At 43.6% G+C, this 72,089-nt stretch overlaps 1 protein-coding gene, 1 long non-coding RNA gene and 3 pseudogenes across 3 annotated transcripts; 4 read left to right on the plus strand and 1 right to left on the minus strand.

The window, feature by feature from the left end:
• Positions 1–12,416: 12,416 nt before the first annotated feature.
• Positions 12,417–14,676, plus strand: LOC147339981 (melanoma-associated antigen B17-like; annotated as a pseudogene). The gene has a single exon (XR_015158540.1). The product of XR_015158540.1 is annotated as a melanoma-associated antigen B17-like (transcript).
• Positions 14,677–29,846: 15,170 nt separating this feature from the next.
• Positions 29,847–44,253, minus strand: LOC147339982 (uncharacterized). The gene is made up of 3 exons (XR_015158541.1): positions 43,933–44,253; positions 33,573–33,728; positions 29,847–30,146 (listed from the first exon to the last, which is right to left on the minus strand). It is a non-coding gene; the product is annotated as an uncharacterized LOC147339982 (long non-coding RNA).
• LOC147339983 (melanoma-associated antigen B4-like) lies at positions 31,651–32,861 on the plus strand (annotated as a pseudogene).
• LOC147339984 (melanoma-associated antigen B5-like) lies at positions 36,965–37,483 on the plus strand (annotated as a pseudogene).
• Positions 44,254–46,067: 1,814 nt separating the features above from the next.
• Positions 46,068–46,586, plus strand: LOC147339985 (melanoma-associated antigen B1-like). The gene has a single exon (XM_086388865.1). The coding sequence runs from the start codon at positions 46,068–46,070 to the stop codon at positions 46,584–46,586; it is 519 nt and encodes a 172-aa protein (XP_086244991.1).
• Positions 46,587–72,089: the final 25,503 nt, after the last annotated feature.

A 72,089-nucleotide genomic window follows, 5' to 3' on the forward strand; every position in this document is an offset into this window, starting at 1 on the left:
TTTCCTGTGGTCATGTACAGATGTGAGAGTTGGACTGTGAAGAAGGCTGAGCACCGAAGAATTGATGCTTTTGAACTGTGGTGTTGGAGAAGACTCTTGAGAGTCCCTTGGACTGCAAGGAGATCCAACCAGTCCATTCTGAAGGAGATCAGCCCTGGGATTTCTTTGGAAGGAATGATACTAAAGCTGAAACTCCAGTATTTTGGCCACCTCATGTGAAGAACTGACTCATTGGAAAAGACTCTGATGCTGGGAGGGATTGGGGGCAAGAGGAGAAGGGGACGACAGAGCATGAGATGGCTGGATGGCATCACTGACTCGATGGACGTGAGTCTGGGTGAACTCCAGGAGTTGGTGATGGACAGGGAGGCCTGGCGTGCTTCGATTCATGGGGTCGCAAAGAGTCGGACATGACTGAGCGACTGATCTGATCTGATCTCATCTGAAGCCCCATATTCCTAATTCTCATATTGCCAAAGTCCAGTTTTTGTACTGTTTCTGTCAATCCTCCCTGAAGTTTGTGGCTCATAGGGACAATGATAATTTCAATAAGCCTGCAAGGTTTTGGTTAAAGCTTGTATAATTTGCCCAGGGAAATCTGTGCCTGTATCACACTTGATAAACCAAGCAGAGAACACTTTTTCTCACACTTTCTTTGCCACCGTAAGGGAATCAGCCCTGCACAAGGGAAGGCTTCAACTCATCCAGAAAATAAAGGAATGATTAGAATATTTTGATGACTCATCAGTTCTGTTCATTTTCTCGGTCATGTCTGACTCTTTGCAACTCCATGGACTGCAGCACGCCAGGCTTCCCTGTGCATCACCTATTCCCAGAGCTTGCTCAAACTCACGTCCATTGAGTAGGTGATGCCAACCATTCATCCTCTGTCATCCCCTTCTCTTCATGCCTTCAATCTTTCCCAGCATCTGTGTCTTTTCCAATGAGTCAGTTCTTCACATCAGGTCGCCAAAATACTGGAGCTTCAGCCTCAGCATCAGTCCTTCCAATGAATATGCAGGAGTGATATGCTTTAGAATTGACTGGTTAGATCTCTTTGCAGTCCAAGGAACTCTCAGGAATCTTGCCCAGGAGGAACAAGATGGCAAGAGGAGTTGGTGGATGTGGACTACATTTCTCTCCACGGATATATCAGGAATACATCTTCAGACACAGAAGTGCATGCAGAATACCAGCTGAGAGTGGACAGGAGTACATGACCAGCAGAAAAGAATGTATAGACCCATGCAAAACACAAGGTCAAGCCCTGAGCCTTTACAGTCGGTCCACTGGCTCCAAGATCCTAGACTGTCAGAGAACTAACCCTAAGATATCAAATACTGAGAACTGACACAAAGTAAACCACGGGAATACAAGACCCGGCATCACCAAACCACTGATAGCACCCTCTGCAGGACGCCTCATCTAAACCACAAAGAAAACAAAAGTACAAACCCGATCATCTGTAGACAGAATGACCACCTTACTCAGCCTTGCCCATCAGAGGAAAAAGTAAACAAACAAACAAAAACTCAGCACAAATCTCACCCTATAAGAAGCTTACACAAACCACTGGACCAACCATAGAGGGCAGAAACAAAAAGCAAGAAAAAATTCAACCTTGAAGCCTGGGAAAAGGAGACCTCAAACATGATAATTAAAATAATAATAATAATAATGAAAAAGGAAAAGACATACAACACAAATGAAGGAACAAACCAGAAACATAGAAGTCCAAATAAATGAAGAGGCAACAGGCAAACTACCTGAAAATGAATTCATTGCTAAAGAGAATGCAGTGATACTGATACTTTGGAAACTGTCTGGCAAATTCTTTTAAGTTAAATATAGTCTTATCATATGATCTAGCAAATCAACGTTAAACTATTTACTCAAAAGAGCCAAAACCTTAAGCCCATCCAAAAACCTTCAACCAAAATTTAATAGCAGAATAAGTTATAGCTGCAAAAAACCGAAATCACCAAAGATGACCTTCAGTAGACGAGTGGATGAACAAACTATGGTAAGCTACATGGAATGCTATTCAGTCCTGGAAGAAAACATTTCAAACCATAACAAGTTATAGAGAAAATTCAATGTATATTGATTAGCAGAAGGAGTCAGTATAAAAAGCCTACATACTGTATGAGTCCATCAGTGTTACAGTATGGAAAATTCAAATCTTTAGAAAGAGTAAAACATTGAGTAGTTGTCAGGGGTTCCAAGTGAGGTTTTGAGGGATGGACAGGTGGAGCATGGGAGATCCATAGGGCATTCACACTCCTCTGCACGACACCATGTTGGCTGAGTTGATCCTATCATGCATCTGTCAAACACTAAGGAACTGTAAAACACAAAAAGTAAAATGTATTATAAACAATGGACAATAGTTAATAATAACATATTGACATTAGTTGATCAACTGTAAAAAATGAACTTGTATCCATTGATCCAATACAAGATGTTAATAATAGAAGATACCAAGTAGAGGAAGAGAGTGGCTGTATGGGACCTCTCTATTCTATCTGCTGAATTTTCTCCAATCCTAAATCTGTTCTTTTAAAAAAGAAATACAGAGGGGCAACAAACTCATAAACATATGTAAAGAGGAGCTACATTGCTCATCATGAGAGAAATGCACATCAAAATTACAATGAGGTGGCGCCTCATACAGGTCAGAATGGCCATCATCAAAAAGTGTACAAGCAGTAAAGGCTGAGGACAGTTTAGAGAAAATGTGGGAATGGAAATTGATATAGTCACTATGGAGAACAGTGGGGAGATTCCTTTAAAACTCGAATTAAATCTACCATATGACCCAGCAATAGAAATACTGGGCATATACACTGAGAAAGAATAATTGAAAAGACACCTGTATTCAGTGTTCATTGCAGTACTGCTTACAATAGACAGGACATGGAAGCAAAGCAGACTTCAACTGACCGATGACTGGATAACGAAGTTGTGGTAGCCGCATACAATGGAATATTAGCCATAAAAAGGAATTACTTTAAGTCACTTGTAGTGAGGTGGATGCACCTAGAGCCTGTTTACAGAGTGAAGTAAGTTAGAAACAGAAAAGTAACGTACATTAATGCATATACATGTAAAGGAGGAATGGTACTCACGAACCTATATGAAATGCAGGAATAGTGACACAGATGTGGAGAATGGACCTGTGGACACAGCAAGGGAAGGTGTGTGTAGGACAAATTGAGAGCGTGCCACTGACAAATATCGAGTCCTATGTGTACAAAAGATAGCTGGTGGGAAATTGCTATATAGTACATGGAGCTCAGCCTAGTGCTGTGTGACAGCCTAGAGGGGTGAGATGAGGGGGTGGGAGGAAGTCTCATCAGGCAGGAGGAATATGTATACGTAGCGCTGATTCATCCTGTTGTATAGCAGAAACAACACACCATTATAAACCAAGGATCTGTCGATTAAAACAACTTTTTAAAAGTCTACTAATATAAAAACTAGAAAAAAATATGGATAAGAACACATAGCCAGTACAGAGTTACATGTACCAATGCAAAATGAATAAAAGTCAGCAATAATGAAAAACAAAATATCACAGTAAGAATTTGATCCTCGAATTAAAATTCTTAGGAAACAGGCACCGAAAACATTGACACATATAACTAACTTCAGAAATCTGGAAAAAAATGATCAACACAGCAAAATCAAGAGACTCGTCTGGAAGAATCGACAATACTCAAGCCATGTAATAGAAAACACACCATAAACGAAAGCAACGATATGAAAAATGCAGTTACAAAGAAATCTTAGAAAAATGTATGCAGTCTACATGAAGGCAACAAGAAGAATTTCCTGAGCGTCTTAGGAAAAGGAAGTCTCAAACAGAACTGTATGTTATGTGAATTCCTGAGGACATATTTTAAGACTGTCGATTTTCCTTAAATTCTTTACAGATTGAGTACCACATCCAGAGTAGCTGAGACCACAGTCATGCGTGGGTGGCTGTTTCCTGTACCCAGAACAAACCATGGAAAACTTAGGCAAGGAATAAAGACAACTACTAACAAAAGCAAGAACACAAAACTAAATAATCCCTGAGGAACAATAAGTCTCCATTGAACTTGACCCTGTGAGTGCCCAGGTCAGGGAGTACTCTGAGGCTGACACAAGTGTGCAGGCCCCAAAGGAAACAGACAACAGGATCAGCTGGAAAAGGCTTTAAACTGGAGCAGTTGATTCTTCCACTGGGCCTTGGGACCATGAACCTCTACTGGTTCACTGAAGGAACCTGAGGAAGCATCTCAGAGCCCCATGCCAGGATTATGGGGCACCAAAGTTTGGGATGGTCATGGCAGTATGGCCCAGAGGTCATACAATAACCAGCACAAACTTTGTCAGTGGATGACAACTGGCCCTTGTAAATGATGAGCTTAAGAGACTGTCACCACGTGCACTAAAAGAGAAAAGCTCGTATCACCGTAACTGTACAAAAGGACAGAAATTCATCTCAGAACTTGCAAGCAATGCCCCTGCAGTCGACTAAGAGCCCACAGTGAGAACCGTCAGGCTAAGGAGCCCCTTCACTTTCTCTGCTGGGATTGTGTGGGGCATGGTTGGGGACAAGGGTGGTTTTATACCAGAAAGGGAAGGGTTTCCAGACTCTGCCTGCAGTCAATATGAAGATCCTGAGTGAGATGTGAGGGGTTCCACACCACAGAAGGCATTCACCCATCCTTCCCTCTCGCTTATCTTACCTGCAGCAGCCATTTCCAGGAAGCCTTAGGCAGAAGCGTCCAGATGAGATGCCGGCACACTTCTCACCAGGCGTCTGGGGATTTGACATCTTCCAGGTGAGGCCTTACCCTCAGGTCTGCAGATGGGACATAACACAGCATTACGGTCAGGGGAAGACAGGGATAGAGGACAGAGAGGATCACTCAGCACACAAGGTGCCCCAGAGTGCCCTCACTGTCCGTCTCAGCAGCTCCAGGAAGGCTGTCAGGCTCGGGCTCCCAAATTCTTCCTGCTTGGTTTACTAAGAGAAGTGAGAGGCAAGGAGTGAGGCCAGTTGACTGAGATCAGCAGGGACGTCCCAGGACCCACTATGTGTCAAAGAAGGAACCACATTCCCCCTCTTGCAGGAAACTCCCCCAGAACCCCGCCCACCCAGGCCCCGCCCCTGCTATCCTCCTGGAGCCCAGATGCACATGATAGGAAGTGATGCCCCCTATCCATGCTGGGGTGCCATACCATCTCCGAGAAGGCTGCTATCTTTGAGAGCTGCTGTAGCTGTGACCAAAGGGAGGAGTCCGAGGTCTCATCAGGGGTCCAAGTCGGAGGTGACATGAGTTACAAGTGCACTGGATAGTTACAAAGATATGCCCTGGCACTCCCAACACCTTTTCCACCCGAAAACAGGGGATTTCCCAGCCCCCCCGCAACCCCGCACCTGCTCTACGCTGGGAGGCTCAGACCTGGCTCTTAGGTCCAATGTCCATCGGCTACGCATGTGGGTTCTCGGGATATAACCTGGGCATTATCTTCATGAAGTGTAACCGTGCCCCCGGCGAGGAGGTCTGGCAATTCCTCAGTGTGTTGGAGGTCTGTACTGGGAGGAGGCACTGTATCTTTGGGGAGCTCAGAAAGCTCATCACCAAAGATCTGGTGCAGAAGAAGTACCTGAAGTACCGACAGGTGCCCAATGGCAATCCTCCACACTATGAGTTAGTGTGGGGCCCAAGCGTTTGTTTGAAACCAGTAAGATGAAGGTGTTGGAGGTGCTGGCGAAGATTCACGATACCGTCCGGACTTCCTTCCCAGACCTCTATGACGAGTCTCTGAGAGATGAGGCGGAGAGAGCAGGGCTGAGAGGCCCGGCCAGGGCTCCAACAATGGCTGAAGCCAGTGCCCCTTCCAGGGCCAAGTCCTGCAGCTCCTCCCACATCTAGGGAGGGAGGCCCCTACACTTTCTTCCCTTTTGTGTTGGAACAGAGCTGTGAAGATCCTAAGCAGTAGAGAGTAGTAGGGTGGAGGGAACAAAACATGTATGTTCTTTACTGTTTTATGTAGTAAGGGAGTTTAAGTGCAACTCATTTTTAAAAATATATATCATTTTTCCTTTATGCATAAGAGAAATGTCTAGTGAAGTTTGATTAAATTAGATTAAGGAGATGAGGGAGGAGTTTAGTATTTTCAAATGTTAATTACTTTTCATAAGGTTTATTTTGCTTCAGAATACAAATGTATTAATCGTATAAATCACATTGTTTGCTGTTTTAAAATTTTGAAAGCCACAGGTTGGGTATATGTAAAACACATTGAACATATTGAATATGTTGTTCACCATCTAAACAAGGTAAGATGACACTGGAACAGAATTTTCTCAAAGAGTAGTCAAGCTCCTAGATAGTGCAGGTTAGTAGGGGTCGAGCAAACCAGGTTTAGATCTCTATTTTCTTCCTGATGTAAACTAGTAACTTCTGCATATTATTCACTTCATTTTTATGGAATATTTTTACTTCTACCACATTCCTTTTCTTCAGAATATTGATTTGGTAATGATATCCCAGTTTTATTTATTGCTGTTTTAGGATTTTAAAGTTACAGTTTTGGTAGATGTAAAAGAAACCTGACATGCCTCTTGAGAAATGTGTATGCAGGTCAGGAAGCAACAGTTAGAACTGGACATGGAACAACTGACTGTTTCCAAATAGGAAAAGGAGTACGTCAAGGCTGTATATTGTCACCCTGCTTATTTTCTTATTAACTTATATGCAGAGTACATCATGAGAAAGGCTGGGCTGGAAGAAGCACAAGCTGGAATCAAGATTGCCGGGAGAAATATCAATAACCTCAGATATGCAGATGACACCACCCTGATGGCAGAAAGTGAAGAGGAACTAAAAAGCCTCTTGCTGAAGGTGAAAGAGGGGACTGAAAAAGTTGGCTTAAAACTCAACATTCAGAAAACAAAGATAACGGCATCTGGTCCCATCATTTCATGGGAAATAGATGGGGAAACAGTGTCAGACTTTATTTTTCTGGGCTCCAAAATCACTGCAGATGGTGACTGCAGCCATGAATTAAAGGACGCTTACTCCTTGGAAGAAAAGTTATGACCAACCTAGATACCATATTGAAAAGCAGAGACATTACTTTGCCAACAAAGGTCCATCTAGTCAAGACTATGGTTTTTCCACTGGTCATGTATGGATGTGAGAGTTGGACTGTGAGGAAAGCAGAGCACTGAAGAATTGATGAAGAAATTAAGAGAAAAAAATTGAACACAAATACCTCTCATGAACACAGAAGCAAAATCCCCAACAAAATATAAGGAAAGAAACCTAACAATCCATAGAAGGAATTACATACTATATCTAAGTAGGATGCATTTCAGATGTGCAACATTTGAAAATCAGCAACCTTAAGTCATAATAACAATAGTCTAAGGAAGATAATCACAAGATCAGATCAACAGATGAAGGGAAAAAAATCATCTGATAAAATCCAACACCCATTCATCATAAAAATTCTCAGCAAACTAGATACAGACAGGCATTTCCTCAGCTTCATATACAACATCTAAAAAGAAATACAGGTAAAACATCATATTCTATAGTGAGAAGACAGATGCTGTCACACTAAGGTGAGGAACAAGGTGAGGATATCCCTTCTCACCATGCCTATTCAATACTGTACTGAAAGTTGTAGCCAATGCAATGAGATAAGGGAAGGGAGCCAAAGATATAGATATTTGGAAGGGAAAAATGGAATTATAATCATCAACAACAAGAAAACTCCTGGCATTAATAAGCCAGGAGTGTATGTTAATAAGGTTAATATATTATCAATATATAACTACTATATAATTAGTATATTAATAAGGTTAATGCATAATAATCAATTCTTTTCCAATAAAGAAATGGAACTTGCAATTAAAAACCTAACACCATTTACATTAGCACCAAAATATATTAGAAGTAATTCTTTAAAAAATATGTATAAGATTTACATGAGTAAAACTCATAAACTGCACTGAAAATAATTAAAGAAGATCTATATAAATAGACACGCCATGTTCATAGATAGGGAGATGCTATATTGTTGAGACGTCACTTATTGCCAACATAACCTAGATACTTAATGCAATTCTGTTTAAAATTCCAGCAAGATAGCTTGTAGATAGCAGCCAACAATTTAAATTTTATGTCAAAAAGGAAATGATCCATAATACCCACTGAAGTCAATATCAAAGGTCAAAGTTAGAGAATTGATATTACTGGATTTCAAAACTTACTTTAAAGCTACAATACTCAAGACTGTATGCTATTAACAGAATAATAGACAGATCAATGGCACAGAACAGAAAATCTAGAAACAGACATCCCAAACACTAAACCGACCTTTAACAAAGGCACAAAGGCAATTCAATGGAAAAGGACAGTCTTTTAAACTTACAGCCTTGGGATAACTAGACATCCTTATCTAAGAAAAATGAATCCACATACAAACTCTAAGCCTTTCAAAATAATTAACTCAAAGGGAATCACAGACCTAAATCAAAACCACACAATTTAAAAAAAATTGCAGGGACATCCCTGGCAGTCCAGTGTTTAAGAATCAACACTTCCACTGCTGGTAGAAGAGGTTTGATCGCTGGTCAGGGACTAGGATTGTACATGCCATATGCAATAGGCAAGAAAATCTATAAGATAACACGGGAGCAAAACATGACTTTGGTAATGAGATTTTAGGCACAACACCAAAAGCACAGTCCATGAAAGAAAATAATAAGCCGAACCTTGTTAATATTAAAAACTTCTATCTGCAAAATATACTAATAAGAGAATGAGAAAGAAAAGCCACAAAAGGGTAGTTATAAATCTATTTGCAGGGCAAGAATGGAGACACAGACGTAGAGAACGGGCATGTGGACACATCGGGGGAAGCAGACAGTGAGACGAATTGAGAGAGTGGCGTGGACAAATATTCACTACCGTGTGGACAACAGGCATGAGGGGGAAGTCGGTGGGTGACACAAGGAATCAGCTCAGTGACGACCTAGAGGGGTGAGTTCCGGGGTCGAAGGGAGGTTCATGAGGGAAGAGATATATGTATATAGCTGCTTCATACAAGAGAAACTGACACACCATTTACTTGTCTTCTAATTAAAAATAATTGTTTAAAAATCTATGAATTTAAAAACTAGAAAAAAAGTCTGGAGAAGTACATATAGCCACTAGAGTTATATACAACAATGCCAAATGAATAAAAGTCAGAAGTAATGAAAAGCAAAAGATCACAGTAACAATTTGATTCTCAAATTAAAAATCTTAGAAAACAGGACAGGAAATATTCAAACATGTAAGAGACTTCAAAAATCTGGAATAAAAAAAAAGATCATGGCAGCAAAATCATCTAGTTGGTCTGGAAGTATCAAGAATTACTTACACCAAGTAACAGAAAATACACCATAAACAGAAGCAACCATAGAAAAAAAATTTACCTACAAAGAAACTTGTATACAGTTTATAGAAAAATGTATACAGTTTATAGAAAAATGTATACAGTCTTCATGGAGGCAACATGAAGAATTTCCTGAGAGTCTTAGGACAAAGAAGGCTCAAACAGAATAGTATGTTATATATACTCATGAGGAACAGATATTGTAAGACTGTCAATTTTCTGTAACTCCTTTACAGATTTAGTACCACAGTCAGAGTAGCTGAGACCACAATGAAACAGGGTCTGCTGCTTTTTGTACCCAGAAATAACCATGGAAATCTTATGGAAGGAATGAAGAAAACTGTTAACAAAAGTGAAAACATAAAATTAAATAATCCCTGATGGACAGTAAGTCTCCACTGAACTTGACCCTATGTGCGCCCAGGTTGGGGAGTACTTAAAGAGACTGGCACAGACGTGCAGGCTGCAAGGGAAGCAGACAACAGGATCAGCTGCAAAAGGCTTTAAACTTGAGCCCTGGATTCTTCCACTCTGCCCTGGGATCAGGAATCTCCACTGCTTCACTGAAGGAATCTGAGGCAGCATCTCCGAGGCCCCATGCCAGGACCATGGGGCTCCAAAGTTTGGGTTGGATGTGGCAGTACGGCCCAGATCATGAAATAACCAGCACAAAGTTTGTTGTGTGTGTGCTTAGTCACTCAGTTCTGTCCGACTCTTTGCGACCCCATGGACTGTAGCCCACCAGGCTCCTCTGTCCAAGGGGAAACTCCAGGCAAGAATACTAGAGTGGGTTGCCGTGTCCTCCTCCAGGGGGTCTTCTCAACCCACGGATTGAACCCAGGTCTCCCATACCGCAGGCGGATTCTTTACTGTCTGCGCCACCAGGGGATGCTAGTGGATGAGAACTGGCCCTTTTAAATGATCACCATAATAGACTATCACCCAGGGACTAAAAGAGAAAAGTTAGTATCACAGTAATTGTACAAAACGACAGAATTTCATCTCAGAACTTTTGAGCAATGACCCTGCAGTCGATTGAGAGCCCACAGTGAGAACTGTCAGGCTAAGGAGCCCCTTCACTTACTCTTCTGGAATTGTATGAGCATGGTTGGGGACAGGGGTGGACTTATACCAGACAGGGAAGGATTTCCATGCCCTGTCAGCAGTCAATATGAATGAAGTTTCTGAGTGAGATGTGAGGGGTTCCACACCACAGAAGATAGTCTCTCATCCTTCCCTCTCAGCTCATCTTACCTGTAGCAGCCATTTCCAGGAAGCCTCGGGTAGAAATGGCGAGATGAGACATATGTGCACTTCATACCAGGAGACTCGGGGGTTCACATCTTCGATATGAGGCCTTGGCCTCAGGTCAGGAGATGGGACGTAGCCCACCATCTACAGGGGTTAAGGGAAAGCATGGAGAACGACAGAACATTGCTTACTACAGAAGAGGGAGCCCAAGAGAGCCCTCGCTGTGGGTCTCATGGGCGCCAGGAAGGCTGTTAGGCTTGGGCTCCCCAATTCTTCCCACTGGAGGTGCTGACACAAGTGAGAGGCATGGAGTGAGCCAGCTGACAGTTCAGGACAGGGACGTCCCAGGACCCCTTAAGAGTCAAGGGAAAGTCCACGTGCCAATCCTGTGAGAAGCTCCCCCAAAACCCCGCCTGTCCAGGTCCCACCCCTGCTGTCCTCCTGGAGCCCAGATGTGCATGACAGGAAGTGATGTCCTCCTAAGCACGCTGGGGGAGCGACGCCATCCTTGACAGTGCCGCTATCTCTGAGAACTGCCGTTGACAGTGGCCAGAGGGAGCAGTCCCAAGTGTCATCGGGTGTCAAGATCGGAGGTGATGTGAGTTACGAGTGCAGGGACACGTCTCTGTACCTCGAATCCCTTTTCCCTCTGAAAAGAGGGGGCCGCACAGCCTCCGGCCACCCTACCCCTGCACTCAGACCAGAGGATCCAGGCTAGCTCTTAGGCCCCAAGACCATCCACTAACCTCTAGGGGGTCTCGGGAAAGAATGCTTCGGTCAGGCTCTGCTGGACCCCAGCTCTGCTCAGGAGAGGGAGAGCCACGAGCCCTGTGGAGTGAAGGAGGGACCCTCAGGGGGACTGAGGGTCTCCATACACCAGAACGGCAGCCATGTGTAACCCCCGACTCACCGCAATTTGGCGGCGGATCATCCGGGCAGCCGCTGGGCAGCTCTAAAGGCTGAGGGGCTCCCTCACTGCGACCTCGGACACGGGAGACTCGGAGAAGAGGGAACTTTGTTCTGAGAGGCTGGCAGCTGGTCAGTAGAAGAAGGATGTCAGGGTTCGGGAAGAGTCAGGATGAAGACCATCCTCCCCGACAAACGGGCAACTCAGGACCCTCCCTTCTGGTCAGCGCTTCCTCCCGGCCAAACATTGGGAAAGGGGGCGGCGGTCTGAGAGGGGAGCTTTGAGCTTGGTTTTGAAGGGGCAGCCGCGAGACACCAGAAGGGAAAGTCCTGGGACCCTTCAGTGGGGGTCTGAGTATGCCCTCCTCTCGTCTGGGGTGACTGGGAAGCTGACAGTGTCAATTTCAGACAGGAGAGGGAACAGGCTGGGTGTGGGAGAGGAGGCGTTGGATATGGGGGTGTCTCGCACTGATTTACATCGTGAATCTGAATGTCAGCTGAGAGGACCTGCCTCATCTGCCAGCCCTCACTGGTGCCCCTTTTAATGCCCAGGGAGGACTGTCTGCAGCGCCCCATGGCTCACTCTCCATTGCTACTCAGCGGGCTCAGGGGACAGGCTGACCAGGAGAACAGGAGCCCTGTGGGTCCTAGAGCACTGGCCTTGAGGACCCCTCAGAAGCGGCTTCCATTCAAGCCAGGGAGGACTCTCCTTGCTGAAGGTTCTCACAGCATGTCCTTGTCCCTCCTCCAGGTGCCTTCCTGCCTGCTTTCCTGCCCGCACTCCCACCTGCGGCCCCTTACCTGCTGTCACCATGCCTCGGAGGCACAGGAGCAATCCCATGCCCGAGGGAAATGCCGCCAGGTCCGGGGGGACACTCAGGAGGCCCAGGCCAGTGCTGCTGCAGCCCCAAAGGAGGAGTGCCCCTCCTCCCCTTCTTCTGCCCCTCAGGGTTCTCTCCCGAGCTCCCCTGCTGCTGGTGATCACCAGGAGCTTCAGGGAGCCATGGTCCCTAGCTCTCCTGATGCAGGGCCTTCATGTGCAGGATCTGATGAAGGTGCCCAGGGCCCGGAGGAGGAAAGTGCAGGTGCCTCCCAGGAAGCCCCTGCCACTCAGAGCACTCGCAAAGATCCTCTGGCCAGGAAGGCCAGGATACTCGTGGAGTTCCTGCTGGAGAAGTACACCAAGAAGGAGCCCATCACGCAGAGCGCCCTGATGAAAATCATCAGCAGGAAGTACAGGCAGCACTTCTCTGAGATCCTCAGTACAGCCCGTGAGTGCATGGAGCTGGTCTTTGGCCTGGAGATGAAGGAAGTCGACCGTAGCAGGAATATCTACACCCTCATCAGCAAGCTCAACCTCGGGGCAAATGACTGTCCGAGTGATGATGGGGGGCTGCCCAAGTCCGGTCTCCTCATGGTGCTCCTGGGGGTCATCTTCATGAATGGTAACCGTGCCACCGAGGAGGAGATCTGGGAATTCCTCAGTATGTTGGGGATCTATGCTGGGAGGAGGCACTGCATCTTTGGGGAGCCCAGAAGGCTCATCACCAAAGACCTGGTGCAGAAGGAGTACCTGAACTACCGCCGGGTGCCCAATAGTGATCCTCCATGCTACGAGTTCTTGTGGGGCCCGAGAGCTTGTGCTGAGACCAGTAAGATGAAGGTACTGGAGGTTCTAGCCAAGTTACATGGTAGGGTCCCTAGTTCCTTCCCAGACCTCTATGACGAGGCTCTGAGAGATCAGGCGGAGAGAGCAGGGTGGAGAGGTGTGGCCAGGGCTCCCACCATGGCTGAGGCCAGTGCCCCTTCCAGGGCCAAGTCCTGCAGCTCCTCCCACATCTAGGGAGGGGGGCAGGGCACTTTGTTCCCTTTGTCTTGGAAGAGAGCAGTCAAGCTGCTAAATAGTGCAAAGTAGTAGGGGTGGAGGGAACAAAACCCATATCTTGTTACAGTTTTAAATGATAAGCGAGTTTAGGTCTAGTTTGTTTTAACAAAATATGTATGTTTTCTTGTATTCACATGAGAAATACCTAATGAAAGATGATTTAAATTAGAAAGGTAAAGAGGTGAAGGAGGTGTTTAGTATTTTAAAATGTTCTTACTTTTTTTTGATAAGGTTTATTGTGCTTCAGAATTCAAATATCTGAATCATATAAATCATAGTTTCCAGCTGTTTTAATGTTTTAAAAGTTAGAGTATTTATAAAACACACTGAAAATACTGAATATATTGTTCACAATGCAAACAAGATAACATGACATTAGAGGAGAATTTTTCTTGAAGAGTAGTCAAGCTTCTAAAGAGTGCATGGTAGTGGGGATTAGATCACATTTCTTTCTTTTTTTCATTTATTAATTTTTTTGGTTAATTTTATTTTATTTTTAAACTTTACAATATTGTATTAGTTTTGCCAAATATCAAAATGAATCCACCACAGGTATACCCGCGTTCCCCATCCTGAACCCTCCACCCTCCTCCCTCCCCTCCCTTCCCTCTGGGTCGTCCCAGTGCACCAGCCCCAAGCATCCAGTACCGTGCATCGAACCTGGACTGGCGACTCGTTTCATACATGATATTATACATGTTTCAATGGTATTCTCCCAAATCTCCCCACCCTCTCCCTCTCCCACAGAGTCCATAGGACTGATCTATACATCGGTGTCTTGATAACATTTCTTTCAATCACATTTCTCTTTCTGTTTCACATGAGTAACTTCTACATATTATATGTTTTGTTTTGTTTCCTTCAAATATTTTTACTTCTAAGAGGTTGTTTTTCTTCAGAGTATTAATTTGGTAATGATAGTGCTGTTATATTCATTGCTGTTTTAAAGGTACAGATTTGGTAGATGTTAAAGAAATTAAGGAGCCATCTATATTGTCTTTATGATCTGAAAGTAGGTAACATAGCACTGCAAGAGTGATTTTCATGCTAATCTGAAGGAAGAGCACAGAAACTATTGAGAATCAAAAAGAAAATGGAGAAAAGAATAAAAAGTCTTTAAGTTGTGGTTTACCTTATTTCTTTGAACCTTTCTTTTAGTAAAAATAAAGAATACTTTGACTTATTTAGCTCATTTAAGAATATTTGTTTCTTTTGTCCTAATTCACTGCATATTCTCTGCTCTCTCCTGGATTAAAAATAAACTCAGATGGGACAGTGGTATTTGAGGGGTTCATAGTAAGCATAACTTCCACTTATTACAAACCAATACTTAATCAGTATGCCACTGCTTTATATGTAGAACATGCATTCCAGCATTCATGGAGGATCAGATTTAGCAGACTCCATTTATGGATGGATAACTTGCAAATTTCTCAAGTTCACAAACTGATGAAGTGACCTTCCTAGGACTAGTCCCCCAATCTGAATTCGTGCAGAGCCCACAAGGTGCCACTTCTCCCAGCCTAAGCCAGACATCATGTCTTTTCATTCATTTTTCCTCTAAACTCTCCAAAAAATGTGTCTGGTTGGACACATGGGGCCCTGTCCCAAGGAACTGTTTTGGAATAAAGTTTAAAAAATGCTGATAAATGAATGGTATGAAAGAAGACAAAACTACTCAGGGACAATGTGGTCATGAACACATGCAATGTTAGATACCCTGAAAAGATCAATATGCCCTCATTTATCCTTCCTGATTCTTCGGGACATAAAGCCTTAGCTTAAGTGGTGTGTCATCAGGTCAATGGATGGAAGAGTCTCAGCCTCTGACAGTTATCAAAGGGAAGATTTTAGAACACTAGAGGTCCCACAAACTATATCCTGCTTCGTGCGTTGTGTGGTAATGGGGAGAGCAGTGTGTCTGAGGTGCGCTTTCTTTTCCTGCAGGGCAAGGGCGGAGGGGTTCTCAGGGAGTTGAGTGCTTTGGTCTTGGGGCAGCAGCTCCAATTCTGCCCAAGTAGGAGATCCTAAGAGGCTTTCATAGGATTTACAGTGAGGACACTGAGTGCTGATGGGTGGATCCCCCCATAGCAAGGGGGATGGCACGGAGGAACAGGGAAGGCTGGCCAGGGAGTAGTTCTCTCACCTTCCCTTCTGTTGTTTCAAGAAGGTGAAAGCCTTGGCCACAGGCCAGCTGATTCAGCCAGTAGCGAGGGTGGATTCACATATGCTACCAGAAGTCAAGGTAAAAAACCTGATCTAAGACTAGGGGACCACTGACTCCAGAAGAGAGTGGAGCCCTAGAATGTTCTCCTCCTCAGAAGGCCCCAGTAGCTTTGCACACATCTGGTTCATCCTGTCTTCCAATCTAGAACTTCCAAGAAAGTAATGCCTTTGTTCTGAGGATCACAGCCTCAGGTGAGTGGAGGCTGCAGTCTGGGTCTGGTCAGGAGTGAGGATGAGGTCCCTGAACAAGGGGCAAGAGGACCACTCAGCCAAGAACAGGGGAGACTGTTGATGTCAGCCCTATGAGACCCAAGAGAAAGCCTTCTGGCTAAAGAGCTTCTCTTTCCACTGGAGTGGTCTTAGGGAGGTGAGAGCCTTGATCTACTCGTAGAAGCCTCACTTTAGTAAAGAGTGGAAAACTAGTGACTCCACATGAGGATAAAGGGACTGCACCTAGAACACAGCCTTGGCCCTCTACACCTCACACTGGCAAATTTGGGAATGTGGGCATGATGCACCCCACACGTTTCTTTTAGAGCATCTCAGGAGGTAAGGCACTGGGGCTCAGGGGTCAACCTCAGGAGGAATTCCAGGTCATGCCAAGAGTCAAGTAGAGGACCATGAGGACTAAAGGAATCACTCACACTATACCACTTTTACAGAATCCCTCCCGTGGAGTCAGCCATGAGTGACCACAGGTTGGCAGCACTCACATCCTCAGAGGTGGTCTCAGGGAATTTAAGGCTGTAGCATGAGGGGACAGGTCTCGTTAAGAGATGGGAAGTCAGTGTGAGGACCTGGAGAGAGGACAGTAATAGTGAAGAGAGGGAGGAAATACGGGTTTTCCTAGGAGCCTGACTGAGGACAGGTGCAGCCAGCCATCAGAAGGCCTCAATTTCCAGTCATAGCTTTCTGTCCTGAGACACCACAGGTAAATGTGGTAAGTTAGGCAACCTCTGCTTTCTTCTATTGAGTCTCAGAGAGTTGTGGGCCTTAATCTGAGCACGTGTCCTCAGGTAGAGACAGGAGCTTCAAGACCTCCCAGCAGTTCCCAGAGGACCCCTGGTCATTTCCCCAGAGGAGATTCAGGTAACCCTTGATGTGGCAGGGAAGACAGTTTTTTCATATGTGGGTCAGCTACTCTGTGCAGACTGATTTCCCTGGGCCTTTGTCCTTCCAATCTTCCATGATAAAGGGAATTAAAGGAAGCCCTGAATCCAAGTGGCGTGCCCCTCCCCTCAAGTCCTTGCTAGAAAAGTTTTCCTTTAATGTTTCTGCACATGCATGACTTCCCCTTCCACCTGTTGGGAAGAAAATTGCTCACTAAATTCCAGACAAGAGTCCAAGGTGGAGACCTTCATTTAGAAGGCTCCCACCATGAGAAACAACAGCTCTTGGCTAGGGGAGCATGCCTCCATACGACAGGGATAGAATAGTATAGCATACAGGTTGCTGTCCCAGGTGACCCTGTGGAAAAGAATCCACCTGCAATGCAGGAGATGAAGGTTTGATCCCTGTTCTGGAATATCTCCTGGAAGAGGAAGTGGCTACCCATTCCAGTATTCCTGCCTGGAGAATCCAGACAGAGAGCCTGGAGTGCTGCAGTTCATGGGATTGCAAAGAGTCAGACATGAATGAGGGCTTAACAACAGACAGACAGACTGGTAGATCTAGAAGTCTAGGAGGGGAATAGAGGTAGAGAAACCTAGGAACCTTTGGTAGACCGTTGTAAGTTAACATTGTTCAAGAAAGGTATCAGAATGTAGTGGAAAAAGGCAGGTTTGTTTACATTTATGTTTAAATATAAAGCCATAAATAATACATGAGATGTTCCCCAGGCCTTTAGGTAAAACAGGAATGTCATGACCCTTCTATCCATTTGTAGAAGTTCTACAATAATCCAAGTTTGACCTCATAAAGTCAGTCTCTTGCTGCAAATGAATTAGGAGGGAGTGATGTAAGTCTGACCTCTACTCAAAGAAAGCTGTCTTTCCTAGTCCTCCACTTTCCATTGACTATAGAAGGTATTCCAATTTATCCTCCAAGCAGAGCTCTGTCACCTGCCTGCTTGCATCTCTTACAAGCATCCTATATAAATTAATCTATTTCTTGCCTAACAATTTGCCTCTTGCTGAGTTCCTTCTGTGCTGAGACACAAACAACCTGAGCTGCCCTAAGTCCAGCTACCAGGTGAGTGATTCTAATTAAAAGACCATGGTTCAAGTCCCAAACTGGATTTTTGGGGGTTGGAGTCCTGGCCATGTGGATTTGAGTCAAAACCTGATGTGACAGGTTTCAGTTAGAGGAGGTCTCCCTGCCACCCCTTTCAAAATTTTATACTATGACCTGTTAAACTGGCTCATAGGGCTAGAATGAAAGTCACGTCCTTCTGCATTTCTCTGCACCTAGACTCCCAATATCTTTGCCTTTGGGTGTCCAAATTTAGACACTGTATGCCATGAAAGCCTCCACTTTGTGTTTATAAAATTCAAGTCGAGGGTGTCTACAGGATAGGGAGAAAATGGACAAAGAAAGAAAAGAAAAGATATTGAGCCAAAAATTTTCTGGCTACCTTCTGAAATATGGCTGCCCTGGTGCCACAGATGGTAAAGAATCTACCTGAAATGGCAGGAGACTGAGGTTCAGTCCCTGGATTGGGAAGTTCCCCTGGAGAAGGGAATGGCAACCCACTCCAGTACTCCTGCCCAGAAAATCCCATGGACAGGGATCCTGGAGGGCTACAATCCATGGGGCCACAATGAGTCAGACATGACTTAAGAGACTGAACAACAACAGCAATCTCTTAACACTTCTTCAACTTTACCATTTCTTGCTGCAACAAGTGAAGCCCACGTGTCCTAGAGCCTGTGCTCCACAGTAAGAGAAGCCACCACAATGAGAAGCCAGTGCACCCCAACGAAGGGTAGCCCCTGCTCCTCGAAACTAGAGAACACACATGCAGCAATAAAGAGCCAGCACAACCAAAATTAAATACATAAATAATGTCTTTTTTTAAATTTTTTTACCAATTTTTTAATTATTATTTTATTTTATTTTTAAACTTTACAATATTGGAACACATGTATACCTGTGGCGGATTCATTTCGATATTTGGCATAAATAATTTCTTAGACAACTATACTCAGGGAAGCCACAACGGCCCCTGGGGTGAGAACTAAACCACATTCTGCCCAGCAAGATCACAGGTGAGGGATGCCACAGCCATGAAAAGTCCATAAGGGAATTCAGTGACACCCGAAGCCCCTTATGAGCATTCATCATTTCCTTTTCAGATGGGTAACTGTCCATTGCTGAAGACTTGCCCTTAGGATTCCAGCAAGGTCTCTTATGTCCAAGTCTTCCTTGCCTTTAGGAAAAACTCTGAACTTTGAAAGACTTGCCAGGTAGACTCTGCTGGCTTGGCAATGCTTAATTTGTCTACAAAAGCCCTTCCCTTTCTCCCGATGATACTAACCATCAGCCAGCCACTGAGCCCTGTTCACAGGATCTCTTTCTGGGCAAAAGAAGGAGCCTCTTGGACCATAGACCTCTTCTTCACTATACTCAGCATTGAACACCACTGCTCCCACTCCTCATCACCAATGCTTTGCCCTCTAACCTGGGGCTCCAGAACTCCTTAAACTCTACCCACCTCAGGAAATCATAGGGCCCACCAGACTTCCATAAGAATCCAAGTTCCCTTCTCCATGCACGATCTCAGTTGGATAAAACAAGATTAGGGAAAATTCTCAGATGACCCCAAAAAATATCTAGACAAGTTTAGATATCTATGACTTTTGAATTAATCCAGAAGGACATTTATATCATCCTTGCTCAGACATTCTCTCAGGCAGAAAGGACAACTATATACAGATTCTGCACTCAGCTGGGAGACAGGTATGACATGACAAACTCCCAACCATTTCCCATGGGAACGATGGCTGTTCCCTGCTCAGAATCTAATTGGGAGTATAATACTTGAGCCAGGTTAGCAGCCAGGGATGCTTTGTCTTTCTCTTCCCCACCTGAACACTGGTGGTGGGAGCACACCCAGAGAGTCTTCTTGTTCTGGCCAATGATCACCACTGGGTTTCCAGCCACGTCAGGACCAAGCAAGACAAAGTGCCAGCACGGGGTGGCATAGGTGCACCAAGACCTAAACGGTGACTACTGTAACCCAGGGTTCATGATGCCATATTTATAAAAAATAGCACTGTGGTTTCTGTCTTCCCTCCCACTCCATGGATTTTGCTTGGGTACTTATGGGTAACTGCCTGCACACTAGGAGAAAAGTTATATAACCTAAAGCTGTCCATCAACTTGTCAGTCAAATGACACAGGACACACATGACCCTACCACATGGCAGGACCGCTTCTGATTTCCAGACAGCCTGCTTTCATTACAGCTTTCTTAGGACTGTAATTTTGCTCTGCTTCATAAAACTGCTACTTAAAACTGCTCTGTTTCTCTAACGAATTCTTTCTCTTTGCTAGGACAAAAACAGGAAATTAGCGTTCCGCTGGTCAAGATATAGATCACATATTTATTACTGTTTAGCAGGTTCCAGTTAACGTTTTTATATTTTATAATGCAAATTTATAAATTTTTGATTGCTGTGTGATCTAGAACAAGAAAACACAGCAATGGAAGAGGGATTTTCATGCAAATTTGAAGAGACTCTGTGGTAAAATAACTTAGGTCAAGTAAAAAAGAAAAGAAAAAGTAAATTTGGTAAGTTTTTGGTTTTGTTAAATTCTTTTAATACTCCTTTATAGTAAAAGTATTTCCTGAGTTTATTCAACATTGTATGAGAAATTAAATAGTAATAAATTAGACAACTTTATCATTGTCACTCATATTTCTAACCACTAATTGAGTATCGAATCCTTGGAATGCTCCATGGCAGAACTGGGGATGGTAATAAAAAGAAGCCTGAGCCACTGTCCATAGAAGTTAAGTGTCTATAAGTTGCCGCCATATCAAGCAGATGGGGAGATACCCTTTGAGACCTGAACATGTGACAAGTTGAAACAAGGGATGGGAAGGAGAGGAGGTTACAGATTAGAGCATTCAAAAGTAAATGCTTAGAGGCAACGAATGTGGGCACTTTGGAACACTGCAGTTCCCTTGAGGAGGTAATTTGAAGTTAGGTGGGTTGCTAGGCTAAATGAGGCTGAGTGAATTGAGGGCAGGGGATGGCCCTGAAATGGGGGGTTTAAGTTGAGAACCTGAAGAACGAAATGGAAGATTACCCTTGATTTTTACTTTGAGACTGTGGGTAAAACAGAGAGAATCTCCACCTGAGACAGGAATAAAATGGGTTCTGTGCTCCTGCCCCAGAACAGGGAAACACAGTGCACAACTCGGGATTTAACCCCACTCCTGCAGGGTGTTTGCTGGAAAGAAGGATGGTATTTCCTTGAACTGAGATATCTTATACCCACAGTAACAGCAGTCTCCACACTGGGGTCAGAGGCCACTATGTTACAGAAATGTTCTACTACCTATTTTAAGCATAATTTGGGGAACTTCAAATGAAGGCTACACTTTTGGTGCTGGTGAAATTAATGAAAACGGGGGGGTGGTGGTATGGATGAAAAGGCAACTGGAAGGGAAGATCTTTGTCCTTGACACAAATTCTAAAAGTTCTGAGTAGCATCCAGGCAGGGGAGATTCCTCTACATTCAAATGGCATATTTACAAATGTGGAAATTTTATTTAGTTTTACTAAGCAGAACTGTGTTCATTCTGAAAGTGCAACATATTTCTGATATCTCATGCAACTAAAAAAAAAATTCACAAACTATGGTCTGTAGTCATTGTCAGAGGAATAAATGTCATTCTTTGAAATCCATTATTGCAAGAGCTTTATAAATATCACATATATTACAATAGTTCTACAAAATAGGGTTTAGAAGACTCACTTTGCAGATTATGAATTTGGTAATATTCTCAAATTCACAACTTGTGACAGAGCTGGAAATAGACATTTGGTCTGCATCTGTCGAGAGGCCACACTGTTCCACTCCTCCCAGCCTGAGGCAGACCTAGTGTCCTTCAGTTCTCCTGTCATCTCACTACTCCAAACTGTATTTCAGAGGCTTCTGTTTCAAGACAGCGGTGTAGGAGGATGTCTGTTCATCTCCTCCTGCACCATAACTGCAACTAGCTGTTGAACAACTATCAACAGGAGGACGCTGGAACACACCAAAAATGATACCCCAAATTCAAAGAATAAGTGGAAGTCGCAACAAGATAATAGGAGGGGTACAATCACAATGAATTCAAATCCCATACCCACTGAGTAGGTAACTGGAGAACAAAAATACCAAAGAAGTTCTCCCACGATTGTGAAAGCTCTGCACCTCACATCAAGGAGCCCAGCCTGCGGTTCTGACAAAGGGAATTGTAATTCCCTGTTCATCTGACCTTGAAGGGCAGTGGGATTTGATTATAGGACTGCCAGACAAGTAAGGGAAACAGACACACCACTCTTGGAGGGCACAAACAAAGTCTCGTGTGCACCAAGACACAGAGAAAAGGAGCACTACTCCACAGGAGACTGAATCAGACCTACCTCCAAGTGTTCGACAGTCTCCTGTGGAGGCATGGGTCAGCTGGGGCTCACTACAGGGATGGGGGCACTGGCAGAAGCAGTCCTAGAGATTCTCCTTGGCATAAGCCTTCTTAGAGGTCAGCATTAACTTTGCCACAGAGACCACGGACCCATAATTCAAAAACAGACAAGCACTCTAATGTTCACTGCAGGACTGTTTACAACAACCAACACATGGAAGAAACGTAGATGTACAACAACAGATGCAAGTACAAAGAAACTGTGGAAGGTATATGTGATGGAATATTATTCTTATTATTTTGTCGCTAAGTTGTATGTGATTCTTCTGAGACACCAAGGACTGTAGCTCACCGGAATCTTCTATCCTTGGGAATTCCCAGGTAAAAATACTGGGGTGTGTTGCCATTTCCTTCTTCAGGGAATCTTCCTGACCCAGAAATTGAAATCACGGTTCCTGCATTGGCAGGTGGATTATTTACCATTGACCCACGAGGGTAACCCAGTGGAATATTACTCAGTCATAAAAATGAACAAAATTGTGTCATTTTTAGAGAGGTGGATGTACCTAGACAGTGTTATACAGAGATGGAAGTCAGAAAGAGAAAAACAAAGATTGAAAATTAACGTATATATGTGGGATCGAGAAGAATGGCACAGGTGACCCTATTTGCAAAGCAGAAATAAAGACAGTGATATAGAGAACTAATGTATGGTACCAAGGGGGAAAGGTTAAGGTAAGAGGAATTAGAATATTGGGATTGACACATACACACTATTGATACTATGTATAAAATAGACAACTGTTGGGAATATACTGTATAGCACAGGGAACTCTCCTTAATTCACTGGGATGTCCTAAATGCGAGGGAAATCCAAAGTGAGAGGATATATGTATATGTATGTTTGATTACTTTTAGTATGGAATAGAAGCTAACACAACATTGTAAAGCATCATACTGCAAGAAATATTTGCTGCCATTGACTCTAAACAGTGACTATAAATGTACTTTTATTTAAACATTCCTTGATGTTCCAAAGAACAATGCAAAGTAAATCAGATTTTTCCTTCATAGGCTGTTATTTCACACAATGTTTTTATATGTTAACATGTATCTTTCAAAATGTAAATGTCATACAAAGGAAACTAGGATTAATAACTTTTTAACTTTCTCTTCTTTAATGTAATTGTTTTTACTTTCCTAGTTAGTATGGGAGAGCAAAACATGCCATCTCAAAATGTCTCTTTTGATACACAGATTATTCTAACTGAAAACAATCAAGGCCAAAAGACTCAGAAAGGAACTTGACCTCTGGCCTAACTGCCTGAAAGAACTTAGGCAAAGGTCCTGTTCCCTGAAGAGAACTATGACCAGAGATAGCTACAAAGATTATGGGCAAGGTGTGGTGACGAAATCATGGCAGGGCCTAGAGATGAGAGTCCACTCTGTGGCCCGGGGTCTCTGCCTGGCACAGAAAACATACGTTTACCAACATTCCCTTTCCCATCTCCATGTGAACTGTCTTCCTATCCTTTCAGGTCCCAAAGAACTACCATTAAAATTTTCTTTTCTCTTTGGCTCTGGGCTTTGGCCATCTTGATGAGCTATACAGTTTTCCTGGGTCTCTCACATGTCTATGTGTTATTATAGTTTTATTTTATCCTATTAATCTGTCTCACTTCAGTTTAATTCTTCGACCACCCACAAAAACCTAGAAGGGCAGAGGGAAGTATCATCTTCCTCCATATTAGCTTCATCTCACATATTTCTCTCTTGTTCAAAATTCTTAATGAGGTATTCAATAACAAACTAATGGCTACGAATGTCATTAAGGATTTTACTCATATTGATATAATTACATATTTCTTTATGCTTTTCTAATTTTTATTTATTTATTTACTGACCATTACCCTGCCCAATAGAGCAAGAGCCAGATTTCCTCATAGCCAGTCCCTCCCATCAGCAAGCTTCCACAAGCCTCTTAACTCATTCTTCAGAGGGCAGACAGAAGAATTCCAATGCCCTGTTCTCTAGAACAAAAACTACAATCACACAAAGCTAACCTAAATTAATCACGTGGATCACACCTTTGTGTAACTCAAAAGCTACGGGCCAGGCTTTGTAGGGCCACCCAAGGTGGAAGGGTCATGGTGGAGAATTTTAACAAAATGTGGTCCACTGGAGAGGAGAATAGCAAACCATTTCAGTATCCTTGCCTCAAGAACCCCATGAACATCATGAAAAGGCAAAAAGATATGATACCAGGAGATCATACCAGGGGGAGATACCTGAGCCCCCCAGGTCAGTAGGTGTCTAATATGCTACTGGGGAAGAGCCCAGAAATAGCTCCAGAAAGAATGAAGAGACTTGACCAAAGTCAAAACCATGCTTAGTTGTGGATGTCTGGTGGTAAAAGTAAAGTCCGATGCTGTAAAGAACAGTAATACATAGGAACCTTGAATGTTAGGTCCATGAATCAGTGGAAATTGGTCAAGCAGGAGATGGCAAGAGTGACCGTCAACATTTGAGAAATCAGACAACTAACATGGACAGGAATGGGTGAATTTAATTGAGATTACCATTGTATCTGTGGGCAAAAATCCATTAGAAGAAATGGACCAGTCTCATAGTCAAAAAAAGACTGCAAACTGCAGGTACTGGGTGCAGTGTCCACAAGGACAGAATGATCTTGGTTCATTTCCAGGGCAAAGTATTCAGCATCACAGTAATCCAAGTCTATGCTCCAACCACTGATGCCAAAGAAGCTAGAGTCCAGTGGTGCTATGAAGATGTACATCACAGCCTAGAACCAATATCCCCCAAAAATGTCCTTTTCATAATAGGGGACTGGAAAGGAAAAGTAGGAAGTAAAGGAATAACTTGCAGCTGAAGATGGAGAAGCTCTACGTAGTCTGCATAAACATGACCCGGAGCTCACTCTGGCTCAGATCATAAGCTCCTTACTGCAAAATACAGACTTAAGTTGAAGAAAGTACAGAAAATCACTAGGCCATTCAAATATGACATAAATCAAGTTCCTTATGATTATACAGTGGAGGTGAGGAATAGTTTCAAGGGATATGATGTGGTAGGAAGACTGCCTGAAAAACTGAAGATGAAGGTTCAGAACAAGATATAGGAGGTAGTAACCAACACCATCCACAAGAAAAAGAAATGAAAAAGGCTAAATGGTCATCTGAGGAGGCCTTACAATTACCTGAGAACAAAGGGAAGCAAAAGGCAAAGGAAAGGTGTACGAATCTGAATGCAGATTTCCAAAGAGCAGTAAGGAGTAATAAGAAAGCATTTTGAAGTGAAAAATGCAAAGAAAGAGAGGGGAAAAATAGAATGGGAAACACTAGAGTTCCCTTTAAGAAAATTAGAGATACCAAGGGAACATTTCGTGCAAAGATGGGCACAATAAAGGACAGAAACTATAGGGACACAACAGAAGCAAAAGATTTTAAGAAGAGGTGGCAAGGATATACAGAAGAACTGTTCAACAAAGGTCTTTATGACCCAGATAACAGCGATGTTGTGATCACTCACTTAGAACCAGACATCCAGGAGTGTGAAGTCAAGTGGGCCTTAGGAAGCATTCCTAAGAATAAAGCTAGTGGAGGTGATGGAATTTCAGCTGAGCTATTTCAAACCCTAAATGATAATGTTGTTAAAGTACTGCACTCAATATGCCAGCAAATTTGGACCACTCAGCAGAGGACACAGGACTGGAAAAGGTAAGCTTTCATTCCAATCCGAAAAAGTGCAATGCCAACGAATGTTCAAAGTATCATATAATTGCGCTCATTTCACATGCAAGCAAGGGAATGCTCAAAATCCTTCAAGGTACACTGCAAAAGTATCTGAAAAGAGAACTTCAATATGTACAAGCTGGATTCAGAAAAGGCAGAGGACTCAGATATCAAATTGGTAATCTCCACTGGGTCATAGGCAAAGCAAGAGAACTCCAGAAAAACTTTTACTTGTTTGACTATGTAAAAGCCTTTGCCTGTGTGCATCACAGGAAACTGCAAAATTATTAAAGAGATGGGAATACCAGTCCACCTTACCTGCCTTCTGAGAAATCAGTATACAGGTCAAGAAGCAACAGTTAGAAGTGGACACAGAACAACAGACAGGTTCAAAATTGGGACATGAGTACATTAAGGCTGCATATTGTCACCCTGATTATTTAAGTTATATGCACAGTATATCATGAAAATTCCCGGATGGAGGAACAGAAGCTGGAATCAAATTGCTGGCAGAAATATCAATACTTTGAGATATGCATATGATACCACCCTTATGGCAGAAAGTTAAGTGGAACACCCTTGATGAGAGTGAAAGAAAAGAATGAAAAAGCTGGCTTAAAACTCAACATTCAAGAAACTAAGATCAAAAAAAAAAGAAACTAAGATCATGGCATCTGGTCCCAACACTTCATGGCAAACAGATGAGGAAAAAGTAGAAACAATGGAAGATTTAATTTTCTTCTCCAAAATCACTGTGGATGGTGGATGCAGCCATGACGGTGGTGGTGGTGGTTTAGTGACTAAGTCGTGTCTGACTCTTGTGACCCCATGGGCTGTAGCCTCCCAGGTTCCTCTGTTCATGAGATTCTCTAGGCATGAATACTGAAGTGGGTTGCCGTTTCCTTCTCCAGGGGATCTACCTGAGCTAGGAATTGACCCCAGATCTCCTGCACTGCTGGCAGATTCTTTACCAACTGAGCTATGAGGGAATCCCAAAATTAAAAGATGCCATGAAATTAAAAGACGCTGTTTCCTTGAAAGAGAAGCTATGACAAATGTAGATCACGTAACAGAAAGCAGAGACATCACATTAGTAAAAGAGGTGTGTCTAGTCAAAGCTATGATTTTCCCAGGAGTCATGTGTGGATGTAAGTGCTGGACCATAAAGAAGGCTGAGAGCTGAAAAATTGATGCTGTTGAATTGTGATGCTGGAGAAGACTCTTGAGAGTTCCCTGGACAGAAAGGGGACCAAACCAGTCATTTCTGAAGGGAATCAACACTGAATATTCTCGGGAATATCTGATGCTGCAGTTGAAGCTCCAAACTTTTGGCCACCTGATGGGAAGAGCTGACTCAATGGTAAGGACCCTGACGTTGGTAAACATTGAAGGGAAAAAGAAAAGGAGGCAGCAGAGGATGAGATGGTTGGATGGCATCACTGATTGGATGGACATGAGTCTGAGCCAACTCCAAGAGTTTGTGAAGAATAGGGAGCCTGGCGTGCTACGGATCATGGGGTCACAGTCAGAGATGACTGAGCAACTGAACAAAAGCAACAACACAGAACTGCAAAACAACAAAAGTAAAATATATTGTAAGCAATGGACAATAGGTAATAACACCATATTGATATTAGTTGCTCAGTTTTAACAAATGAACTTGTGTCAGTTGAACCAATCCAAGATGTTAATTACAGAAGATGCTAAGTGGAGGAAGAGACTGGCTCTATAGGAACTCTGTACACTATCTGCTGAATTTTCTGTAATCCTAAATCTGTTCTTAAAAAAATACAGAGGCTCACAAGACAAGATGTTCACCACTCATTACGAAATAAATGCAAACCAAATCTACAATGATGCATCATCTCACACTTGCCAGAATGGCTATCATAAAAAAAAATCTAGAAACAATCAGTGCTAAAGTGTCATGGAGAAAAGAGAACTCTCTTGCACTTTGAGGGGGAATGTAAATTGATATAGCCACTATGGAGAACAGTATGGAGAGTCCTTTAAAAACTAGAAATAAAACTACCCAGTGACTCAGCAATCCCACTACTGGGCATACACACTGAGAAAGCCATGTGTGAAAAGATTCATGGACCGCACTGTTTATTGCAGCACTATTTACAATAGCTAGGACATGGAAGCAACCACCTCAACTTCCACTGAAAGATGAATAGATACAGAAGTTGTGGTAGATATATACAATGGAATATTACTCAACCATAAAAGTAACAAATTTAAGTCAGTGGCAGTGAGGTGGATGCACCTAGAGTCTGTTTCACGGAGTGAAGTAAGTCAGAAAGAGAACAAAAAGTATTGTGTATTAACACATTCATATGGAATCTAGAAAATGGCAGTGATGAATCTATTTGCAGGGTAGGAACAGAGACACATGTAGAGAAAAGATGTGGACACAACAAGGGATGGAGAGAGAGGGACAAACTGAGAGTGGCTATGACATATATGCACTATCATGTATACAAGAGAGAGCTAGTGGGGAGGTGCTCTACAACAGAGGGAGCTCAGACTGCTGTTCCGTGATAACCTGGAGGACTGAGATGGGGGTGGCCTGAGGGACGCTCATGGAGGGAATATATGTATACTTAGAGCTGCTTCATACTGTTGTACAACAGAAACTAACACACTATAAAGCAATTCTCCTCCAATTAAAATTTTTCATAAACGCTCTACTGATTTAAATGTAGAAAAAATCTGGACAAGAACACATAGCCAGTACAGAGTTATATACAACAATGCCAAATGAATAAGTGACAGGAACAATGAAGAACAAAAGATAACGTAGGAAATTATCCTCGAATTAAAAATCTGAGGAAACACACACAGAAAGTATTCAAACATATAAATAACTTCAGCTATCTCATATAAAATAGATCACCATAGCAAAACCAAGAGTCTGGCCTGGAAGAATCAACAATTACTTAGATCATGTAATAGAAAATCCATCACAAATAAAAGCAACCATACCAAAAAAGTGTACCTACAAAGAAACCTCAGAACAATGTATAGGATCCACATAGTGGCAACAAGAAGAATTTCCTGACAGCCTTAGGAGAAAGAAGTCTCAAACAGAATAGTATGTTATGTGTATTCCTGAGGAGCACATATTGTAAGACTGTCAATGTTCCTTAACTCCTTTACATATCTACTCCAGTCAGACCAGCTGAGACCACAATCAAACATGGGCTGCTGTTTCCTGTACCCAGAATAAACCATGGAAAACTTATACAAGGAATAAAGACAACTATTAACAGAAGCAAAAGCACAAAACTAAATAATCCCCGAGGCAAAATAAGTCTCTAATGAACTTGACCCTATGAGTGTCAAGGTGAGGGAGTCCTCAGAGACTGACAAGGGGTGTGCAGGCTACAAGGGAAGAAGACAGCAGGATCAGCTGGAAAAGGCTTTAAAGTTCAGCCCTTGTGTCTTCCACTGTGCCCTGGGGCCATGAATCGCTACAGCCTCACTGAAGGAATCTGAGGTAGCATCTCACAGCTCCCATGCCAAGACCATGGGGAAAAAATTTGAGTTGGACGTGGCAGCATGGCCCAGAGGTCATGAAATAACCAGCACAAACTTTGTTAGTGGAAGACAACTGGCCCTTTAAAGTGATCACCTTAATAGACTATCATGCAGGGACTAAAAGAGAAAACTTAGTACCCCCAAAATTGTACCAAAGGACAGAAATTCACCTCAGAACTTTCGAGCAATGCCCCTGCAGTCGACTAAGAGCCTATAGTGAGAACCGTCAGGCTAAGGAGCCCCTTCACTTATTCTGCTGGGATGGTGTGGGGCATGGTGGGGGACAGGGGTGGATTCATTCAGAAAGGGAAGGATTTCCAGGCCCTGCCAGCAGTCAGTATGAAGACCCTGAGTGAGATGTGAGGGGTTCCACACCACAGAAGGCAGTCTCCCATCCTTTCCTCTCAGCTCATCTTACCTGCAGCAGCCATTTCCTGGAAGCCTCAGGCAGAAGGGTCCAGAGGAGATGTACGTGCACTTCTCACCAGGAGTCTCGGGACTTGATGTCTTCGATGGGAGGCCTTGGCCTCAGGTCAGCAGATTGGACGTAGCCCACTACCTACAGGGGTCAAGGGAAGACATGGAGAGTAGACGGATTATCACACAGCCCAGAACACGGGGCCCGAAAGTGCCCTCACTGTCATTCTCAGGAGCTCCAAGAAGCCTGTTCGGACAGGCCAGAAACAATTCCTGCTGGGGTGCTGACGGAAGCTAGAGCCTGGGAGGGAGGGAGGCCCTTAGAGTCTGCTCAGTACAGGGAAGGTCTCATGATTCAACGATTCAAGGAAAAGTGCACATGCCAATCCTCCGGGAAGCTCCCCCGGAACCCCACCTGCCCTGGCCCCGCCTCTGCTGTCCGCCTGGATCACAGAACCACATGACAGGAAGTGACGACCATGCGCACACGCTGGGGCTTTGAAGCCATCTTTGAGAGCTGCTGCCGTCTTAGAGAACTGCCGTGTAGGGTGCCCAGATGGAGGACTCCCATGTCTCATCAGGTGTCCAAGTGTGAGGTGATGTAAGTTACAAGTGTGGAACCCACGTCCGGCACGACCAAACCCTTCCCTCTGAAAAGAGGGGGCCGGACAACCCCCGGCCACCCTGCCCCTGCTCTCCCCTGGAAGATTCGGGCCTGCATCTTAAGCCCCAGGTCCATCCACTTCACCCAGGTGGTCTCCGATAGGACGGCTTCGGTCTTGGGCTGGTGGACTCCAGTTCTGCTTAGTAGAGGGAAAGCCCCGAGCCTGTAGCTAAAGGAGGGACCATCGGGGGAGACTGAGGGTCTCCACACCCCAGAATGGTGGCTACGCAAAACCCCCACCCCCCCCCCACCCCCCCACCCCCCCACCCCCCCCCGCGACTTGGCCTCACAGCATCTGGGTAGGATCCGGGCAGCTCTAATAACTGGGGGTCAGCCTTGCTGTGATCTCGGATGTGGGGCACTGAGGGAGGAGGGCACCTCGGTCAGAGGGGTTGGTAGCTGGTCAGTAGAGGGAGGATGTCAGGGCTCAGGAGGAGCCAGGGTGAGGACCATCTTCCCGGACACACGGGTGAATCTGGACCCTCCCCTGTGGTCAGTGCTTCCTACCGGCCAAACACAGGGAGGGGAGGCTGCGGTTGAGTGGGGAGGTTAGAGCTTGCGTACGGAAGGGCAGGTCCCGGGACCCTTAGGTGGGAGGCTGAGCGCTCCCTCCTCTCCATTTCCAGAGTCACAGGGAAGGTGGCAGCATCAGCTTCAGAGCAGAAGAGGGATCGGGGCGGGTGCTAGGGGGTCATTCCCCATTTTTCATCCTAACTCTGAATGTGACCTGAAAGGACATGCCTCCCCCGCTGGCCCCCACAGGTCCCCCTCTAACGCCCAAGCAGGGCTGTATGGCTGCGCCCCAGGGCTCACTCTCACTTCCTCCTCAGAGGTCTTAGGGGACACGCTGACTAGGCAAACAGGAGACTTGTGGGTCCTAGAGTAGTGGACTGAAGGCCCCTTATGAAGCAGACTTGGTTTAAACCAGGGACAACTCTCCCTGCGAAGGTGCTCACATTTCCTTACCCTTTTCCAGGTGCTCTTGTTGCCTGCCTTCCTAACTGCAGTCCCTGACCTGTATCATCATGCCTCGGAAGCACAAAAACAAGCATCATGACCGTGGGAAATGCCACCAGGTCCAGGGGGACACTCAGGAGGCCCAGGCCAGTGCTCCTGGAGCCCCAGGAGAGGAGTGCCCATCCTCCCCCTCTTCTGTCCCTCAGGGTTCTCCTCCGAGCTCCCTTGCTGCTGGCGATTGCCAGGAGCTTCAGGGAGCCATGGCCCCTAGCTCTCCTGTTGCAGAGGCTTCCTGTGCAGGAACTGAGGAAGGTGCCCAGGGCCCCAAGAAGGAAAGTGCAGATGCTGCCCGGGCAGACCTGGTAACTCAGAGCATTTGCAAAGATCCTCTGATGAGGAAGGCCAGCATGGTGATGGATTTCCTGCTGGAGAGGTACACCAAGAAGGAGTCCATCACACAGAATGCCATGCTGAATGTCATTGGCAGGAAGTACGAGCAGCACTTCCCTGAGATCCTGAGCAGAGCCTCTGAGCGAGTGGAGCTGGTGTTTGGCCTGGAGCTGAAGGAAGTCGACTGCAGCAGGAACATCTACACCCTAGTCAACAAGTTCAGTCTTGGGGTTGAGGAAGGTTCAAGTGATGAGGAGGAGCTGCCCAAGTCTGGTCTCCTCATGGCGCTCCTGGGCATCATCTTTACGAAGGGTAATTGCGCCAGTGAGGAGGAGGTCTGGCATTTCCTCAATGTGTTGGGGATCCATGCTGGGAAGAAGCACTTAATCTTTGGGGAGCCCAGAAAGCTCATCACCAAAGATCTGGTGCAGAAGGGGTACCTCAACTACCACCAGGTGCCCAATAGTGATCCTCCAGGCTACGAGTTCCTGTGGGGCCCGAGAGCTTATGCTGAGACCACTAAGATGAAGGTGTTGGAAGTTCTGGCCAAGATCCAGGATACGGTCCCGAGTTCCTTCCCAGACCTCTTATGACGAGGCTCTGAGAGATCAGGTGGAGAGAGCAGGGCTGAGAGGCGTGGCCTGGGTTCCAACAGTGGCTGAAGCCAGTGCCCCTACCCGGGCCAAGTCCTACAGCTCTTCCCACATCTAGGGAGGGGTCAGGGCACTTTGTTCCCTTTGTGTTGGAAAAGAACACTCCACCTCTTAAATAGCGCAGGGTAGTAGGGGTGTGGGGAAGAAAACCCATATGTTCCTCACAGTTTTAAGTAGTAAGGGAGTTTAGGTGCAGGTTAAAAAAATATACATGTTTTCCTTTTATCCATATGAATAATATTTAGTCAAAAATAGATGGTTTATGTAGGGAGGTAAAGGATTTTTTTATTTTTAAATTTCACTACTATTCGTAAGGTTTATCTTGCTTCAGAATCTAGGTTTATTAATGTCATGGATGTCATGTTTACTACTGTTAGGTTTAAGACTAAGAGCTCATTATATGTAAACAAGTTGAAAACACTTCAATATTTTCCTTATGGTCCAGAACAACGTAACATAACATTGGAATAGAATTTTACTTGGAAATGTGTAAGAATCCTAGAGATAAGTATTTGGGATCACAAAGCTTTCAGAGTAAATGCTGGTTTATTCTGTTTGTCTTCTTATCTGTCCTCTTTCCTTGTAAAAGTTAATAATATGGACTGAGATTTGTTTAGCTTATTCAAACTGTATGACACTTATATCATAATAAAAGAGAGTCTTTGCTCATTATTTCCTTTTTCTCCCAAATTCATTGACCATATTCTGATTAGAAGGATTTCTTGTAGTACTGGGTTGGTAAGAAAATGAAGCCCAAGCCACTGCCCATGGAATTTTGAGTCTAGCAGCAGGGACCATATAAGGAAGGTGGTGAGCTAACTCTAAGGAATAAACAAATCATAAATTTAAATGGCGGAGATGTGGAAGAGGAGGTTCCAGATGAGAGCAAGGAAGGCGAAGTTACCTGATTAAGGTGGCATTGGGTCTTGGGAAAAGTCTAGTTCCTCGGTGGGAGGTCCTGTTCAGTCCAGATGCATGATGGGCTAGATGAAGCTGTGGGAGTGATGCCAGACACTCATATGATGGTTCTCAGAGGTGAGGCTGTAAACCTGGAATATATCTAAACCATATATTCACCATTATTTGGGGATATCCAAAATCCATAGGGAATGGAAGGGGCCCTGTGCACTTGAGCCAGGGCAAGTGAACACTCAAAATACACATTTTCATCAAAAGCTGTCCAGAGTTTCTGAGAAATAAGGGTGATACCCATTGAAGCGAGATGCCAAGACGTCACTGGACTGTCTCTCTTTTTCTGGGATGGAAGCAACAGAACTTGCTCTGTTGAACAGGCAGTTTAATTAGGTTATGTTTAGTGTAATTTGGCAAACTTTAAGGGAGGGCTCAATTTTTGCTGTCAGTGGGATTAAATTAGGGGTGGTTTGGACAAAAAAAGCACCTGAGAGGGAAGTTGCTGGTCCTTGAGACAAATGAACTTGTCCTTGCATCCATGTGGAGAAGATAACCCCAAACACCTATTAAAACAGGTGCTCAAATAGGGAAATACTGCTTAGTTTTACTTGCTGGAGAGCATTAGTGCTGATGTGGATTTGATTATTGTTTGGAGTTGCATATTCTCTAATATAGGCTGGAAATAAAATTATGTGATGGAAGTTTGTTACCATTTGGGGTCAAAATCACATTTGTAATAATTGCCATTCATTCAAAGTACCAAAGCTTGTCTCATACTGTGCCAGGTGATTTACATACATCACACATGTCTCTGGTCCTACACTATAGACTCTTTCAAACACAATTTGCAGATAAAGAAGCTGGAATAAAGAAGCTGAAATTCAAAGCTCATAAATGATAGGAGCTGGACTGAACCCTGGCACTGAATTCCTCCAGAGCCCATACTGTGCCACTCCTCCAGGATGAGGCTAACCTTGGGTCATTTCCTCTTTCTGAACATGAGTCCAAAAGGTATTTCACATGTGAAATAGCAGAATTTCATACACCAAACACGGTTTTGGAATAAAAAGCCCCAGGAATAAGTAACAAAAAATGAAAACAAAAGTGAAGTACGAATAAGGAAGGAGACAGCATTCAGTGACAATTTATCTACAAAGGAAATGTCAGTAAATGGCAGTAGATCAGGGATGCAGAAAATCATTTAATTCAGCCCCTTCCTTTCAGAGAATAAATCTGTTAAGAGTGAAGGTTCTACAAGAGGCTGTGTCTGGTCAGTGAAGAGAAGGAAGAGATCAGCGTGTTTTCTCTGATGGCACACCACCTATGCTGGGGCCCCCTCCCGGACTACAGCTTCCCTACCACTCCTGGGAATCAGCCCATTCTCTGTGAGATTTGTTGCAGGCAGACTAAGACTTTTCAAAGACGTGGCTTTTCCCAAGAAGGCTCTCATAGAAGAGATAGGACTTAAGGTAAAGACAGATGAATGAGGAACTGAAGTCACAGAGAGATTGGCCTGCGTCAGCTCTCAGAAGCCCAAGACAGGGCTGCCAGGCTGCGCATTCCCTCACTTCTTTTCAGGGCTTGCAAGGACATGGCCTTTGGTTTACATAGGTCATTTTAGGTTGGAAGAAAGAGGAAATCCAGACTCTCCCAGGAGTCAAGGTGAGGCACCTGAGTGACGGCATACCCCTACACTGAACACAGAGGGCCCCAAGAAACCTGAATCCTGATGTGGTCCCTGAAGGCACAGGTAGGAGTAGCCTCGTGTGGCATTCCCAGACTTTCCCTCTCTGGAACCACAGGGAGTGAGGACCTTAGTCAGAGGAGATCTCCCTTATGTAAACAGAGAAAGGAGCCCCAGATGCTGCCAGGAGTCCAGCTTTGGACTTACAAAACCCCTGACCTCAGAACTCAGGAAACCACACAGAACTATGCCCTTCCTGGTGGCATCCCTGGAATACCTGCTCATTGTTGGCATTACATGCCCATTTCCTTCTATGATGTCACAAGAGGGATCAGGACATGGTCCAAGGGGTATAGCCTAGGGCCAGCAGTGGGATTATTTCCAGGTTTTCCAGAAACCAACTGAATACCCTGAAGACGAAGGGAACCGCACATCCCATAACCATATGATGCATCTCATCCTCTGCACCACAGAAGACCAAGGACAGGTATGGAAGGATGAGGAGAATCTTACTTTCTCCTAGGGTTCTCACAGAGATGCTTGCCCTACTATAAGAAAGTATAGTAGTAGAAGGGGTGGACCTAAGTGGAAGGGAGGGTAGTATTTCAGGCCACAACAGAGGTCAAAGCAAGGACTGAGGGATCATCTACCAATGAAAAGAAGTGATAATCAAACCAGCCCTGTTCTTATAGCCCTTGAAAAACCAGGGCAGAGCTATCAACTCAAGTTCCATCAACATTTACATCAGGTGTGTAGGAGGTGAACCCCTTAGTATGAAGGTGCAGACACTATTCCAAGAAAGGGGTGGGGACACCAGGCTCTATGGGGAACTAAAGGAAGCCCTCTTAATTCATGTTGAGGACTCCAAGTGCAAGACAGAAAACTTCCCACTGAGCACTCAGCACTGGGTGATAACTACTAACTGGGGTGATAAGCTGAGGCCCTCTTCATTTCTCCGAAATCCCAGGGAAATTTGTAATGACAACTACAGGACAGCAGAGGGAATGGGTCCTAAGACTGGCCACTAGTTGGGTGGTGGTCTTGAATGTGAAATAACAGATGCCTCTGTGTAGGAGACTACAAGCCCCTTCTGTCACCCCAGTGTGCCTGAGGCAGGGGTAGCAGGATGAAGCCTAAAGATCACTCTAATTTCCTTCAATATGTTTCCCAAAGGACCGATAAGAGAATAGGAACCCTGCGGTTTTTCAGAACAGTGCCCTCAAGTAAAGCACAAATGTAGCTTTCCTGATAACCAAGGTGGTATTTCCGTGCTGCGTCTGCACACTCAACCTTCGTCTTCCTGTGGGCCCTTATCACCTGCCCTCCTACTCACACTTCTAATCATTGACCCCAGCACAGGCATCATGCCTCGGGGTCAGAATCATAAGCTCTGCATCCATGAGAAACGCCACCAGGCCCGATATGAGCCCCAGAGTCACAGGGGAGTTCAGCCCGCTGCAGTAATGGAAGAGCTTCCCTCTACCTCTTCTCTTTTAGAAGATAATTCACAGAGCTCCTCAGCTACTGGGTCAAACAGCACTTCCCAGGGGTCTTTGGAAGCCCCATCTACTACCAGCACTTTTTCAACTACTTCTGACACAACATCTGATGTAGAAGATACCAGTCAAGATGAGGAAGATTCAGGTTCCTCCAATGTCTCATCTTCTACCGAGAACACCTACGGGGATACTCTGAACAGCATGACAAGTTTGTTGGAACAGTTCCTTCTGCATAAATATAAAATAAAGCAGCCCATCATGAAGAAGACATGCTGAAGATTATCCACCCAAGATACCATAAGCGATTTGTGGAGATTCTCAAAAGAGCCTCTGAACACATCGAGGCTGTCTTTGCAGTTGGCTTGAAGGAAGTTGATTCAACCATCCACTCCTATGACCTTGTCAGCAAACTGAACCTGCCCAACAATGGGAGGCTGTGGGATGGTAGGGGCTTACCTAAGACCGGTCTCTTGATGACAGTTCTGGGTGTGATCTTCATGAAGGGCAACTGTGCCGCTGAGGAAGACATCTGGAAATTCTTGAATATGATGCGAGTATATGCTGGGAGAAAACACTTCATCTACAGAGAGCCCAGGAAGCTCATCACCAAAGACTTTGTGATGATGAAGTACCTGGAGTACCACCAGGTTGCCAATGGCGATCCTCCACGTTACGAGTTCTTGTGGAGCCCACGAGCCCATGTTGAAACCAGCAAAATGAAAGTCTTGAAGTTTTTGGCAAAAGTCAATGATACTGTCCCCAGTGCCTTCTCATAACATTATGAAGAAGCTTTGCGAGATGAGGAGGAGAGAGGTCGAGCCACAGTTCCAGCCAGGCGTGGCACCACTGTCACTTCCAAGCATGTTCCACAGCCACGTCCAGCAGCTTCTCCCACCCCTACTGAAGACCAAGACTTTAAAAATCATCCAGATAAGAAAATTTGACATCAAAATAGGGACTTCTGCTGAAATGGGAAGCAATCCCGCAATAATACTGCTGGGACAATGGAATGAAAAAATAAAATGAAAAAAATTTCAAAACATGATGAACCTTGATTGTTCTCCATCTTTTCTGTCTTCTGTTTTGTAAAATTGAATAATTTATGCCTTGATATGCTTCTTGAAAAATGCAGGAGGTATTAAACCTTAACAAATTAGACCTCTTACTGTCTTCATTTATTTTTTGAGCATCTGCTCTTTGAAAGGCTCTATGTTAGTTCTGGTGAGGCTAAGATCAAAACCTAGCCAATGCCCAAACAACTTTAGAAACAAGGAGCTGCAATCACATAATCAAGATCTTAAGATAGCCTTTAGGAATGACAGGAAAGTAAAAAGACTATCCAGGAAGAAATCTCTACCTGGGCTAACATACTGATTTGTTAGGCTTTCCACAACAAAACCCCACAGAATGAGTGGCTCAAACAATGGAAATTTATTTTCTCAGAGTTCTAGAGGCTGCAAGTCCAAGATGAGGGCTGGTTTACCCTGAGGCCTCTCCCCTTGGCTGCCAGATGGCCACCCTCTTCACTTGGCATTCCTATTGAAGGCATATACCCCTGGTGCCTCTTTTTGTGTCTCAATTTCTTCTTATAGTCACATTGGCTTATGGCCCACCCTAAGAGATCAGCACTGGAATTTCTTTGGAAGGAATGATGCTAAAGCTGAAACTCCAGTATTTTGGCCACCTCATGCAAAGAGTTGACTCATTGGAAAAGACTCTGATTCTGGGAGGGATTGGGAAGTCTATTTGAACATGAGCTGTTGTGACAATCGCTCTCATCTTGCATCAAGTCTTCTAGCTTCACGTTGCAGGACTTCAGGAAAATGGCAATGTTAGTTCTCAGTGATTCAAGTCAAAAGAATGGGAGAGTGAGTGGATTAAGATGGCAGAGGTTTATCACTCGGGGCTAACCATCTCCCCACAGACACATCAAAAGGATGGGAGAAATTGGGAATTTTAGTAAGAAAGTTGCAGCTAGATACAGGTGGACACTAGAAAAATTCAGGATCCAACCCAGTTTGCAGGTAAATAATAAAACTTCATGAGAACAGAAAACCACTAGAACCTAATACCCACACATGTGTAGTACACTTTGTATTGAACCATTCTTTTCTGTCTATCATCTCCCTCATTTCTAACGAAGACAGGAAAACTAAGACCTAATTTGTTTGCAAAAGAAGTCTAAATTGAATAAACTTGGCCTGATTATTTATCTAAGTACAGTAAGAATAACGATTTGCCATATAGGCGCTTTTAAATCTGCTTTGCTGAAATGGTTCATAAGGAGTCTCCAGAAAGAAATTTTAATAGCCTCTTGAGGCTAGGAAGCCACAGCAAAGACTTGTTGTCAAACTTAGAGATCTGGATGAATTCCTCTCTTCCTGAAGTCCCCAAAACATCCTAAAGTTCCTGTGCCTGCCAGAAGTGATCTTCCTTACTCACCTGGTAAGGCTGATGGGAATTCTGTCAGCAAGGTCCCAGGCTGTTTTTCCAACGGGTTTTTATGGCTCCCTATGGTTAACCTTGGTTTCCTCAAGTTATCTGGTCATATCCAAGTCTACCTGTGTCTGTCAAATATGACATTCCAGTCAAAGTCTCAGTAGTGTAATCACTGTTTCCACTTGTGTCCCACTACAAGAACTGATTCTCACTGAACTTTTGAAAAATAACTATTTTCCTAAGAAAATAAGAACACTGCACTTTCTAATTTCTGGAGTGATATGGTAGGGAGAGAAAAATTAATGTTTCAATCCTAATGACAAAGGTACAATTTATCAAATTGCTGTGTTAAAAAATTTCCTTATGTCTAGAAAATGAAAGATTTTTAAAAGACAGTAATCTTTCCAAAAAATCAGGAAAATTATCATCATATTTGTAATTCATTAAGCCCCATGTTCCTAATTCTAATATTGCCAGAGTCCAGTTTTTGTACTGTTTCTCTCGATCCTCCCTTAAGTTTGTCGCTCATAGGGACAATGATAATTTCAAGACGCCTGCAAGGTTTTGGTTAAAGCTTGTATAATTTGCCCAGGGAAATGTGTGCCTGGATCACACTTGTTAAACCAAGCAGAGAACACATTTTCTCACACTTTCTTTGCCACTGTAAGGGAATCAGTAAGGGAAGGCTTCAACTAATTCTGAAAAAATAGGAATGACAAGAATATTTTGATGACTCATCTGTTCTGTTCAGTCTCTCGGTCGTGTCTGATTCTTTGAAACCCCATGGACTGCAGCACACCAGGCTTCCATGTCCATCACCAATTCCCAGAGCTTGCTCAAACTCATGTCCATTGAGTAGGTGACGCCAACCAATCTTTTCATCCTCTGTTGTCCCCTTCTCTTCCTGCCTTCAATCTTTCCCAGCATCGGTCTCTTTTCCAATGAGTCAGTTCTTCACATCAGGTCGCCAAAATACTGGAGCTTCAGCCTCAGCATCAGTCCTTCCAATGAATATTCAGGAGTGATATGCTTTAGAATTGACTGGTTAGATCTCCTTGCAGTCCAAGGGACTCTCACGAATCTTGCCCAGGAGGAACAAGATGGCAAGAGGAGTTGCTGGATGTGGAATACATCTCTCTCCACAGATACATCAGGAATACATCTTCAGACACAGACGTGCATGCAGAATACCAGCTGAGAGTGGACCGGAGTACATGACCAGCAGAAAAGAATATATGGACCCAAGCAAAACTCAAGGTCAAGCCCTGAGCCTTTAGAGTGGGTCCACTGGCTCCAAGATCCTAGACTACCATAGAACTAATCCTAGGATATCAAATAGTGAGAACTGATACAAAGGAAACCACTGGAATACAAGATCCGGCATCACCAATCCACTGATAGCACCCTGTGCAAGAAGCCTCATCTAAACTGCAAAGAAAACAAAAATACAAACCCGATCATCGGCAGACAGAAATATCACCTTACTCAGCCTTGCCCATCAGAGGAAAAAGCAAGCAAACAAACAAAAACTAGGCACAAATCTCACCCTATAAGAAGCTTACACAAACCACTGGACCAACCTTAGAGGGCAGAAACAAAAAGCAAGAAGGAATTCAACCTTGAAGCCTGGGAAAAAGAGACCTCAAACATGATAATTAAAATTATAATAATAATAATGGAAAAGGCAGATAAATACTACACAAATAAAGGAACAAACCAGAAACACAGAAGTCCAAATCAATGAAAAGAAAACAGGCAAACTACCTGAAAATGAATTCATTGCTTAAGGGAATGCAGCAATACTGATACTTTGGAAACTGTCTGGCAAATTCTTTTAAGCTAAATATAGTCCTATCATATGATCTAGCAAATGAATGTTAAGGTATTTACTCAAAAGAGCCAAAACCTTAAGCCCATCCAAAAACCTTCAACCAAATTTTAATAGCAGAATAAGTCATAGCTGCCAAAAACCGAAATCACCAAAGATGACCTTCAGTAGATGAGTGGGTAAACAAACTCTGGTAGCTACATGGAATGCTATTCAGTCCTGGAAGCAAACATTTCAAACCATAACAAGTTATAGAGAAAATTCAATGTATACTGATTAGCAGAAGGAGCCAGTATAAAAAGCCTATATACTGTATGATTCCATCAATGTTACAGTCTGGAACATGCAAATCTTGAGAAATAGTAAAACGTTTAGTAGTTGTCAGGGGTTCCAAGTGAGGTTTTGAGGGATGGACAGGTGGAGCATGGGAGATCCATAGGGCATTCACACTCCTCTGCACGACACCGTGTTGGCTGAGTTGATACTATCATGCATCTGTCAAACACTAAAGAACTGTAAAACACAAAAAGTAAAAAGTAATGTAAACAATGGACAATAGTTAATAATAACATATTGGCATTAGCTGATCAACTGTAAAAAATGAACTTGTATCCATTGAACCAATACAAGATGTTAATAATAGAAGATACCAAGTGGAGGAAGAGTGGCTGTATGGGACCTCTCTATTCTATCTGCTGAATTGTCTCCAATCCTAAATCTGTTCTTTTAAAAAAGAAAAACAGAGGGGCAACAAACTCATAACCACATGAAAAGAGGAGCTACATCCCTCATCATGAGAGAAATGAACATCAAAATTACAATGAGGTGGCACCTCATACAGGTCAGAATGGCCATCATCAAAAACTGTACAAGCAGTAAATGCTGGGGAGAGTTTAGAGAAAAGGTGGGAATGGAAATTGATATAGCCACTATGGAGAACACTGAGGAGATTCCTTTAAAGCTAGAATTAAAACTACCATATGACCCAGCAATAGAAATACTGGGCATATACACTGAGAAAAGAATAATTGAAAAGGTACCTGTATCCAATGTTCATTGCAGCACTGGTTATAATAGACAAGACGTTGAAGCAAAGCAGACTTCAACTGACAGATGACAGGATAACGAAGTTGAGGTAGCCACATACAATGGAATATTAGCCATAAAAAAGGAACTAATTTAAGTCACTTGTAGTGAGGTGGATGCACCTAGAGCCTGTTTACAGAGCGAAGTAACTTAGAAACAGAAAAGTAATGTACATTAACGAATATACATGGAAAGTATGAATGGTACTCACGAACCTATTTGAAGGGCAGGAATAGCGGCACAGATGTGGACAATGAACCTGTGGACACAGCAAGGGAAGGTGTGCGTAGGACGAATTGAGAGCGAGCCACTGACTAATATAGAGTCCCATGTGTACAAAAGACAACTGGTGGGAAATTGCAAAATAGTACAGGGAGCTCAGCCTGGTGCTGTGTGACAGCCTAGAGGGGTGAGATGAGGGGATGGGAGGAAGTCTCATCAGACAGGAGGAATATGTATACATAGAGCTCATTTATCCTGTTGTATAGCAGAAACAACACAACATTATAAAGCAAGGATCTGTTGATTAAAAAAACCTTTTAAAAGTCTACTAATTTAAAAACTAGAAAAAAATATGCATAAGAACACATAGCCAGTACAGAGTTACATGCACCAATGCAAAATGAATAAAAGTCAGCAATAATGAAAAACAAAATATCACAGTAAGAATTTGATGCTCGAATTAAAATTCTTAGGAAATAGGCACAGAAAATATTGACATATAACTAGCTTCAGAAATCTGGCATAAAATGATCAACATGGAAAAATCAAGAGACTGGTCTGGAAGAATCAACAATACTCAAACCATGTAATAGAAAACACACCATAAACAAAAGCAACAATATGAAAAATGTAGTGACAAAGAAACCTTAGAAAAATGTATGCAGTCTACACGAAGGCAACAAGAAGAATTTCCTGAGCGCCTAAGGAAAAAGAAGTCTCAAACAGAATAGTATGTTATGTGTATTCATGAGGACATATTGTAAGACTGTCGATTTTCCTTAAATCCTTTACAGATTGAGTACCACATCCAGAGAAGCTGAGACCACAGTCACACCTGGGCAGCTGTTTCCTGTACCCAGAACAAACCATGGAAAACTTATACAAGAAATAAAGACAACTACTAACAAAAGCAAGAACACAAAACTAAATAATCCCTGAGGAACAATAAGTCTCCCTTGAACTTAACCCTGTGAGTGCCCAGATAAGGGAGTACTCTGAGGCTGACACAGGTATGCAGGCCACAAAGGAAACAGACAACAGGATCAACTGGAAAAGGCTTTAAACTGGAGCAGTGGATTCTTCCACTGGGCCGTGGGACCATGAAACTCTACTGCTTTACTGAAGGAACCTGAGGCAGCATCTCAGAGCCCCATGCCAGGATCATGGGGCACCAAAGTTTGGGATGGACATGGCAGTATGACCCAGAGCTCATGCAATAACCAGCACAAACTTTGATAGTGGATGAAAACTGGCCCTTGTAAATAATCAGCTTAAGAGACTGTCACACATGGACTAAAAGAGAAAAGCTTGTATCACAGTAATTGTACAAAAGGACAGAAATTCATCTCAGAACTTTCAAGCAATGCCCCTGCAGTCGACTAAGAACCCACAGTGAGAACAGTCAGGCTGAGGAGCCCCTTCACTTTCTCTGCTGGGATTGTGTGGAGAATGGTTGGGGACAGGGGTGGTTTTATACCAGAAAGGGAAGGGTTTCCAGGCTCTGCCTGCAGTCAATATGAAGATCCTGAGTGAGATGTGAGGGGTTCCGCACCACAGAAGGCATTCTCCCATCCTTCCCTCTCGCTTCTCTTACCTGCAGCAGCCAGTTCCAGGAAGCCTTTGGCAGAAGTGTCCAGATGAGATGCAGGTGCACTTCTCACCAGGAGTCTGGGGATTTGACATCTTCCAGGTGAGGTCTTGCCCTCAGGTCAGCAGACGGTACGTAATGCAGCATTACAGTCAGAGGAAGACAGGGATAGATGACAGAGAGTGTTGGGAAGTGTAGTGCAAAATAGCCGTAAAGGAGAAAGTCCTTGTGAAAATGGCGAAGGGCCAGAAGTACTCGGCTTTGCACTGCGGACAGAAAAACATCTCCTGCCTTTGGTTATGCTCGGTGCCAAGAGTTAATAATAAATAGGGATGTTACTTGTGAGAGCGGGTTATGGGATAAGCCCATGAGTCATTTAGAGTGCGCTGTCCTTGAAATGTTTTTACTGATTATGTGTTAACTCCGTATGTGCTCTGCTGGCCGTATACTTTAAGCTCTTTGTTCCCACTTCTATAAAAAAGCTTGACTGCACAAATAAGCTTGTCAGTCCTTGCAAGAGACTGTCCGAATGTCATTCAGGTTCGTCGCTTCCAAGTCGCAGGGAGAAAATCCCCAACAGAGAGGATCACTCAGCACACAAGAAGGAGCCCCAGAGTGTCCTCACTGTCTGTCTGAGCAGCTCCAGGAAAGCTTTCAGGCTCGGGCTCCCAAATTCTTCCTGCTTGGTTTACTGAGAGAAGTGAGAAGCAAGGCGTGAGGCCAGTTGACTGAGATCAGCAGGGACATCCCAGGACCCACTATGAGTCGAAGAAGGGACCTCATCCCCCTTCTTGACAGAAACTCCCCTGGAACCCCGCCTACCCAGGCCCCACCCCTGTTGTCCTCCTGGAGCCCAGATGTGCATGATAGGAAGTGTCGGCCCCCTATCCATGCTGGGTACCATGCCATCTTTGAGAGAACTGCTATCTTTGAGAGCTGCTGTAGCTGTGACCAGAGGGAGGAGTCCGAGGGCTCATCAGGGGTCCAAGTCGGAGGTGACATGAGTTACAAGTGCTCTGGATAGTTACAAAGATATGCCCTGGCACTCCCAACACCTTTTCCATCTGTAAAGAGGGGACTTCCCAGCCCCTTGGCAACCTCGCACCTGCTCTACACCTGGAGGCTCGGACCTGGCTCTTAGGTGCAATGTCCATCAGCTATGCACGCGGGTTCTCGGGACATAACCTGGGTCGAGGGGTGGTGGATCTGGGTGTGGGGTTGCTGGACCCTGGCTCTGTTCAGTAGAGGGAAGTCTGGGATTCTGTGGAGTGAAGGAGGGACCCGCGGGGGGACTGAGTTTCTCCACACCCCTGATTGGTGACCACGCCTAACCCCTTACCCAGCGTGACTTGGCCGGAGAACAACTGGTCAGCTTCTGGGCTGTTCTAAAGGCTGAGGGTCTCCCTGATTGTGATCACCGACAGGAGACACTAGGGGAAGAGGGGACCTCATTCCAAAGGGCTGGCAGCCGGTCAGCAGAGGGAGGATGTCAGGGCTCGGGAGGAGTCAGGGTAATGACCATCCTCCGCATCACACGGCCGACTCAGGACCCTCCCCTGTGGCCGGCACTTACTGCCAAGCATGGGAAGGGGGGCTTCAGTCTGAGAGGGGAAGTTAGAGCTTAGTTTTGAAGGGGGACCCTGCAGGCAGCGGACCATCAGGTCACGTGACCCTTTGGTCAGGGGCTGAGCACTCCCTCCTCTCCTCCTCCCGGGTGACAGGGAAGGTATCAGTGTCAACTTCAGAGCAGGAGAGGGAACAGGGTCGGGGGGAGGGGTTGGATATGGGGGTCTTGCCCCAATTTTCATCCTGACTCTGAATGTGAACTCAGAGAAACTGCCTCCCCTGCCAGCCCCCACTGCCCCCCGTCTAACACCCAGGCAGGGGTGTCTGGCTTGGTCCCAGGGCTCACTCTCACTTCCAGTTCAGCGGTCTCAAGGGACAGGCTCACCAGGAAAACAGGAGCCCTGTATGTTCCAGAGCTGTGGTCTCAAGGACCCTGCAGAAGCGCCCTTGGTTAAACCCGTGGAGGACTCTCCCCACTGAAGGTGCTCACAATATCTCCTTATCCTTCTTCCAGGTGCCATCCTTACCTGCTTTCCTGCCAGAATTCTGGCCTGCTGTTCCTGATCTGTGTCATTATGCCTCGGAGGCACAACAATAAGTACCATGCCCACGGCAAATGCCACCAGGTCCAGGAGGACACTCAGGAGGCCCAGGCCAGTGCTGCTGCAGCCCCAGGAAAAGAGTGCCCTTCCTCCCCCTCGTCTGTCCCTCAGGGTTCTCCCCCAAGCTCCCCTGCTGCTGGCGATCACCAGGAGCTTCAGGGAGCCATGGCTGCTAGCTATCCTAATGCAGGACCTTCCTGCGCAGTATGTGATGAAGGAGCCCAGGACACAGAGGAGGAAAGTGCAGGTGGCTCCCAGGCAGCCCCTGCCACTCAGAGCACGTGCAAAGATCCTCTGGCCAGGAAGGCTAGCATGCTGGTGGAGGTCCTGCTGGACAAGTACACCAAGAAGGAGACCATCACTCAGAACGCCCTGCTGAAGGTCGTGAGCAGGAAGTACAGGCAGCCCTTGCCCGAGACCCTCAGGAGAGCCTCTGAGCACGTGGAGCTGGTGTTTGGCCTGGAGCTGAAGGAAGATCATCTCACATGCTAGCAAAGTGATCCTCAAAAATCTCCAAGCCAGGCTTCAACAATACAAGAACCGTGGACTTTCAGATGTTCAAGCTGGATTTAGAAAAGGCAGAGGCACCAGACATCAAATTGCCCACATCTATTGGATCATTGAAAAAGCAAGAGAGTTCTAGAAAAACATCTACTTCTGCTTTACTGACTACACCAAAGCCTTTGACTGTGTGGATCACAACAAACTGTGGAAAATTCTTAAAGAGATGGGAATACCAGAAGACCTTACATGCCTCCTGAGAAATCAGTGTGCAGGTGAAGAAGCAACAGTTAGAATTGGACATGGAACAACAAACTTGTTCCAAATCAGGAAAGCAGTATGTCAAGGCTGTATATTGCCACCCTGCTTATTTAACTTATATGCAGAGTACATCATGTGAAATGCCAGCCTTGATGAAGCACAAGCTGGAATCAAGACTGCCGGGAGAAATATCAATAACCTCAAATACGCAGATGATACCACCCTTATGGCAGAAAATGAAGAAGAACTGAAGAGCCCCTTGATGAAAGTGAAAGAGGAGAATGAAAAAGTTTTCTTGAAACTCAACATTCAGAAAACTAAGATCATGGCATCTGGTCCCATCACTTCATGGCAAATAGATGGGGAAACTATGGAAACAGTAAGAGACTTTATATTTTGGGGCTCCAAAATCACTAGACATGGTGACTGCAGCCATGAAATTAAAAGACACTTGCTCCTTGGAAGAAAAGCTATGACCAAGTTAGACAGCATACTAAAATGCAGAGACATTACTTTGCCTTCAACGGTCCATCTCGTCAAAGCTATGGTTTTCCCAGTAGTCGTGTATGGATGTGTGAGTTGGACTATAAAGAAAGGTGAGCACCAAAGAATTGATGCTTTTGAACTGTGATGCTGGAGAAGACTCTTGAGAGTCCCTTGAACTGCAAGGACATAAAACCAGTCTATCCTTTAGGAAATCAGTCCTGAATATTCATTGGAAGGATTGATGCTGAAGCTAAAACTCCAATACTTTGGCCACCTGATGCGAAGAACTGACTCATTGGAAAAGACCCTGATGCTGGGAAAGATTGAAGGCAGGAGGAGAAGGGGATGACAGAGGATGAGATGGTTGGATGGCATCACTGACTTGATGGACATGAGTTTGAGCAAGATCCAGGAGTTGGTAAAGGACACAGAAGCCTGGCGTGCTGCAGTCCAAAGAGTCGCAAAGAGTTGGACACAATTGAGTGACTGAACTGAAAGCCTTTGACTGTGGGGATCACAACAAACTGTGGAAAATTCTAAAAGAGACAGGAATACTAGAGCACCATACCTGTTGCCAAATTAACATGTATGAAGTTTAAGAAGTAACAGAACAGCACATGGAACAGTGGTCTGGTTCAAAAGTGGGAAAGGTGTATATCAAACCTGTATATTGTCACCCTGCTTATTCAACGTCTATGCAGATTATATAATGCAAAATGCTGGCCTAATAAATCACAAGCTGGAATCAACATTGTTGTAAGAAATATGAACAACCTCAGATATGTAGATGATACCTCTCTAAAGGAAGAAATCAAAGAGGAACTAAAGAACATTTTGATGAGTTTGAAAGAAGACAGTGAAAAATGCCTGCTTCACAGTCAACACCCAAAAAACTAAGATCATGGCATCTGTTCTTATCATCTCATGTAAAATAGATACGGAAAAGTGGAAACAGTGGCAGGCTTTATTTTCTTGGGCCCCGGTATCTTTGTGGATACTGACTTCAGGCATGAAACTAAAAGATGCTGGCTCCTTCAAAGGAAAGCTATGTGAAACTTAGCATATTTAAAACAGAAATATCAATTTGTCAAAAAAGGTACCTATCATCTAACCTATGACTTTTCCAAGTAGTCATGAACAAATGTGAGAGCTGGGCCATAAGGAAGACTGAGTGCTGAAGAATTAATGCTTTCAAACTCTAGTACAGGAGAAGACTCTTGAAAGTCCCTTGGATAGCAAGAAGATCAAACCAGTCAATGTTAAAGGAATTCACCCTGAATATTCAATGGAAGGACTCATGCTGAAGCTGAGCTCCAATACTCTGTCAATCTGATGCTGTGAAAGATTGAGTGCAGGCAAACAGGGCAACAGAGGATGGGATGGTTGGATGGCTTCACCAACTGAATGGATGTGAGTCTGAGCAAACTTTAAGAGAGAGTGAAGGACAGGGAAGTCTGGCATGCTGTAGTCCATGGGATTACTAAGAGTCAGACACGAGTTAGCAACTGAAGAAAAGCAACAGAGAAATTGAAATGTCAGGCACCTCCAGTAATGGCAAACAGTAAACACAGTGTGAACACACACACCCATACAAACACACAAACACAACATACCTGTTATTGAGATAAATATAAACTCTCATGCTAAAAGCCCACTTAAATCAGTTCATATTATCCAATAACTTATGTTCAGCCTTCAACCAAAAATTGTAAACTATGTTAAAAAGCAAGAATGTCTAGTCTGATGAAACAATGAAAGAAATTAATCACACTCAGATATAGGATACCATTTTCAATATCAGATTAGGATTTTAGAATAGCCATAATTCATATAGCTTATACCATCCCTCATTGCTCAGCAGTAAAAAATCCACCTGCCAATGCAGGAGATGCAGGTTTGATCCCTGGGTGGGGAAGATACCCTGGAAAAGGTAATGGCAACTCACTCCTGTATTCTTGGCTGGGAAATCCCATGGAGAGAAGAACCTGGTGGGCTATAGTGCCTGCGGTCACAAAAGTGTCAACCAAATAATAATTTTAAAGAACAGTAATCAAGGATTGTGGAAGAATTACAAGGAACAAGGAATGTATACAACTAGAGGAGCCTGGTGGGCCACAGTGCATGGCATCACAAAAGCCTCAGAAAAGACTTAGCAACCAAAAAACAATGCAGAATGGGAATAATATAAGAATCAATAGAGAAAGAAGCAGAATATATAAATTAATAATGACTGAGAATTTCCCCAAATTAGTGAGAGCCAGTAAACCCCTGATTTAGAAAACTCAGAGAACATGAAGCAGGACAAACAGAAAAAATAAAATAAAATCTACACCTAAGCATATCATACCCAAACTGCAGAAAACCATGAAAAAGAGAATTCTTGAGAAATAGTAGAGAGAACAAAAAAAAAAAAAAACTAGAGAGGAAAAAAAGTAACAATTACCTAAGGTTTTTCTTCAGAAAGGGCTTCCCTGGTAGCACAGTTGCTAAAGAAACTGCCTGCCATGCAGGAGACCTGGGTTTAATCCCTGGGTAAGGAAGATCCCCTGGAGAAGGAAATGGCAAACCACTCCAGTATTCTTGCTTGGAATATCCCATGGACAGAGAAGCCTGGCAGGCTACAGTCCATGGGTCACAAGAGTCAGACATGACTTAGCTACTAAACCACCATGACCATTTCTTCAGAAACCATGCTATCATGAAAAGACTAGAGTTAACTTTTTAAATCATTGAAAGAGAGAGAGAGAGGAAAAAAAAAAAAAAGAAACACTAAAACCAACCTAGAATTCTGTAACCAGGGGAAAAACAAATCCTTCAATGGTAATGAGAAACAGATCCTTAAATGAACAAACAAAAACTGATGGAAAGTTGTCACCAGTAGATCTACTCTGCAAGAATTGCCGAAACAAATTCTTCTGGGAAAAGGAAAATGATACAGGTCACAAACTTTGCCTACACAAGGAATGTAACAGAGTTAGAGAAAAAATAAATGAAGATCTCATAAAGCTTTTTATTATGTTCAGTTGAGCAAAAACATAGCTGTTTTTCCAAAATAATAATATAACTACAATATATCCAGTGATTATATATTCTGAATAAAAGGAATAAATGGCAGAAATGATACAAAGGACAGAAGAGGAAGAACTAGGAATATCTGCTACGAGATACACGGACCAACCTTCAGGCAGGATCGTGTTACTCTAAGAGGATTTGAATAAGTTGCAGTTGTATGATGCAAACTCTACAGAAACCATTAAAAAATGTTAAGAAGTATAACTGACATGCTAAAAAGAACAGAAAACAAAATACAGTTAAATCTTGATTTAAAACTAGAGAATGCAGAAAAAGAATATCTTAAAAGGAACAAAATATAAGTTCAATAAATAGAAAACAGTTACAAATACTGTTAATCCAATACTATGCATAATCACTTTTCATGCTAATAGTCTAAATATACCAACTAAAAGGAAGATATTGATGAAAAGAATTGAAGTAACAAAAATATACCTAACCTTATGCTGTGTATCAGAAATCCACTGTAAATTTGAAGATAAAATAGATTAAAAATAATGTGATGGAGAAAACTATACCATGTTAATATGAGTGGGAAAAAAAAAGGTGGACTACCTAAATTTACTTAAAAGAAAGCAGTATTTAGAACAAGAAAGTCAGGAGTAAAGATAGGCATTATGTAATGATTAAGTGGTCAATTGTCAAAGAAATCATAACAACCCTCAATGTGTTTGGACCAAAAAAACTGTGTTAAAATACACAAGGCAAATATTGATGATGCAGAAATACTCTTACACCTAGAGATGTCAACATATGTCTTTTAGGAATTGTCAGACTCAGTAGGCAGAAAATCAGTAAGGTGTAGTTGAACTAGATCTAAATGACATTTATAGAATACTTAACAACAGCAGAAAACACACTGTTTTCAAATTCACATGGAACATACTGCAAGGCAGATCACATTCTATGCCATAAAACTCACTTTATCAAACTTAAAAGAATAGAAATAATATAAAGAGTGCTCTCACACTGGGATCAAAATAAACTAGAAGTTGACAACAAAATGATAGCAGTAACATTGAGAGTATCTGGAGATTAAAAAATATACTTCTAAATAACATGTGGGCCAAAGAGAAAATCTAATAATAAGTCTTGAAGTATTTTCAACTAACTGAAAACAAAATTACAATTTATCAGAAGTTGTGGGATATAGTAAAATCTGTAAAGAGCTATATATGGCATTGAATGCCTATATTAGAAAAACCTAAAATTAATACTTTACCCTTCCATCTTAGTAAACTTGTGAAAGGAAAAAGAGGAAAAAGAAATAAAGCAGAAATTAATGACACTGGAAAAAAGAAGACTAGAGAAAAACAACAAAACCAGAAGCTGTAACTCTAAAGAAAAAAAAACAAAACGATAAAAGTCTCAGCACCCTAATCAAGAAAAAAAAGAGAAAACACAAATTAAATTATGAATAGTAGAAATGAAAGAAGAGTCATGATGACTGATATGATGGACATTAAAAGGATAATAAATGAATATCATAAACAACTTTGTACCTTCAAATATAAAAGTTAAATTAAGAAATTCCTTGAGGATATAACTAACCAAAATTTTGAAAGGAAAAATACATAGTTTGAATAGGTCTGCCTCTATTAAAGAAATTTAATCTATAAGTAATAAGCTTCCAATAAAGACAGCAACAAGCCCAGATGATTCCACTGATGAAATATAACAAAAATTTAAAGAAGAGATGATAACAGTTCTCTACAATCTATTTCACAGAATAGAAGCAAAGGGAACACTTCTTCATTCTTTCCATGAGGCCAGCATTACATTTTAATTTCAAAACCAGAAAAAGAAATTAATAGAAAAAAAAATTCACACAAAGATTGTATTCAGAGAATGAAAAGCTAAGTCACAAACTGGGAAGAAAGAATTGTAGGACACATATCTGAAAATAAATATGTAGCAAAAACATACGAAGAACACTTACAACTCAACAATAAGAAAACAAGGAAGTCAATGTAAAAATGCTTAAAAGTGCTGAATAGACCTCTCACTAAAGAATATAAACAGATGGTAAAGAGTATATGAAAAGATGATCTACATCATATGTCTTCAGGGAATTTCAGATCAAAACAACAATATAAAAACAACTAATAATAGGGCTAATGCAAAAAAAAAAAAAAAAAAAAAACACCTCACAATATCAAATATGGCAAAAATGTGGACAAATAGGAACTCTCATTGCTAAAGGGAATGCAGTGATACAAATACTTTGGAAACTGTCTGGTAATTTATTTTAAGCTAAACATAGTCTTATCACATGATCTAGCAAATGAACGCTAGGATATTTACTCAAAAGTGTCAAAACCTTATGCCCATCCAAACACCTTCAAACAAATTTTAATAGCAGACTAATTCATGGTTGCCAAAAACTAAAAATCACCAAAGATGACCTTCAGCAGATGAGGGGGTAAAGAAACTATGGTACTCTACATGATGGAAAGCTATTCAGCCCTGAAAAAAAAGTTTCAAACCATAAACAGATATAGAGAAACTTCAACATATATTGATTAGCAGAAAGAGCCAGTATAAAAAGCTGACATACTGTATGATGCCATCAATATTATATTCTGGAAAATGCAAACCTTTAAAAGAGTAAAAAGTTCAGTAGTTGTCAGTAGTTCCAAGTGAGGTTTTGAGGGATGGACAGGTGGAGCATGGGAGATCCATGGGGGATTCAAACTCCTGTGCAAAACACCGTGTTGGCTGAGTACAAAATATGCATTTGTCGAACACTAAAGAACTGTAAAACACATAAAGTAAAATACGTTGTAAACAATGGACAATAGTTAATAATAAGGTATTGATATTCGTAGATCAATTGTGACAAATGAACTCCTATCCATTGAACCAATACAAGATGTTAATAATAGACGATACCAAGTGGAGGAAGAGTGGCTGGATGGGAATTGTCTATACTATCTGCTGAAGTTTTTCTAATCCTCAGTGTGTTCTTTTAAAAAAAGAAAATAAAAAGGGTCAACAACCACATGGAAAGATGCACAACACTCATCATGAGAGAAATGCAAATCAAACTTACACTAAGGTGTCATCTCATAATGGTCAGAATGGCCATCATCAAAAATTGTACAAGCAGTAAATGCTACTGAGAGCTTAGAGAAAAGGGAACTCTCTTCCACTGTTGGCGGAAATGGAAACTGATATAGCCAAAATGCAGAACAGTAGGGAGATTCCTTTAAAAACTAGGATTAAAGCTATCATATAACCCAGCAATAGAAATACTGTGCATATACACTGAGAAAGGAATAACTGTAAAGACACCTGTATCCAAAGTTCATTGCAGCACTATTTACAATAGCCAGGACATGGAAACAACCTAGATTTCAACTGAGAGATGAATGGATAAAGAAGTTGTGGTAGATGTATACAACTGAATATTAGCCATAAAAAGGAATGAATTTAAGTTACTTGTAGTGAGGTGGATGCACCTAGAGCCTGTTACACAGAGTGAAGTAAGTCAGAAAAAGAAAAAGAGTGTATATTCATGCATAAACATGGAATATAGAAAATGGTACTTGTGAACCTATTTGCAGGGCAGGAATAGAGACACAGATGTAGAGAATGGTTATGTGGATGCAGCAAGGGAAGGAGAGGTGGAATGAATTGAGAGTGGCACTGACAAATATAGAGTACCATATGTACCACAGATAGCAAGTGCAAAATTGTATATAATACAGGGAGCTCAGCCTGGTGCTGTGTGACAGTGTAGAGGGGTGAGATGAGTGGGTGGGAGAAAGGCTCATGAGGCAGAAGATCTATGTATACCTATAGCTGATTCATTCTGTTGTAAAACAGAAACTAACACAACATTATAAAGCAATTATCCTCCAATTAAAACAATTTTTTAAAGCTCTACTAATGTGAAAAATAGAAAAAAATCTATGGATAAGAACACATAGCCAGTACCAAGTTACATACAAAAATGCCAAATAAATAAGATTCAGGAAAATGAAAAGCAAAAGATGATGGTAAAAACTTGATCCTCAGATTAAAATGCTTAGGGAACCGGCATAGAAAATATTGACAAATATAAGGAACTTCAGACATCTGGTATAAAAAGATCAACACAGCAAAGTCAAGAGACTGCTCTGGAAGAATCAACAATTGCTCAGATCATGTAATAGAAAGTACAACATAAACAAAAGCAACCATATAAAAAACATACCTACAAAGAAACCTTAGAACAATGTATACAGCCCACATGGAAGCAACAAGAATTCCCTGAGAGCCTTAGGAAAAAGAGGTGTCAAACAAAATACTATGTTATGTGTATTCAGGAGGAGCAGATATTGTAAGGCTCACTTTTCCTTAACTCCTTTACAGATTTAATACCATATCCAGAGCAGCTAAGACCCCGATCAACCATGGGCTGCTATTTCCTGTATCCAGAAAAAAAAAAAAAAACATGGAAAACTTACACAAGGAATAAAGAAAACTATTAACAAAAGCAAAAACACAAAATTACATAATCCCTGATGGACAATAAGTCTCCATTGAACTAGGCCATATGAGTGCCCACGTTGGGGAGTACTCTGAGGCTGACATAGGTGTGCAGCCTACAAGGGAAGCAGACAACAAGATAAGCTGGAAGAGGCTTGAAAGTTGAGCCCCTGATTCTTCAAGTATGCCCTTGGACCATGAATCTCTACTGCTTCACTGAGGGTATCTGAGGCAGCATCTCAGAGCCCCATGCCAGGACCATGGGGCACCAAAGTTTGGGTTGGATGTAGCAGTATGGCCCAGAGGTCATTAAAAAACCAGCACAAACTTTGTTGTGTGTTTGCTGAGTTGCTCAGCTGTGTCCAACACTTTGCAACCCCATGGACTATAGCCTGACAGGCTCCTGTGGCCATTTTGATTCTCCAGGCAAGAATACCGGATTGGGTTTCCATGCCTTCCTCCTGGGGATCTTTCCAACTCTGGTATTGAACCCAGGTCTCCCACATTGCAGGCGGATTCTTCACCACCTGAGTCACCAGGGAATGTTAGTGGATTACAACTGTGCCTTTTCAATGGTCACCCTAATAGACTATTGTGCAGGGACCAAAAGAGAAAGACTAGTATTACAGTAATTATACAAAAGGACAGAAATTCATCTCAGAACTTAAGAGCAATGCCCCTGTGGTCAACTAAGAGCCCACAGTGAGAACTGTCAGGCGAAGGATCCCCTTCCTTCACTTACTCTTCTGGGATTGTGTGGGGCATGGTTGGGGACAGGGGTGGATTCATGCCAGAAAGGGAAGGATTTCCAGGCCTTGCTAGCAGTCAATATGAAGATCCTGAGTGACACGTGAGGGGTTCCACACCACAGAAGACAGTCTCCCATCCTTCACTCTCAGCTCGTCTTACCTGCTTCAGCCATTTCCAGGAAGCCTCAGGCAGAAGTGTCCAGATAAGCATCAGGCAGAAGTGTCCAGATGAGCAGTACGTGCACGTCACACCAGGACTCTGGGGATTTGATGTCTTCCATGTGAGGCTTTGTCCTCAGGTCAGCAGATGGGCCCTAGCCCAGCACCTACAGTGGTCAAGGGAAGACACAAAGAACAGAGAGCATCACTCAGCACAGAAGGGCCCCCAGAGAGCCCTCGCTGTCAGTCTCCAGAGCTCCACGAAGGCTTGTAGGCTCGGACTCCTAAATACTCTCTCCCGGGGTTGCTGACAGAAGTGAGAGGCATGGAGTGAGGCCAGTTGACTCATCACAGTGATGTCCCAGGACCTCCTAAGAGTCAAGGAAAACTCCCATGCCAATGCTGCAGCAAACTCCCCTGGAACCCCACCCACCCAGGCCCCGCCCCTGGTGTCCTCCTGGAGCTCAGATGTGCATGACAGGAAGTGACATCTTCCTAAACACGCTGGAGTGAGACACCATCTTTGAGAGTGCCTTATCTTTTAGAGCTGCTGTTGACGGTGAACAGACAGAGAAGTCTCAAGTCTCATCAGTTGTCAAAGTTGGAGGTGACGTGAGTTACTAGAGCAGGGACACATCTCCGCACCCCCAACCCCTTTTCCGGCCAAAAAAAGGGGACTGTACAACCTCAGGCCACCCTGCCCCTGCTCTCAGACCAGAGGATCCAGCCAAGTTCTTAAGCCCCAAGACCATCCGCTAACCCCTAGTGGGTGTCGGGGAAGAATGCCTCAGTCAGGCTCTGCTGGACTCTGGCTGTCCTCAATAGAGTGAGAGCCACGAGCCCTGTGGAGTGAAGGTGGGACATTCTGGGGGACTGAGGGTCTCCATGCCCCAGAACGGGGGCTGCACATAACACCCCAATCACTGCGACTCAGACGTGGACCATCCGGGTAGCACCCAGGCAGTGCTAAAGAATGAGGGGCTCCCTTACTGTGATCGAGGACATGGGACACAGCGAGGAGGGGACCACGGTCCGAGGAGCTGGCAGCTAGTCAGCAGAGGGGGGATGTCAGGGCTCGGGAGGAGTCAGGATGACGACCATCCTTCCCATCACATGGACCACTCAGGACCCTCCCCTGTGCTCAGCATTTCCTTCCGGCCAAACAGAGGGAAGGGGGGCTGCGGTCTGAGAAGGGAAGTTAGAGTGTGATCATAAAGGGGCAGCCGCCGGACAGCAGAGGGGCAGATCCCGGGACCCTTTGGTGGAGGGCTGAGTACTCCCTCCTCTCTTCCTCTGGGGTGACAACAAAGGAGGCAGTGTCAACTTCAGAGCAGGAGAGGGAACAGGATGTGTGCGGAGTGGCGGGGGTGGGGTTTGGATATGGGGGAGTCTTGTCCCAATTTTCATCCTGACTCTAAATGTGAACTGAGAGAACCTGCCTCCCCTGACAGCCCTGACAGGCCCCCCTCTAACACCCAAGCAGGGCTGTCTGGCTGTGCCCCAGTGCTCACTCTCATATCCTCCTCAGGGGTCTTAGGGGATAGGTTCACGAGGAGAACGGGAGCCCTGTGGGTCCTAGAGCACTGGCCTGAAAGACCCCTCAGAGGCAGCCTTGTTTCAAGCCAGGGAGGACTCTCCCGGGTGAAGGTGCTCATGGAATCTTCTTGTCCTTACTCTAGGTGCCCTTGGTGCCAGCCTTCCTGCCTGCATGCCCACCTGCAGTCCGAGACCTGTGTCGTCATGCCTTGGAGGCACGACAATAAGTACCATGCTCGTGTGAAACACCACCAAGTCTGGAGGGACACTCAGTGTCCCCAGGAGGCCAAGACCAGTGCTGCTGCAGCCGCAGAAGAGGAGGACCCCTCTTCTCCCTCTTCTGGCCCTCAGGGTTCTCCCCCGAGCTCCCCTGCTGCTGGCGAAAGCCAGAAGCTTCAGGGAGCCTTGGCCACTAGCTCTCCTGATGCAGGGGCTTCCTGTGCAGGATCTGATGAAGGAGCCCAGGGCCCAGAGGACGAAAGTGCAGGTGCCTCCCAGGGGTTCATCTTCATGAAGGGGAACCAGGCCACTGAGGAGGAGGTCTGGGAATTCCTCAGTGTGTTGGGGGTCTATGCTGGGAGGAAGCACCCAATCTTTGGGGAGCCCATAAGGCTCATCACCAAAGAGCTGGTGCAGAAGAAGTACCTGAAGTACCTCCAGGTGCCCAATAGTGATCATCCACACTATGAGTTCCTGTGGGGCCCAAGAGCTTGTGCTGAGACCAGTAAGATGAAAGTGCTAGAGTTTCTGGCCAAGATCCATGATACGGTCCCTAGTTCGTTCCGAGATCTCTATGATGAGGCTCTGAGAGATCAGGCGGAGAGAGCAGGGCTGAGAGTTGCAATGCAGGATCCAGCTATGGCTGAGGCCAGTGCCCCTTCCAGGGCCAAGTCCTGCAGCTCCTCCCACATCTAAGGAGGGAGGCCAGGGCACTTTGTTCCCTTTGTGTTGGAACAGAGCAATCTAGCTCCTAAATAGTGCAGAGTAGTAGGGGTGGAGGGAACAATACCTATGTGTTCCTACAGTTTTAGGTAGTAAGGGAGTTTACCTGCAGTTCATTTTAACAAAATATGTATCTTTCCCCCTTTATCCATAGCAGAAATATCTAGTGAAAGATGATTTAAAGTAGATAGGTAAAGAGATGAGGGAGGTGTTAAGTATTTTGTAATGCTACTACTTTTGATAAGGTTTATTGTGCTTCAGAATACAAATGTATGGATCATGTAAATCATAGGTCTTTGCTCTTTTAAAGTTTTGAAAGCCACAGTCTGGGTATTTGTAAAACACATTGGAAGTACTGAATATATTGTTCACAATCCAAACGAGGTAACATGACTTTGGAACAGAATTTTGTTGAAGAGTAGTCAAGCTTCTAAAGAGTGAAAGGTAGTAGGGGTGAAGCAAACCAAGTTTAGATCTCATTACTGTTTTACATGACTAACTTCTACACATTATTTCCTTTTCTCCAAATGTTTTAACTTCTAAGTTTGTTTTTGTTCAGAATATTAATTGGGTAATGATATTGCTGTTACATTTATTGCTGTTTTAAGAGTTTTAAAGTTACAGTTTCGGTAGATATAAAAGAGATTCACAAACCATCTTTATTGTCTCCGTGATCTGGAAGTAGGTAACAGGGCACTGAAGGAGAGATTTTCATGGTAATGCAATAGACGACCACAGAAAATACTGAGAAACAAAAAGAAGTGGAGGAAAAACCTCTTTAAGTTGTTGTTTACCTTATTTCTTTTAAACTTTCTATTAGTAAAAATAAAAAACAACTTTGACTTATTTAACTAATTTAAGAATATTTGTTTCTTTTGTCCTAATTCACTGCATATTCTCTGCTATCTTCACAGATTAAAAATAAACTCAGATGGGTAGGTGGTATTTCAGGGGTTTATAATAATCATAACTTGCAGTTATTACAGACCAATACTTATTAAAAATACGCCACTGTTTTATATTATACATATGCATGTATTACATGCATTCCAGCATTCATGCGGGATAGGATTTACCCTAACCCTATGCTACTGGAAGTTAAGGTAAGAAACCTGAGCTATGACTGAGGACCACTGACTCCAGAAGAGTGGAGCCCTATATAATGTTCTGCTCCTCAGAAGACCCCAATAGCTTTGCACACATCTGGCACATTCTGTCTTCCAACCCAGAACTTCCAAGAAAGTAATGCCTTTGTTCTGAGGAACACAGCCTCGGATGACTGGAGGGTGCAGTCTGAGTCCAGTCAGGAGTTAGGATGAGGTCCCTGAACGAGGGGCTAGAGGATTACTTAAGCTCAGAACAGAACAGACTTTGGAGACCCAGCCCTGATGTCAGCCATACATGGTCCAGGACAAAGCTTTCTGGCTGAAGTGCCCCTTTCCACTGGGAGTGGTGTCAGGGTGGTGAGAACCTTGGTCTACTGGGAGAAGCCTCACTCAGTACAGAATAGAAAACTAGTGACTCCAAATGAGGATATAGGGACTGCACCTAGAACACAGCCCTACCACTCGACACCTCCCACTGGCAAATTTGGGAATGCCAGCATGATGCACCCCACACATTTAGACCATCTCAGGAGGTGAGGAACTTGGGCTCAGGGGCCAGCCTCAGGAGAAATTCCAGGTCAGGCCAAGAGTCAAGCAGAGGACCATGAGGACTAAGGGACCCACTCACATTATAAAAGTGGGGACACCATAGAATCCCTCCCCTAATGTCAGCCATGAGTGACCACAGGCAGGCATGTCCACGAGGGAGCCTTCACATCCTCTGAGGTGGTCTCAGGAAATTCAAGGCTATAGCATGAGAAAACAGGCCTCCCTAGGCCATGGGAAATCAGTGTGAGGACCTGGAGAGAGGACCGAGGGGAACCTCAACCCAAAGGAGAAAGGGACACACAGCCCCAGCACCGTTTAAGCTCTGGGAGCCCCAGGCAGAGGTAGCCAGATGTGTCACCCACTTGCTTCCAGCTTGGGAGGACTCCAGTCGATATGGGGAAGAGGCCCAGACCCTGAGAGACAGTAGTCTCGAGGTCACTGTCCCCAGGGCAAGGGAGGCCAGAGCATCCTGCCCTCTGCTGTTAGTTCTCAGAAGCCCCTCAAAACACATGTGGGTAAACATGGCCTACTCGGACTTCTATACCTCAGGACTGAGGGTGCTATGGGCTTACGTATAGGGTTGGCTGACATGGCATAGGGGAAATTTCCGGGTGGTCTAGTCATTAGGGAGAGGACCAGAGGATGCAGGGGAACATGAAAACCATAACAATGGGGAAACCACAGTCTGTCCCTGCTGTCAGTACTGGCAGACTCTTAGATAGATGTCAGGCTGAGCAGAGGCAACTGTCAATCCCCCTCAGGGTGACAGAAAAGTGAGGACAGTAATAGTGAAGACAGGGAGGATATATAGGTCTTCCCAGGAGTCAAGCGAGGAGCCTGAGTGAGAACTGGTGGATCTAGCCATCAGTTCAGTTCAATTGCTCAGTTGTGCCTGTCTCTTTGCGACCCCATGGACTGCAGCATGCCAGGCTTCCCTGTCCATCACCCACTCACTCCTGGACATTCTCAAACTCACATCCATTTAATCAGTAATGCCATCCAAACATCTCATTCTCTGTTGGCCCCATCTCGTCCTGCCTTCTATATTTCCCACCATCAGGGTCTTTTCCACTGAGTCAGTTCTTCACATCAGGTGGCCAAAGTATTGGAGTTTCAGCTTCAGCTATTGAGGATTGATTTCCTTTAGGATTGACTGGTTTAATCTCCTTGCAGTTCAAGGACTCAGAAGAGACTTCTTCAACACCACAGTTCAAAAGCATCAATTCTTCAGCTTTCATCTTACTTTATAGTTCAACTTATGACTACTGGAAAAACCATAGCTTTGAGTTTGGCAAGGAAATGTCTCTGCTTTCTAACATGCTGTCTAGGTTAGTCATGGCATTTCTTCCAGGGAACAAGCGTCTTTTAAAATTTGATGGCTGTAGTCACCATCTACAGTGATTTTGGAGCCCCCCCCCCCAAAAAAAAGTCTGTCACTGTTTCCATTATTTCCCCATTTATTTGCCATGAAGTGATCTGACCTGGTACCATCCATGATATTACTTTTTTTAATCTTGAATTTTAAGCCAACTTTTTCACTCTCCTCTTTCACTTTTATCAAGAGGCTCTTTAGTTCTTCTTCATTTTCTTCCATAAGGGTGGTGTCATATGTGTGTCTAATGTTACTGATATTTCGCCCAGCAATCTTGATTCCAACTAGTGCTTCATCCAGCCTACAATTTTGCATGATGTATGATCCATAGAAGCTAAATAAGCAGGGGGACAAATAAGTACAGCTTTGGCGTACTCCTTTCCCAATTTGGAACCAGTCTGTTGTTCCATGTCCAGTTCTAACTGTTGCTTCTTAACCTGCATATGGTTTCTCAGGAGGCAGGTAAGATGGTCTGGTATTCCCATCTCTTTAAGAATTTTCCACAGTTCACTGTGATCCACACTGTCAAAGGCTTTGTCATAGTCAATAAAGCAGAAGCAGATGTTTTTCACAAACTCTCGTGCTTTTCTATGATCCACTAAACTTTGGCAATTTGATCTCTGGTTCCTCTGTGTTTTCTCAATTCACCTGGAACATGTGGAAGTTCATGGTTCCCATACTATTGAAGCCTGGCTTGGAAAATTTTGAGCATTAATTTACTAGCATGTGAGATGAGTGCAATTGTGTGGTAGTTTGAGCATTCTTTGACATTGCCTCTCTTTGGGATTGGAATAAAAACTCGCCTCTTCCAGTCCTGTGGCCACGGCTGAGTTTTCCAAATTTGCTGACATCATATTGAGTGTGCACTTTCACAGCATCATCTTTTAGGATTTGAAATAGTTCAATTGGAATTCCATCACCTCCACTAGCTTTATCCATAGTGATGCTTCCTAAGGCCCACTTGACTTTGCATTCCAGAATGTTTGGCTCTAGGTGAGTGATCACATCATCATGATTATCTGGGTCATGAAGATCTTTTTTGTATAGTTCTTTTAAAGTTTTCTTGCCACCACTGCTTAACATCTTCTACTTCTCTTAGGTCCATACCATTTCTTCCTTTATTGTGCCCATCTTTGCATGAAATATTCTCCTGGTATCTCTAATTTTCTTGAAGAGATCTCTAGTCTGTTCCCATTCTGTTCCTCTAAAAGAGGACATCTTTTTGGGGTGTTAGTTCTAGAAGGTCTACTGGACATTCCCATTCTGTGTTCCTCTATTTCTTTGCACTGATCACTGAGGAAGGCTTTCTTATCTCTGCTTGCTATTCTTTGGAACACTGCATTCAAATGGGTATATCTTTCCTTTTCTCCTTTGCCTTTTACTTCTCGTCTTTTCTCAGATATTTTAAAGGCACCGTCAGACAGCCATTTTGCCTTTTTGCGTTTCTTTTTCTTGGGGATGATCTTGATCACTGCCTCCTGTACAACGTCATGAACCTCTGTCCATAGTAGTTCAGGCACTCTGTCTATCAGATATAATCCCTTGAAACTATTTGTCACTTTCACTGTATAATCATAATGGATTTGATTTAGGTCATAGCTGAATGGTCTAGTGGTTTTCCCTGCTTCCTTCAATTTAGGTCTGAATTTTGCAATAATAAGTTCATGATCTGAGCCACAGTCAGCTCCTGGTCTTATTTTTGCTGACTGTATATAGCTTCTCCATCTTTGGCTACAAAGAATATAGTCAATCTGATTTCCGTATTGACTATCTGGTAATGTCCATGTGTACAGCCTTCTCTTGTGTTCTTGGAAGGTGTTTCCTCTGACTAGTGTATTCTCTTGGCAAAAGTCTGTTAGCCTGTGCCCTGCTTCAGTTTGGTAATCCAAAGCCAAATTTGCCTGTAACACCAGGTATCTCTTGACTTGTAATTTTGCATTCCAGTCCCCTGTGATGAAGAGGACATCTTTTTGGGGTGTTAGTTCTAGAAGGTCTTGTAGGTCTTCAGAGAACTGTTCAACATCAGCTTCTTAAGCATTAATGGTTGGGGCATGGACTTGGATTACTGTGATATTGAATGGTTTTCCTTGAAAATGAATGGAGATCATTCTGTAATTTTTGAGATTGGACCCAAGTACTGCATTTCGGACTCTTGTTCACTATGATGGCTACTCCATTTCTTCTAAAAGATTCTTGCCCACAGTAGTAGGCATAATGGTCATCTGAATTAAATCCACCCATCCCAGACCATTTTAGTTCACTGATTCCAAAAATGTCAGTGTTCACTCTTGCCATCTCCTGTTTCAGTTCAGTTCAGTCGCTCAGTCCTATCCGACTCTTTGCGACCGCATGAATCGCAGCATGCCAGGCCTCCCTGTCCATCACCAACTCCTGGAGTTCACTCAGACTCACATCCATCTAGTCAGTGATGCCATCCAGCCATCTCATGCTCTGTCGTCCCCTTCTCCTCCTGCCCCCAATCCCTCCCAGCATCAGAGTCTTTTCCAATGAGTCAACTCTTCACATGAGGTGGCCAAAGTACTGGAGTTTCAGCTTTAGCATCATTCCTTCCAAAGAAATTCCAGGGCTGATCTCCTTCAGAATGGACTGGTTGGATGTCCTTGCAGTCCAAGGGACTCTCAAGAGTCTTCTCCAACACCACAGTTCAAAAAAGCATCAATTCTTCGGCGCTCAGCCTTCTTCACAGTCCAACTCTCATATCCATACATGACCACAGGAAAAACCATAGCCTTGACTAGACGGACCTTTGTTGGCAAAGTAATGTCTCTGCTTTTGAATTTGCTATCTAGGTTGGTCATAACTTTCCTTCCAAGGAGTAAGCGTCTTTTAATTTCATGGCTGCAATCACCATCTGCAGTTATTTTGGAGCCCCAAAAAATCTCCTGTTTGACCATTTTCAATTTACTCTGAAACCAATTTAGCAATGGTAAATTTACCAATTTACCCTACTTGAAAGAAAGTAGGGGAAAGCACTAGACCATACAGGTATGACCTAAATTAAATCCCTTACAATTATACAGTGGAAGTGAGAAATAGACTTAAGGGATTAGATCTAATAGACAGGGTGCCTCAAGAACTATGGACAGAGGTTCATGACATTGTACAGGACAGAGGGAGCAAGACCATCCCCAAGAAAAAGAAATACAAAAAAGGAGAATGGCTGTCTGAGAATCTGAGAAGACCTTACACTTAGCTGTGAAAAGAAGAGAAGTGAAAAGCAAAGGAGAAAAGGAAACATAAACCCATTTGAATGCAGAGTTCCAAAGAAGAGCAAGGCGAGATGAGAAATCTTTCCTCAGTGATGGATGCAAAGAAATAGCAGAAAACAACACAATGAGAAAGACTAGAGATCTGTTCAAGGAAATTAGAGATACCAAGGAAACATTTCAAGCAAAGAAGGGCACAATGAAGGACAGAAATGGTATGGACCTAACACAAGCAGAAGATACCAAGAATAGGTGGCAAAAATACACAGAAGAACTATACCAAAAAATCTAAATGACCCAGATAATCATGATGTTATCACTCACCTAGAGCCAAACACACTGGAATGCAAAGCGGGCCTTAGGAAGAATCACTATGACCAAAGCTGCTGCTGCTGCTGCTAAGTCACTTCAGTCGTGTCCAACTCTTTGTGACCTCATAGACGGCAGTCCACCAGGCTCCCCTGTCCCTGGGATTCTCCAGGCAAGAACACTGGAGCAGATTGCCATTTCCTTCTCCAGTGCATGGAAGTGAAAAGTGAAAGTGAAGTCGCTCAGTGGTGTCCGACTCTTCTCGACCCCATGAACTGCAGCCTACCAGGCTCCTCTGTCCATGGGATTTTCCAGGCAAGAGTACTGGAGTGGGGTGCCATTGCCTTCTCTGATACTGTGCTACTATAAGTGAAAAAAAAGTTGGACCACCTAAATTTACTTCAGAGAAAGCAGTACTCAGAACAAAAAAGTCAGGAGCAAAGATTGGCATTACTTAATGATTAAGTGGTCAATTCTCAAAGAAATTATAGCAACCCATAATGTGTATGGACCAAAAAAAAAAAAAAAAAAAACTACCCTAAAATACACAAGTCAAACATTGATGATGCAGAAATACTATTATACCAGGAGATGCAAACATATGTCCTTTAGGAATTGACAGACTTAGTAGGCAGGAAATCAGTAAGGTGTAGCTGAACTGAAAAGCACCAATAATTAACTAGATCTAAATGACGTTTATAGAATATTTAACAACAGCAGAAAACACACTGTTTTCAAATTCACATGGAACATACATCAAGGTAGATCACATTCTGTGCCATAAAACTCACATCATCAAACTTGAAAGAACAGAAATCGTACAAAGAATGTTATCACACTGTGATGGAAAGAAACTAGATACTGACAATAAAAAGCAGTAAAATTCACAGTACTTGGAGATTAAACAATATATTTCTAAATAACACTCGGGTCAAAGAGAAAATCTAATGAGAAATTTTAAAATATTTTCAACTAAATGAAAACAAAATTACAATTTATCAGAAGCTGTGACATATAGCAAAATCTGTAGAGATATATATACAGCATTGAACACCTGTATAGAAACCTTAAAATTCATAATCAATATTCTTAGTAAACTTGTGCAAAAAAGAAAGAAGCAAATGAAAAAGAAATAAAGGAGCAATCTACAGCACTGGAAAAAGGAAGACAATAGACAAAAACAACAAAACCAGAAGCTGTTTCTCTGAAACAAGAAAGGATGAAATTCTCAGCAAACTAATCAAGAAAACCAAGAACACACAAATTAAATTGCAAACAGTGGAAATGAAAGCAGGGCCATGACTACTGATATCACAGATATTAAAAGGATAATAAATGAATATTATAAACAACTCTATGCCTACAAATATAAAGATTAAATTGTGAAATTGCTGAGGGATATAATTTATCAAAATTTTGCAAGTAAGACTGATAAATTGATAAGCTCTGCATCTATTATATAAATTTAATCTGTAAGTAATAAGCTTACAATTAAGACAGCAACAGGCCCAGATGATTCCACTGATGAAATCTAACAAAAATTTAAGGAATAAGTGATAACAATTCTCTAAAATGTCTTCCAGAAACAACAAACAAAGGGCACCCTTCCTCATTTCTTCCATGAGACCAGAATTACATTTTAATTTCAAAACCAAGAAAAGAAATTAAGAGAAAAAAAATTTCACACCAAGATATTATTATGAGAATGAAAAGCTAAGTCGCAAACTGTGAAGAAAGAATTGTAAGACATATATCTGATAATAAACATGTAGCAAAAATACACAACGAACGCTTAAAACTCAACAATAAGAAAATAATGAAGTCAATTTAAAAATGCTTAAAAGTGTTGAATTGACATCTCACCAAAGAATATAAACAGATGGTAAACAGCATATGAAAAGATGATCTATTTCCCATGTCTTCAGGGAATTTCAGATGAAAACAACAACGAGATACCTATTAATAGGGCTAACACAAAAGCAAACACCTCTCGATACTAAATGCTGGCAAGGATGTGGACGAATAGGAACTCTAACTCATTGCTGCACTGGGATGACCCAGAGGGATGGTAAGGGAAGGGAGGTGGGAGGGGGGTTCAGGATGGGGAACACGTGTACACCCATGGCGGATTCATGTTGATGTATGGCAAAACCAATACAATATTTTAAAGTAATTAGCCTCCAATTAAAATAAATAAATTTAAATTAAAAAAATAGACAATGCAGTGATGCAAATAATTTGGAAACTGTCTGGCAATTTCTTTTAAGCTAAACATAGTCTTATCATATGAGCTAGCAAATGAACACTAAGGTATTTACTCAAAAGAGCCAAAAACCTATGCACATCCAAAAACCTTCAAACAAATGTTAATAGCAGAAAAATTCATAGCTGCCAAAAACTGAAATCACCAAAGATGACCTTCAGTAGATGAGTGCGTAAACAAACTATGGTAAGCTACATGGAATGCTATTCAGTCCTGGAAGAAAACATTTCAAACCATAAAAAGATATAGAGACAATTCAATGCATATTGATTAGCTGAAGGAGCCAACATAAAAAGCCTACACACTGTATGTTACCGTCAATATTACATTCTGGAAAATGCAAACCTTTAGAAAGAGTGCAAAGTTCAGTAGGTGTCAGGGCTTCCAAGTGAGGTTTTGAGGGATGGACAGGTGGAACATGGGAGATCCATGGGGGATTCAAACTCCTCTGCACGACACTGTGTTGGCTGAGTACAAAATATGCATTTGTCGAACACTAAAGAACTGTAAAACACATAAAGTAAAATACATTGTAAACAATGGACAATAGTTAATAATAAGGTATTGATATTAGTAGATCCATTGTGACAAATGAACTCGTATCCATTGAACCAATACAAGATATTAATAACAGACGATACCAAGTGGAGGAAGAGTGGCTGGATGGGAACTGTCTATACTATCTGCTGACCACCTTTTTCTAATCCTCAATCTGTTCTTTTAAAAAAGAAATACAGAGGGTCAACAAACACATGAAAAGATGCACAACACTGCCCATCATGAGAGAAATGCAAATCAAAATTACACTAAGGTGTCATCTCATAATGGTCAGAATGGCCATCATCAAAAATTGTGCAAGCAGTAAATGCTACTGAGAGCTTAGAGAAAAGGGAACTCTCTTCCACTGTTGGTGGGAATGGAAACTGATATAGCCAAAATGCAGAACAGTAGGGAGATTCCTTTAAAAACTAGGATTAAAGCTATCATAAAACCCAGCAATAGAAATACTGTGCATATACCCTGAGAAAGGAATAACTGTAAAGACACCTGTATCCAAAGTTCATTGCAGCACTATTTACAATAGCCAAGACATGGTAACAAATTAGATTTCAACTGAGAGATGAATGGATAAAGAAGTTGTGATAGACATATACAATGGAATGCTGCTGATGCTGCTAAGTTGCTTCAGTCGTGTTCAACTCTGTGTGACCCCATAGACGGCATCCCACCAGGCTCCCCCATCTTTGGGATCCTCCAGGAAAGAACACTGGAGTGGGTTGCCATTTTCTTCTCCAATGCATGAAAGCGAAAAGGGAAAGTGAAGTCGCTCAGTTGTGTCCGACTCTTAGTGACCCCATAGACCAGAGCCTACCAGGCTCCTCCGTCCATGGGATTTTCCAGGCAAGAGTACTGGAGTGGGTTACCATTGCCTCTCCATACAGTGAAATATTAGCCATAGAAAGGAATGAATTTAAGTCACTTGTGGTGAGGTGGATGCACTTAGAGCCTGTAAACAGAGTGAAGTAACTCAAAAACAGAAAAAGAGTGCATATTAATGCATACACATGGAAAATAGAAAATGGTACTTATAAACCTATTTGAAGGGCAGGAATAGTGACACAGATGTAGAGAATGGTCATGTGGACACAGCAAGGGAAGGACAGGGTGGAATGAATTGTGAGTGGCACTGACAAAAATACTGTACCAAGTGTACAATAGAGAGCTAGTGGGAAACTGCTGTATAATACAGGGAGCTCAGCCTGGTGCTATGTGACAAAATAGAGGGGTGAGATGTGGGGCTGGGAGGGAGTCTCATGAGGCAGGAGGAATATGTACACTTATAGCTGATTCATTCTGTTGTATAGCAGAAACTAACAAAACATTATAAAGCAATTATCTGTCATTTAAAACAATTTTTAAGTCTACTAATTTAAAAACTAGAAAAAAATATGGATAAGAACACAGAGCCAGTACAGAGTTATATGAACCAAAGCAAAATTAATAAAAGTCAGCAATAATAAGAAGCAAAATATCACACTAAGTATTTGATCCTTCAACTAAAATTCTTAGAAACAGGCACAGAATATATTGACACATATAACGAACTTCAGAAATCTGGCATAAAAAAGATCAACACAGCAAAATCAAGAGACTGGTCTGGAAGAATCAACAGTTGCTTAGATCATGTAATCGAAAATACACCATAAACAAAAGCAACCATATAAAAAACGTACCTACAAAGAAACCTTAGAAAAATGTTTCCAGTCTACCTGGAGGAAACAAGAATTTCCTGAGACCCTTCGGAAAAGAAGTCTCAAACAGTATCTTAGGTGTATACACGAGGAGGACATACTGTAATACTGTCAATTTTCCTGAAATCCTTTACAGATTTAGTACCAAACCGGGAGTAGTTGAGACCACAATCACACATGGGCAGCTGTTTCATGTACCCAGAACAAACCATGGAGAACTTAGGCAAGGAATAAAGACAACTACTAACAAAAGCAAGAACACAAAACTAAATAATCCCTGAGGAACAATAAGTCTCCACTGAACTTGACCCTGTGAGTGCCCAGGTCAGGGAGTACTCTGAGGCTGACACAGGTGTGCAGGCCACAAAGGAAACAGACAACAGGATCAGCTGGAAAAGGCTTTAAACTGGAGCAGTTGATTCTTCCACTGGGCCTTGGGACCATGAACCTCTACTGGTTCACTGAAGGAACCTGAGGAAGCATCTCAGAGCCCCATGCCAGGATCATGGGGCACCAAATATTTAGGATGGACATGGCAGTATGGCCAAAGGGTCATGAAAACACCAGCACAAACTTTGTTAGTGGATGACAACTGGCCCTTGTAAATAATCAGCTTAAGAGACTGTCACACATGGACTAAAAGAGAAAAGCTTGTATCACAGTAATTGTACAAAAGGACAGAAATTCATTTCAGAACTTTCAAGCAATGCCCCTGCAGTTGACTAAGAGCCCACAGTGAGAACTGGCAGGCTAAGGAGCCCCTTCACTTTCTCTGCTGGGATTGTGTGGGGCATGGTTGGGGACAGGGGTGGTTTTATACCAGAAAGGGAAGGGTTTCCAGGCTCTGCCTGCAGTCAATATGAAGATCCTGAGTGAGATGTGAGGGGTTCCACACCACAGAAGGCATTCTCCCATCCTTCCCTCTCGCTTATCTTACCTGCAGCAGCCATTTCCAGGAAGCCTTAGGCAAAAGCCTCCAGATGAGATGCGGGTGCACTTCTCACCAGGAGTCTGTGGATTTGACATCTTCCAGGTGAGGTCTTGCCCTTAGGTCAGCAGACGGGACGGAATGCACCATTACGGTCGAAGGAAGACAGGGATAGAGGACAGAGAGCATCACTCAGCACACAGGAAGGAGCCCCAGAGTGCCCTCACTGTCTGTCTCAGCAGCTCCAGAAAGGCTGTCAGGCTCGGGCTCTCAAATTCTTCCTGCTTGGTTTACTGAGAGAAGTGAGAGGCAAGGAGTGAGGCCAGTTGACTGAGATCAGCAGGGACGTCCCAGGAGCCACTGAGTCGAAGGGACCACATTCCCCCTCTTGCCTCAAACTCCCCCAGAACCCCGCCCACCCAGGCCCCGCCACTGCTGACTTCCTGGAGCCCAGATGGGCATGATAGGAAGTGAAGGCCGCCTATCCAAACTGGGGTGCGATGCCATCTTTGAGAGGGCTGTTATCTTTGAGAGCTGCTGTAGTTGTGACCAGAGGGAGGAGTCCGAGGTCTCAACAGGGGTCCAAGTCGGAGGTGACATGAGTTACAAGTGCAATGGATAGTTACAAAGATATGCCCTGGCACTCCCAACACCTTTTCCTTCTGAATAGAGAGGACTTCACAGCCCCCAGCAACCCCACACCTGCTCTACGCCTGGACGCTCAGACCAGGATCTTAGGTCCAATGTCCATCGATTACGCACGCGGGTCCTCGGGACATAACCTGGGTCCAGGGGTGTAGGATCTTGGTGTGGGGTTGCTGGACCCTGGCTCTGTTCAGTAGAGGGAACTCTGGGATCCTGTGAAGTGAAGGAGGGACCCGTGGGGGTACTGAGTGTCTCCACACCCCCGATTGGCAGCCACGCCTAACCCCTTACCCAGCATGACTTGGCCAGAAAGCAACCAGTAAACATCTGGGCAGTTCTAAAGGCTGAGGTCTCCCTGACTGCGATCGCCTACACGGGACGCTCAGGAAACAGGGGACCTCGTTCAGAAGGGCTGGCAACCGGTCAGCAGAGGGAGGATGTCAGGGCTCGGGGAGAGTCGGGTAATGACCATCCTCCACATCACACGGCCGACTCAGGACCCTCCCCTGTGGCCAGCACTTCCTCCCAGCCAAACACGGGGACGGGGGTGGTAGTCTGTTAGGGGAGGTTGCAGCTTGGTTGTGAACGGGCAGCTTCGAGACAGCAGAAGGGCGGGTCCCGGCTCCCTTCATTGGGGGCCTGAACATTCCCTCCTCTCATCATCTGGGGTGACAGGGAAAGTGGCAGCGTCAACTTCAAAGCAAGAGAGGGAACAGGGTGGGTGAGTTTGGGGGCGGCGGAGATATGAGGGAGTCTTGCCCCAGTTTTCATCATGACTCTGAAATGTGAACTGAAAGGACCTGCCTCCCCTGCCAGCTCCCACAGGCCTTCCTCTTAACACCAAGGCAGGGCTGTCTGGCTGCGCCCAGGTGATCACTCTCACTTCCTACTCAGTCGTCTCAAGGGAGGGGCTCACCAGGAGAACACAAGACTTGTGGGTCCTAGACCACTGGCCTCAAGGACTGCTCAGAGGCGGCTTTGGTTCAAGCCAGGGAGGAATCTCCTCACTGCAGTTGCTCACAACATCTGCTTGTCCTTCCTCTAGGTGCCCTCCTTGCCTGCCACCCTGCCCGCATGGGCCTGTGATTCATAACCTTTGTTACCATGCCTCGGATGCACAAGAACAAGTACCATGCCCGTGTGAAATGCCACCAGATCCAGGGGG

The sequence above is a fragment of the Bos grunniens genome, chromosome X, assembly GCF_055505025.1.
Source record: "Bos grunniens cultivar Pamir isolate PY7600 chromosome X, Bosgru_T2T1.0, whole genome shotgun sequence".
NCBI classification, from domain to species: domain Eukaryota; kingdom Metazoa; phylum Chordata; class Mammalia; order Artiodactyla; family Bovidae; genus Bos; species Bos grunniens.

Excerpts from the sequence above, each read along its gene's own strand:
- LOC147339985 (XM_086388865.1), top strand. The coding sequence starts at position 46,068 with ATGCCTCGGAGGCACAACAATAAGTACCATGCCCACGGCAAATGCCAC.